The sequence below is a fragment of the Pseudonaja textilis genome, chromosome 5 (genome assembly GCF_049901715.1).
Source record: "Pseudonaja textilis isolate UNSWEBS1 chromosome 5, rPseTex1.2, whole genome shotgun sequence".
NCBI classification, from domain to species: domain Eukaryota; kingdom Metazoa; phylum Chordata; class Lepidosauria; order Squamata; family Elapidae; genus Pseudonaja; species Pseudonaja textilis.
Genome location: NC_141994.1, coordinates 57,201,748 through 57,273,836, shown reverse-complemented (window position 1 = coordinate 57,273,836; position 72,089 = coordinate 57,201,748). Strand labels below are relative to the sequence as shown.

The 72,089-nt window shown below is 38.3% G+C and overlaps 1 long non-coding RNA gene across 1 annotated transcript; it reads left to right on the top strand.

Annotated features, from left to right (window-relative positions):
* Positions 1-24,197: 24,197 nt before the first annotated feature.
* Positions 24,198-60,200, top strand: LOC148125664 (uncharacterized). The gene is made up of 3 exons (XR_015744012.1): positions 24,198-24,354; positions 25,156-25,340; positions 60,059-60,200. It is a non-coding gene; the product is annotated as an uncharacterized LOC148125664 (long non-coding RNA).
* The last annotated feature ends 11,889 nt before the right edge of the window (positions 60,201-72,089 follow it).

The following is a 72,089-nucleotide window of genomic DNA, read 5'->3' as shown; positions in this document are numbered from 1 at the left end:
ACAGTGGCTAGAATTGTATTTGCTAAAAATGGGAAAAATGAGAAAATACCAATGCAGGAAGAAGTTATTAAGAAAATAATGGAATATGCTGAAATGAGTAAATTGACATTTGAAATTAGAGAACAAGAAGAGAAACAATATTACAAGATATGGGATTTATTTTATCAATGGTTAGATAAAAAATATGGAAATGAAATTTAGATATTTTTATAATATAAGGATAATAGAATTATAGAGAATACAACATAATGATGAATTATTATTGGATGGATTTATGATGAGGTAAGGAATGTTATAATATAAATTAATCTAAAATGTTGAATATCTTGCATAAAATGATGGAATAATAGTTACAGTCAAATAAATGACCATATATACATATATAGAGAGAGGAGGCAGCGTAGTTCTAGATTTTCTAGGTCTAGAGTTTCATGTCTGGTGACATAAGGTATTCTGCAATGAGTAGAGGAGTGGAGAACTCTTCTTGTGAAATATTTCTGGACTTTTTCAATTGTGTTAATATCAGATACATGATATGGGTTCCAGACTGATGAGCTGTATTCAAGTATAGGTCTAGCAAATGTTTTGTATGCTCTAGTTAGTAGTGTGATATTACCAGAGAAGAAGGTATTTTATTTTCCCAAGGCATCCCAAAAATAAACAGTCCTTGATCAATTCTCAAACTCTCATGCTAATGTTCCCACATTATCATTTCTGTTTGATGATAACGTTCCGTATCTATTTTCTCATTCTCATTTCCAAAACCTGATACCTTTTATAATCCTTTTCTTTTGCTTTGAAATGCCTATGTACAGAAATGTTTTGGATTCTTCTATTTTGTTTCCATGGCTTTAAAAAAAAAAGAATCTACTTTTTTGTTGAGCTACACTCAATTTCTACCTCCTAGAGGAGATGTGAACTTTGGGGATGACTCTGCATGAATATGGGCCATTGCCAATGTCAATGCCAGAGTGAGCACAGGGGCACCCCTATAGAGCCAAATATCACATGAAACAGGTTTAGCATCCAAATAATGTGAATTATGTAATTTTATCATTTGTCTGATAATGCCATAATGCACAAGAATTCATTGTAACTTGTACCACATGTCGATAATGTGTATGGCAATAACGAAAAAAAAAATATTACCAACCCTGATTAATTGTTTGGGTGTGAGAGGTGAATTGTTGGCAGTTTTTCCAAGTTTTGTTCAACCTCTTTTGGTCCTTTCCCCTCAGTTTTCATGTCTTTCCAGTCTCAAAATGTCAGGAAACTTTCTACCTTTTAAAAGCAAGAATGACAGTATATGTGCTACCAAATGGAATAAAAATAGAGAACTCGGATGACTTGAGAGTCTTAATCCATAGTGTCTCACTTCTGCTGTCAGGCTTACAAAACTAGAAACTTTGTTTATTATATATTTTATTCCTTCTTCATTACTTTACAAATAACTCTTCTTCTTCTTCTTCTTCTTCCTAGTATTCCCGCAGGTTCAGGGTCTGCTTTACAGATAATTGAATGCCACTTTGCATGGTCAGCTGCATCTCCAGGGTGCAAGCCTGCAGCTTGCATATCTTTGTTTTGGATGCCTGTGAGGTCGCCAGCCATTGACTTCTAGTTGGTAGGCAGTCTTGGCCATGGTGGAAGGTGCTGCTCTCTGGACATGTCAATACTAGAAGAGTCGGCCTTCTCTCATCTTCTCTATAATTGCTGCCACACCAATACTTTATAAGTAACTGAAGGTGGTAAATGTATCCAACATACCTTCCTTCTCCTATTTTCCCCACAGCAATCACCCTGTGGGATGGCAAAGACTTTCCCAATGTCACCCAACTGACTTTCATGCTTATGGCAGACTAGAACTCAGAATTTCCTGATTTGTAACCTGGTGACTTAACTACTATGCTGAATAGGCTATCTAATATATTTAATATAACTCTAATATATCACTAAATTCGGGTCTCTGTAGAAGAGGAATGCACAATAGAACTCGGTAAAAAATTTAAGGCATGCTTTATAAAGCATTGAGCAAAGCACATTTTTGGAGCAAAGTGCTGAAACATGTGAATAACATCAAGTCCATGGCACAAAATCACTCTTTGCAGAATACCATGGCCTGATCTAAAGATCTAATAGCAATAGCACTTAGGCTTATATATTGCTTCACAGTGCTTTTACAGCCCTCTCTAAGCAGTTTAGAGAGTCAGCCTATTGCCTCCAACAATCTGGTCCTCATTTTACCCACCTCAGAAGGATGGAACATTGAGTCAACCTTGAGCCTGGTGGGATTTGATTTGCCAAATTGCAGTTAGCTGGCAGTCAGCAGAAGTAGCCTGCAGTATTCTAACCACTGTGCCACCACAGCTCTTTGCACAAGTTTCATCAGTCTGATGGCCAACCTGTGTCATGCAGAGCTCACTGAAGCTGCTGTATGACTGTGGACTAAGGACTCCACTTTCTAGAGGAGTGAAATAAAGCCCTAAGCCTATGCAAAGCAATCATGGAATTATGAGGCTGATTGAAACTATTTCTGCAGAGTGTGCTCCATTTTTATTTCACGAGACTCATTATTTATTAGATTTAATTAAGGAAAAACCTTCAGCAACAGTATTCCTTTTTACCATTCCTTTGTTCACACCATCATATTGTTTGCAACGGCAATATGCTCTTTGTTTGGGCTAGGCATGCTTTAAAAATAATTTTGAAGCACTACTTGAATTCTCATGAGAGTTCAGTGAATCTTTGGTACTCATTAAAGCTTTTTTCTTTTTATAAAAAATCAACCTTCTGCAAATTCTGATAGGAGTAGAGTCAACTCTTTAAAATTAATTGAGGACCATCTGGAGAAGGTGCTTATTCTTGTATTGTTATTCTTGTTGAATTGTGAATGTATCTCTATTTATATTCTTGTCTTCCTTTTGTATGATTGCTGCACAGCTTTTATGAGCTGCTCAGAATTGTTTGCTGGAGTGGCATAAAACTTTAATGTAATAACTCTTAAAAGTTTTGATTTTTTAGATTCTTAAATCTTTTGAAGGGATAAATATTGACACCCCAGAGCCATTTTATGAATGGAGACCATTACATCTGCATTGACTTAGATTTATTAAAACTGCACAAGGGGCTGGGGGCAGATCACAAGGTTCTACCCACTTGAGGAAGATACAAAACCATCTTTATATAGTCGTGCAATAAATGTTGACTAGTAAAGACATCACATTCAATCAACTTATTTGGATGACATTCTTCTTACAGTAGGAATGAGTTTGTTAGTATAGAAGAATTCAGCATGAGTCAGCTTTTGTGGTAACCTGTTTTCTTTTTCCCACCCAAGAATACACATTCTGATTTGTGACATCAACGAAGAAGCATTTTGGAATATAAGCTTATTTGATTTGTTTTATATATTATCTTTTTATATTCAGGAGTCTGATTTACTCCTTCAGCCATCCCAAACTGTAAAATTTGAGTAGAGAAGTGAATAGAGAAGTGCTTGTATTTGTATTCCTGAAAAATCCAAAGCACTTCTTCCAAAAAAAAAAAAAGTTTGATGCATGCATAATCATGTTACTTATATTAAACCCCCTTCTACGTGGCTTAGGTTTCTCAAAATATAGGACAGCAAAGACAAAGCATAGGATTATAGCATGAGAGCAAAAGATCCATGGGAATCCCTATTTAATTTAATTCTCCTGGGTCAGAATAATTCTATGCTGGAGTATTAGGAAACTTGCTGATAGATTGTCCAAATCTTTATGCATTTCACTGCAAAATTCTGGAGAATGGGCAAAGTGCCAGAGGTCTGAAGGAGAGGATATGTTGTCACTATTTTTGAAGTAGGATGCCAGTCTGTCTGACCTAATCATGTAATGACTGATCTGTAAACATCTTGAAAACAATGCAGCAATTCATAGAAAGCTGGGTGGATTTTTTTACCCAATTAATGCTTTCTTGGTTTCTGATCAGGCAACTTCCTTGACTGGTTATATAAATGCTGTAGATATATTATATTTTGATTTCAACAAAGCATTTGGTAAAATGTGGGTATTTTGCTTTAAGATGAATTCAGATGTACTGGAGAAAATACAGATAAGGGCAAGAAGAATGACGAAGAGAGGAGAAACTAACCGTTAGAAGAAATATTGAATGTTTATCTTTGAGAAGAGAAATCTCAAGGGAAAATACAATTGGCCTTCCCAAATATCTGAAAGAATAGAACATCAAAGGATGGCTTCTCTTTCATTCCAAAGTGCAGGACACAGATTAATAGCTTTAATTTAAAGAAAATAGCTTCTGATTTAATACTAGGAAGAAGTTCCCAAGACTAAGAACAGTTAGCCATAGCCAATTATCCAGAGAGGCAAAAGACTCCCCTACACTGGCTGTGATAAAATAGACATTGGTCAATTTTAATTTTAATTTCTGCACTGGGCAAGGAAGTTGGGCTTAATGGTCTAAATGGCCCTTTCAATTCAGTAATTCTCAATGCTGCTACAACTTTAATATGCTACATGTATTAGATTAAGCTTCAGTTTGGAGTTGGGAGTTAGGTTTCTGCTGACTAATGTTCCATGAAGCCCAGTGCTTTAAATGAGAGCAACTTAGCACAACAGACCTGGGGAAAAAAATATATTTGTCTGCAGAATGTATCAATTCCTCTAATACTTCTCAAAACGGCATCTTGGAGTAGCATTCTGAACTTTGACCTGGATGAATTCACGGTTCTCCTAACACATCTGACTGCAACCCCCACTGCATTTTCTAATAATAATAAACAATAACAACCTCATTTTTATCCGAACAGGTTTAACACCAAGGAGTCATAAACAGTAGCTGCTTTGTTTTCAGTACTCATAATCACTCACAGCAAACCTATCCTTCACTATATCTTCTTTATAGACAAAATGAAAGTTGGCTGAGTGATTTTGAGCCAGGCAGATCTCTCAGTCTAACCTACTTTACAGGATTGTTGTTGTTATGAAGATAATATGAGAAGGAATGTTTCCTGCCTTGAGTTATTTAAAAGTAATTAAGGAGGGATTTAAAAAAATAACTTTTTAAAAAGGCATTGCCCACTCAAGAGGAATGGCAAGATATGCAGAATTTCAAAACTACTAGGAGGAAATTAAAAGATAAGAGAGAAAAATCCCCGAGCAGTCCAAGGAGGAGCAAACATGTGTATTGTTTGGCTGGTAATTGAAAGTGGAGTGGAAAATTCTGAACTATGACATAGCTATTCGGCTTGAACTTTGAGTTGAAAGCTCAAATTGCATCTTTTTTTAAAAAAAAATCACAGGCAGTAACTTTGAATCTTCACTTTATAATAACATATTGGAGCTACAGTTCCTTCTTCCTCCTCCGTCGCTGTCTCTGTTGCTTCTGCTGTTTCTACTTCTAATATAGCAGGCTACATTTATGAAGGTGTAACGGAGGGGTGTATTAAGTTACATTGAACATGCCTTTCAAGTACTTGAAGATTTCCTTGAGGTAATTGAAGCATTAGTAAATTAATTTGTTTTCCAAGAGAGTTCAGAGGAAGAAAGAATAGGTAAGTTTGTTGAGGCTAGGAGCAAGTAAGCCCGTATTTACCTCGAAGCCAGTCAGACGAAAAATCAATGGCCGTTTATCCTCATAAATAGTAACATGAAATATTTCGACAGTGTATGATGAGAATATTTCGGTATCTTTCATCAAATTTTCTCCCTTCGTCGCCAAGCCGCCAAGTATGGGAAGAGTGGAGCTGTCCAGAGTGCTGAAACCTAACTGTGAGCAAGATCGCTAGGTTGAAGGGGCGGGATGAGGGTTAGTTTTTTTCCCCCCAGGATCTGCTCTGATACCTTCCCTATAGGACAGAATCTTCATGTCGATAATTCCCCTAACTAAGTAATACGCTCATGTTTCTGCACTCTCATTAATCTACTCAGTAAATCCAGCACTTAAATGGTTGCTTTCCCTCTTTTTTATTCTTTTGAACTATAACTACCAGGGGAAAGTACTACATCAGAAGCCTGCAAATATCCGTCGTGAATGTATTTCTTGGCAACCCACGCATTTTTCTATTCTTCCAGTTTTGTGTACATCCACTGCGGATTCTGGCGAGGTCACCGCCTCTTAGGAGACCTTTCATCCCGCCTTCCAGTAAATCAATGAGCAATTTCTGTTTAACCAAGGGGACTGATATCGCTCAGCCTCGGGGTATCTATATATACTCTCCAGTTACTGGCAGAAGGGTCTCGGGGTCAGTCTCCGCGGATGCAACTCGTTCATTTAAGCTCCCGCGGTGCTCTTGTCGTGAAATATCTCTCGCACCTAGAGGCAGCCGGCTGAAATCTTTTAGGTAGCACAAAGGCGCAGTTCGGCCTTGTAGCTACGGAGGGCAACTTTACTCTTGACTTCATCCTATTTCTCCCACTTTGTCTCTACGGCGCCCTTCGCTATACATAGTGAACACATGCAGCCTCGTTAATAACGGATCCAAATCGAATCTGGGTTGAGGAGAATCTGTCGCTGAGCAAGCCTGTGCCGGGGGCGCGCGCGCGCGCGCCCTGTGCGAGGAAGATAAACAAGGTTTATTCAAGTTCTGTTCTTAAAAGGCAGCGGTTGTGAGATTAGAGCTGGGAAAGAAACCCAGCCCTCCGCAGGCTTCTTCGGAAATAAGTTCCACGTTAACCGTGGATATTATTACTCCTGAGTAAGTGTGCGCAGGGTAAGAATTCAGTGATAATAAAACTGCCCTCTCGCCGAATGCAGTTTACTGGACACCGGAGAAAGAACGAGAGAAGAAAACAAAATTATCTCCGGATTCATTCCGAAGGTTGAAATTGGGGTCTAGATCCAAAGCTAAGTGTTTGGCAGTTGGTTGATTGATTGGTCGGTTGGTTTGGGTCTGTTTGTAAAACGCTTTCCAAATAAAAGCCAGAATTGCCCCCTCCCCTTTCTTCCACCTTCCCCCCACCCCATCTCTTCAGTGTCCCCGCACTTGGCGTTCTCCTCCTCCTTTTGAACTGCCTTGTCGCGTCAATTTCACCCCAAAAGTCCGACTGGGATTATTCCTAATAGGCTGGGCTAGGGGAGACGGGGTCTCGGGAGCAGCGGCTAGCAAAGTGGGGGTGGAGAGCGAGAGCGTTAGGCTTTGCACAGGGAGTGATTCGGGGACTAACGCTTTAGGATAGCCTCCGCCAGCCCGCTTTTGGCGGGGGCAGGGGTTGTTCGGAGATCTCCACTGAACAAAGACGTGGGCTGAGAGTGGGGGTGATTCTTCATCGCCGATTGCTGTCCTTTAGTGACAATTTAAAGCCCCTCCTCAGCGATTCACTTCTGAGTCTGCCTCGATTGCCTCTTCTGGACGCAGCGAGCTAATTCTACGCCGTTCTCCTTTTAAGGTAGGGAATCTGAGACTGGCGTTTTAACTCGGGTTGAACTGTTGCTTTTCAATAAACCTCTCTCTCTCTCTCTGTCTCTCTCTTGTCTCTCCTATCTGTGTTGGGCCGTTCACACAAGCGTTCATACCCTGAACTTTGCTCCACGTTTTGCAGCTTCCGTTCTGGCCAGCCTTCAACCACCCTTAAAGTCCGTTATAGGATCTTTGAACCTGTAGGTTCTCCTTCTCATCAGATGGTGCTTCCTGCTCAAGCAGTAGATAAGAGTTTCCAAATCCAGGGTCAGAACAGGACAGAGGACAGAAATGACCTCTGCAGGGACTGAGAGGAATTTAGGATTTAGAGTAAAATGCTGGAGTGAGGAGATTTTGTTGCTCCGTCAAGCATATACTCTGAAACAAAGTCTTCCCATTCTCAGTGACATTTCATCTCAGGTCCCTGTGCATGAAATTTGCCTTTTTACTTAATAGTGAAGCAAAATGCAAGAACCAAATTATTATTATTCACTTATATGGCTTTTTTTTTTTTACAAACTTTGAAGTCAGTTCTGGATTATGGACAGGAAAGCCTAAGACTGGCACTAAGGGCAGGTAAGGAATGCTAGCAAGGGTTTGACTAGATGACCTACAAGGCCCCTTCCAACTCTGTTAATCTGTTTAAAGAATAGAAACAAGAAGGACTTGGATGTTAAGTGCAGCCAACAAGTAAAAGCCAACAGTGAAAGTTGTCTTGTGTCCTCGATGTCCTCGATGTAAGACATCTGATCTCTGGGAACAAGAACCATCAACTAGGAAATTTAAGGTGTTATTTTCGGAATAGATTCTCCCACTTAATTTTTTCCCTTCCCTCCTCACTCCCTGTAAGTTCATCAAAGTTTGATGCAGAGCTTGAGAGAACTTGTTTGGGAAGGTCAGATGGAGCATCACTTGAGGGAAGAGAAATGGAAGCTGTCATTCCACAGTTAAACTCCCTAAAGAAACTCTACTAAATCTCTCTCTGTGCATGTCTCTCTCTCTCCCCAAAGGAACCAGGCTTTTGTTCTGGTTAAGTAGCCTTAATAGTTGTTTTGAGCTATTACAATCAAGAGCTCTTGACATTCAGATGACGGGATGGTTTTCAAAAGTTTTGCAGAAATTCAAATGCCCTCGCAGTGATTTTCTGAACTCTGAAGATCTTAGTTGCCTCATGTTTTGTGAATATTTTGATTTTATAGCAGACCCCAGGTATATACATCTCATTACTTCACTTATCCCTCTCACCTATATTTGTAGTTATAAATTTCTACAATCTCAGGTCACAGAGACATAGATCTGTGCCACTTCTAAGGCTGGAAGAAAGTCAGCAAGCACTACTCATTCCTAATGAGTATTTCTCACAAGTGATGAGTGCAGTGTTTCCCCAAAGCTGCAATTCTTGGCACATTTAAGAGTAGATGAAGCTGCCTGGTCTGCCAATCCCAGTCTTGTTTAATTGCACTGTCTCTGGAAGATGTAGAGTGCAAGCTTCCCATATTCACTACCTTTACAGAGGAGCCAAGCTTCATGGCTATGTATGGCTTCTTTTTAATTAAGACAGAATCTCATTAAACAGAGCTGGACTTGCAAAATAAAGGATTGGGAAGTGGGGGAGAGTCTACGAAAGATATACCAAATTTCAGCAAGATTAAAGACATTGTTTGTTCCCCTTCTTCTCCTTGGAACTAGGGTTCCTAGTATAAGGGAACTCAGAAATTCTGCCTATATCAAACTACTCGTCTAACAAACAGCCGTTCCAGCTCAGTGGCAGATGGAAAGAAATCCATCCAGTGAGTCAGGGATGGCTTGTTTGGGATCTTTTGGAAAGATATCTGGGGAGAGATTGGTTGGATTTTCCATGGATTGCTTAATAAATAAACAAATTTGGCTATGTTTGCAGAATCACTAAGCCATTAAACATTGTTTATGGAGCATAAAAACAATGCTCAGAACAAACGGCATGAAGTAATATATGTGCCCTTTGATATAAACATTGGCTAAAGTACTCTGGGCTCTCCAGGACCTTGGGCAAAAGTATTATTTTGTTTCTGAAAATAATAAATGCAGTCATTGGAGGTGGAAAGCATAGGCGTTACAAATGAGCTATATAATCCCACCAAGGACAGCTCAGCAACTTACTTTTCTTACCTCATTCCAATTCCCAGCCAATCCCTGGAAAAAGACTTTCTGAATACCTCCTACAGGGATGATTCACTATGGGGTGGCTGCTTTTAATAGTGTCCCTGTGGCAAGTTGCAATGCATGTTTTCATCTGCCTCTTTTCCTCTCCCCCTCTGATCTGCTCCCCCTCGCCATCAAAATGCTACGGAAAGTTGAAAAAGGTTCCTCTTCACCCTGAAATATTTCTGCTAATAGTACAATTCATCTAGTTACACTTTGGGAGGGATTTTCATTTGGGATTTATTCATTGTTTTTGAATACCTGCTTGTCACAACAAAAACTCCTGCAAACTGCTGAACTGTTGTTTGCTTAGAATATTGAGGCATCGTACTTCCGCTTTGAAGGGCTTTGGCGACAGACAGAAATCCACGATCGTGCGCAGTTTCTGTCTGGGCTCACCACTGGAGCACCCCGAGCCGGCTGGTTTCGGGGCTAAGCCACCCCATAGAGGTAGTGAAGAGGGGGGAGACTGCCAGCAGGGTCAAGGAGAGCCGCATCTCTCCTCCTCAGCTGGCCATTACTCCCTTTCCTGAAGGCGGTTGCAGCGGTGGTCAGAAATGGCCACCACAAAGAAGAACTCAACCAGAAAAGAATGTGCAGGAGGAAAATAAGAAGTAAAAGTTTTGGCTGACCGTGTTAAATTGTAAAAGCAACAACCAAGGTACCCCGGAATTTAAACTTACAAAAAATAACATTGCTCCCAAAGAAGAGTCAGAAGCAGTGAAGGAAAGTGAAAAGGGAAATGTTTGGCTTTTTTTTTCTCTTCTCTCTCCTTCCCTATACTGACAACTAAGAGTCTTAAATAAGAAATCAGAAATTTTTTGACATCAATAGGCAATTAAGCAGAAAATAAAACAAAATGTCAAAGGGATAATAAAGATTTCTGGACATTAAAAACTTTCTTTTTCATAAGCAGGAAGGAGAGAAAAAGAATAAGGGCAGGATCTGGAAGAGGGAGGAGACTGCCTGGAATTAAAAAGAATCTAAAGTAAAACTTCAACAAGACTTCTAAAAGATACTTTTTAACTGAAACTTTGCAACTAAATAGTAACCCCAGGAAGAGAAAGTGAAAAAAAGAGCAAAAAAGAAACAGCTTGCATGTATTTGGATTATTTGGTGATCTTTGGATTTTTGGTTATTATATTTGAATGACTAAAATCAATTGGGTGGTTGTTTAAAAATTTATACAATGGTACCACTTCTGGATGAATTGAAAATGGAACTTAAAAAGTACAAAGAAGATGCACAAGAAGGGCAGGGTTCTTTTGGCTTCATCTTTCAATTCTTAGAAATGGAGATTTGGAACTATGAGAAACAACAAGAAATGACTGCAAAACAAGAAGACTGGGACAAAGAAGAAGCCATCTTTAATGAACAAGTAATTCTATGTGGAGAAGAAAAAGGAAAGGGGGGAAAGATAATTTGAAAAATAAATATAATACTGGAAAGCAACAGAAAAGGGGAATACAGAAGAGGGAAATAAAGGTAGAGAGACAAAGGGGTAAAAAGGGGAAAGAGAAGAAGAGAGGGAAGAAGGAAAGGAAAAGAAGTTACAAAGGTCCAGAGCAAGATATAAAGAAACAGGACCTATTTAGAGATAATGGGTGAAAATCTAACTGAAAAAGGGATTCTGTAAAGGTACATAAGATTGTATTGTTATATTTTTAATAGAAATAACTTTAGAAAATTGGAAACAACATATGATTAGAATGAGGAATAAAATAGTGTAATAGTGAAATATTTGTGAATAAAATAAATGACAAAATTGAATTAGGAAGGAATGGGAACATTTTAATTAGTTAATGTTTTATAAAATATAAGTGAAGAGGGGGGATTAACTATGGACAGCTTATAATTGTTCCCATAGAAGTATGATATTTAATTGAAAGGTAATGTTAAAGATGTTAAGACTTTAATGAATATTAATATTAATGATAGAATTGAATTGGAATGGAATGTTGTTTTAATTATATACATTTATAATTTTTTTCTTTTTTTAAGAATACAGTGTGTATTTTAAGAATGTACCAAACAGAATCCGAATGGAAGTTATGTATTATATTGAATGTTACAACTTTAGGGAAAAGATATAAAGGTGTCATACTCCAATCGGCAACTACAGGAGAAATTTTGTTTAATGAGAAAAGATAATAGATAATTGAAACAGGACAGACAAAAAATATAAATACAACAATTTGAATTGAGATGAGATAATTAAAATAAAATTGAGAAAATTAAAAGAGGGGAGAAGCTATGTAGAAAATCTAAAATAGTAATAAGATATGGAATAGAATATAAAAATGAGCATGAACCTGAATTTGTGTTTGTACGAAGAAATGTAACCCGGGATTATGCTGCTTTCAAAAAAGATGTTTTATTTGTATTTTTTTTCTCTTTGTGAAAACTCAAATAAAATTTACAAAAAAAAAAAAAGAATACTGAGGCATTGTTTGTCAAGCTTGGTGGTTGACTTGAATGAAATTGCACACAAAAGAATCCCCAGTCAAAGGAAGAGTCTGTTAAATTCAATTTAACTGTGATATGGATGAGCCATCAGATGCTTTGAATGGTGCCTTTTGGGCTGGGCAAGGAATTTTCAAACATTTCTGTGACCGAGGTTGCTACAGTCAAAGACATTTCCATAAAAGAGTAGATACGCAGAGACACTGCAGAAACTACCCTCGCTTGGAGTTTTTCAGACATTTCCTCAAATGATCCAGTCACACTATAAAAAAGATGTTGAGACTCTAGGAAAAAGTGTAGAGAAGAGCAACCAGGATAATTAGGGGACTGGAGGCTAAAACATACAATGAACAGTTGCAGGAACTGGGCTTGGCTAGTCTAGTGAAGAGAAGGACCAGGGGAGACATGATAGCGGTCTTCCAATATTTGAGGGGCTGCCACAGAGAAGAAGGGGTCAAGCTATTTCCCAAGACACCTGAAGGCCAGACAAGGAATAATGGATGGAAACTGAACAAGGAGAGATTTAACCTGGAAGTAAGGAGAAATTTTCTGGCAGTGAGAACAATCAACCAATGGAACAGAAGCTGCCTTCGGAAGTTGTGGGAACTTCTTCACTTGAGATTTTCAAGAAGAGATTGGACTGCTATTTGTCAGAAATGGTGTAGGGTCTCCCGCTTGGGCATGGGGTTGGACTAGGTGACCTACAACAGGGGTGTCAAACTCACATCATCACAGCTGTGTCACTTTCTTCTCCTTTGATAAACTGGGTGTGGGCATGGCCAGGCATGACACATCCGGCCTTTGACAGTCCTGACCTACAAGGTCCCTTCTGACTCTGTTAATTCGTTAAATCTGATGCTTATACAAGCATTTTCATTTCCTGCATCTGAGATTCCAGTGATAAGCTTCAGGGCTAGGAGTTTGCTTTCATTCTGCATACAGCTTCAGAGTTAGATGGAACAACATCCATAAGCCGCACCTGTGGGCCTTACATCATTCTGAAGATCAAACTCCCATTGGCACCACACCATCTTTCCCTTTGAGAATGCAGTGTTTTGGTTTGCTTTTTATATATCATAACAAACTGCCCATGCTTGAGCTAATATATCTGTAGAATGAGCAGCTTCCCCTTCCAACCAACCCTTATTCATCTTAGCTTTCCATTATCCGAACCATTTGGATATTCCCTGAAGCCCGGCGATGAATGGTGCTGTGCTGTTATACCAATGATGATAACAACGGCCCCCAAAAGGCTTGGATAATAATTATCTTCTCCATGAATTAATGTTACCTATGAGTTGATCCTCCTGATATTTTACAGTGCTGATCCTTTACTTGCTCAGCTTCTCAGCAGCTTCTTTAAAAGGCTGCTTTTAAAAATTGTTTCCTTTAAACCAGGGTGTGAAGTTTAGTACCCATCAAGCCTCAAATAAAGTATTGGATTATTGTAACTTTTCACCACCATCATTACCTAACAAGTTGCCCTTATTTACCTTGGTATACTGTAGTACAGGGGTTGGCAACCTTAAACACTCAAAGAGCCACAAAGGTGTTAACTAGAAGTCCTTTGTTCAATTCTGGAGCCAACCAGACTCTATTGTGGTTCCCCCACCATAGAGCACAGCGTCCTTTTTCCTCAACCTGTCCTAACCAAAAGCTCTATCAATTGTGGAGCCGATTGGCAATAGGAAGCCCCAGCAGAAGGGTGAAACAGCCGCATGCAGCTCCAGAGCTGCAGGTTGCCAACCCCTGCTGTAGTAGATGAAAAATTCTCTGCAAAATTCCTTCTTTTCTTAATAAATGGCTTAAGATGCTGCAAAGCATGGAATACTTTTGACATTAAAAACAACACCACCTTGGGTATAATAATATAGAGCAAACGAAATGTTTGTAAAATCCCTGCTCAATATCTGGGATCAACAAAAAAGTTTAGCTTAATTAACAAGGGATGGTTACCCATTGTTAATTAAAACCAAAGTCTGGATCAAACTTATGCGTTTAGTAGGGCTTTGATTTCCTGAAAATAACTGGTCTTGGCATATGGTTGAGCATTATCTAAGCTAAACACTGTTAAATAAGTTCTTATTATAGGCACAGAGCAGCAGGGCCCTTAAAAAGCTGGTAATGTCTAACCCAGGTGGGTTAGATATAGGAAGAATATATATGTAGTTAGCAGATTTGTACTCCCACTCATACTCCAAGGATCGAAATACGGCATCTGCAAAAGCTTAGCTCTTTTTGTAGTTAATAAAACTTGACAAATGAGTGGAGATCTATTAGCAACTTGTTCAGGCCAGTCTTTGAGATTTACAGATTCTTGTGGAGTTGGTGCTGAATTTTAGAATAACCAGACCCAGGTTATGCATCATCAATGATTAGAAGGATTTTTCTATACAACTCTTCAGGACCCTCAAAACGATGCTATAGAGCAGTGCACACCAGAACAACTAGACACAAGGACAGATTTTTTTCTGAACACCATCACTCTGCTAAACAAATAATTCACTCAACACCGGTCAAACTATTTACTAAGTCTGCATTGCTATTACTATTACTATTAATCCTCCCATCCTTCCTTTTACCCACCTCCTCCCAGTTATGACTGTATGACTGTAACCTTGTTGCTTGTATCCTAACAATTTTTATTGACTGTTTCCTATTATGATTTTATTGCTTATTTTACCTTATGACTATTATTAAGTATTGTACCTTATGATTCTTGACTCTTGATGAATGTATCTTTTCTTTTATGTATATCGAGAGCATTTGCACCAAGACTAATTCCTTGTGTGTCCAATCACACTTGGCCAATAAAGAATTCTATTCTATTCTAAAAATAAAAAAAAGGATAGTTCTAGACAATTATCCATTGTGATTTCCAACATATTTGGGGAGAGGGCACAGCTAGGAAAGACAAACTCCCTATCTTTTATTCTGATATCTCAAGGGGTTGCCACAAAGAAGAGGGAGTCAAGCTATTCTCCAAACCACCTGAGAGTATGATGAGAAGCAATGGATGGAAAGTAATCAAGGAGAGAAGCAACCTAGAACTAAGGAGAAATTTTCTGACAGAACAATTAATCAGTGGAAATTTCCTGACAGAACAATTAATCAGTGGAACAACTGGCCTCCAGAAGTTGTGGATGTTCCAACACTGGAAGTTTTTAAGAAGAGATTGGACAACCATTTGTCTGAAATGTTATAGTGTTTCCTGCCTAAGCAGGGGGTTGGACTAGAAGTCCTCAAGGTCTTCCTATTCTATTCTGCTCTGCTCTGCTCTGCTCTATTCTGCTCTGCTCTGCACTGCTCTATTCTTCTTTTTACATTTAGGTACCCTAACAGATTTCATAGCAAAGTAACATACTGCCAGTCTCCTGTAAGTGCAGCAAATGCTGGACACACAATAGATCCAATACTTCATCTTCCATATTACAGAGTTCTTACTTCTAAATAGTTTCAAATTTGTCTCTACGGTAAGTAACCGCCAGAGCAGAAATACTTAGAAGGGAAAACTGTTCTTAGTACCTGGCAAAAATGTATGACAATGGGAAGACTACTTGCTCCAAATACAACTAGTGTTGTTCAGCTTGTTCCAAAACATCATGAAAAGGGTTGTGCAACATCAAAACAAAAATATCCTCTACTAGATTTCAATCTAGTTCATTGTGCAGGGATGTATCTTGTTGCACAGAAAGGTTTCAGTTCACAGAGATCACTCTGTGACCTCTCTTAAGATCTCTCTTAAGATCCAGTAGAAACAGAAGCACTTGCTTCTAGAAAAAATATACACATGTTTCTAAGACATACATTGCTTGCTTCGATCTAGTACCTTTCATTTCTGGATGAAGGGATTCTAATGTCTAAATATCCCAGCCAGCATGAAATGGTGGAATGCAGGCTACAAAAAATAGTCCTGTAATGCTGATGCAGTCCTCTGAAGATTTACTAAGCAGAAAATCCCATTTAATGTTGTGGATTTTAGGAATGCTCAGAACTATAGCCTTCAAATGCCATCGGACTCCTTGTTGTCTTCCCTGCTCCCAGCTTTGTACAGGTAGTCCTCAACTTATGACCACAATCGAGCCCAAAATTTATGTTGCTTTTGTTATGTTGACATTTGTTAAGGGAGTTTTGGCCTGTTTTATGACCTTTCCTGCCACAGTTATTAAGTGGATCACTGTCATTGTTAAGTTAATCGGGCTTCCCCATTGATTCTGCTAGTTACAAAAGGCGACTACATGATCCCAGGACACTGCAACCATCATAAGTGTGAGTCAGTTGCTAAGCATCTGAATTTTGATCACATGACCACAGGGATGCTGCAATGGTCATAAGTGTGAAAAACGGTCATGTCACTTTTTTCAGTGCCTTTGGAACTTCGAATGATCACTAAATGTACTGTTATAAGACGAGGACTACCTGTATATTAAAGAAAAAGTGGTGCACAACCACCTGTGCCTCAAGGAAAGAGGCAGAAAGGCTCAGTGGTGAAGAACAGGCCTCTTCACCTGCCTTGTAGTCAAAAACTCTTGATTTGTGCATGCAATTCCTGAGGGCTAATTGATGCTAGAGGAATCAAGGTGTGTAATCAAATATTCACAGTGCTTCCTAAGACAATGGATTGTGTCAATGGTTTTTCCACCATGACATCGTGTCAAACAAATTGTGTTTCACAAGAGGCTAGGACAGGGGTGTCAAATTCAATTTCACTGAGGTCCGCATCAAGGTTGTGTTTGACCTCAGGGTGTGTGTGTGTGTGTGTGTGTGTGTGGAGTGGGCATGGCCAGGGTGGGCGTGGCCAGCTTGACGTCACTTGTCTCGGGGGCACCTGTGGTGACCAAGTGCTAAGGCAGGACTTCCCGAGACCATCCCTCCCTCTCCTTCCTATAATCTCCCTCTTTCCTTCCTTCCTTCCTTCCTTCCTTCCTTCCTTCCTTCCTTCCTTCCTTCCTTCCTTCCTTCCTTCCTTCCTCCCTCCCTCCCTCCCTCCCTCCCTTCCTTCCTTCCTCCCTTCCTTCCTTCTCCCTTCCTTCTCCTTTTTTCTTCCTTCCCCTCTTTCCTTATTTTTCCTTCCTTGCTCTCTTCCCATCTTTCCTTCTTTTTCTTTCCTCTTTCCCTTTTTTTCCTTTCCTGTCCCTTCTTGCATACTCAAATACAAAAGGGAGACATTCCTCCTTGTTTTGTTTTTAGTTTGTTTTGCTAGCCCTCTGTCAGCAAAAATGGAGCGTGGGGGGGGGGGGCATGTCCCTCCCGAGCTCCGTTTTCACTGGCAACAGGGTTGCAAGAGGCCTTTGTGACTGAAAACAGAGCCCAGGAGGCTGGCAGGAGCCCTTCCCAAGCTCCATTTTCACTGTCAGAGCAGTGTGGGCTGGGCCTTTGCAGTTTCCATGGCAGCCTCATGGGTCAGATCTAAGCACCTCGCAGACCAAATCTGGCCCGCAGGGCTTGGGTTTGGACTAGGGCTAGAGGCTGGGGCAGTGGGTTGATTGAAACAGGTAAATTCAAAGTATCTTTGTCTACTCCAGGGATCTCCAAGCTTGGCAATTTTGAGACTTGTGGACTTCAACTCCCAGAATTCCCCAGCCAGCCATGAAGGGCACATGCATGGCTGGCTGGGGAATTCTGGAAGTTGAAGTCCACAAGTTTCAAAATTGCCAAGCTTGAACACCTTTAGTCTGCTCCCATTCACAGAGCCCATGGGGGAACAGTAGCAGTCACTGTTTTCAAAAATCCACTTGGAAACGAAGAAAGACACACGATCTTTTCTTTTCTTTTAGCTGCATCACTGGCAAAATTAAACCCAGAATCCTGCTTGCTGGCATCTGGGGAACCCCTCTGAAGTGCATTTCTATTTCCCACTCTGGCTGGGCTCATAATTTGCAGAAAGCCAGAATGTGATTTGTTTGGTTTGTGTTTGTGCAAATCCAGCCCATGATGATTTATCCAATAAACTTTAGTTAACTAAATCAAACAGCTTAGCATATTGTGCACAATGCACAAATCCACCCACCATCTGCTGAGGCAAAATCTGTTTCCTTCTTTTCACAGATCAGAACATTTAAAAAAAAAGGATTTCTCCTATGTCTGGTTGGTGCAGGGCAGTTCCCTGCAGAGCATCCAACAATCACCTTACCAGTACAAGTGTTGTTTTAAGACCTGGATCAGATAATAGCCATAATGTGGTTTAATAGCTTTTGTTTAAGACTCTGTTTCAACTCAATCATTAGGTTTTGTCTACCAAAACATTTGCCTTAACATGGTGGACATCCGCATTTGGCTATGATTTATCTGACCATCCATGGCTAAATGAATCATACTGTGTTTGAATCAAATTATATTTAGGACATTATAAAACAGGAAAAGCAATGGCCAAGCTATTGCTACCCCCATTAGCAAAAGCAAAACCAAACCAAAATTATTCTTTAGAAAATTCAGAGGAAAACAAAACTCTAAGCTATTCCCATTGTATTTAGGTATTATTAAATTTGGCTTCAGATATCTCAAGGTAGAGTGCATATCATTCTGTCCTCCCTTCTCCACACTCCACAACCAGTGGTGGGATTCAAAAAAAAATTACTACCAGTTCTATGGGCATGGTTTGGTGGGTATGGCTTGGCTTGGTGGGCATAGCTTAGTGGGCGTGGCAGGGGAAGGTTACTGCAAAATCTCCATTCCCTCCCCACCCCACTAACCTGCTTTTCAGCTCCATTCTCCTGTGCAGGGCAACAAAAGAAAACCCAGCCAATCAGCTGGGACTTGGGAGGCAGAGAATAGACAGGGGTGGGGCAAGTCAGAGGTTGTATTTGCTGGTTCTCCGAACTACTCACAATTTCTGCTACCAGTTCTCCAGAACTGGCCAGAACTTTCTGAATACTACCTCTGTCCACAACCCTTGTAAGAACATCTGGATTGAGAAGTGTGACTTATCTAATGTCCCTATTGGGTCTCCATGGCAGATGTAGACTGTAACACCACCCACTGGCCTAATCCAACACCATAACTATCATATGCGCCCCTTAGATCTGTTTCATGCCTTCTGCAATTTCAGGTGCCTAGATAAAGATTGCTCCTCAGCCTTAAAGCTAAGTTAGGTCCATTATATTTTAAAAGTTCATCTCTGAAGTCATAGCCCCAAACTGTGATCACTGCTTTTCCTAACAAGCTGCATGGAATTTGCATTGAGAATGGGAGACCATATTTGTTCCACCTTCCTAGAGACAAAGGGCTTTTTTGAAGGCAGCACCCTAAGGCAGAGGTGTTAAACTCCTGTTATCATGGCAGTATCATGTGATGTATCCAGACTTTTTTCCCCTTCGTTAAACTGGGCGGGGGCAGGGGCGGAGCCAGCATGTGACACATCCAGCCTATGGGCTGCGAATTTGACACCCCTGCCCTAAGACATGTTAAATTGCTCTTTTCATGGGTATGTTCCTGAGCACTAAAGAAGTTCTGTATCGCAATGATGCCATCTTGAGTTGGTCTCTGACACTAATTTCTCTACGTTCGCTGTAATCCTGCAATGATGCTAGACTAGCAACTAGGAATTATTGCTCTAGGTCAGTGTTTCTCAGTTTTGGCTGCTTTAAGATGTGTGGCGTTCAGCTCCCAGAATTCCTCAGCTGGCTAGCTGGGAAATTTTGAAACTTGAAGGCCATATATCTGAAAACTGCCAAGGTTGAGAAATTGTCAAGGTTGAGAAACATTGCTCTAGATAAATCTCTACAAGCATTTTTAAATTTGGGTTTTTTTTTTCTTTCTCAAAATGGGCCACCTTATTGATCGGGATACCTTAGGCCAGCTTAGGCCAGACTCACATTGTCACAGAGGTGTCACGTGACATAGAGGAACTCCCCCCCTTTGCTAAACAGGGTGGGTGGGTAGGGCCAGCGTGTGACATATCTGGCTCGCTGGCCACGAGTTTGACACCCCTGCCTTAGGCAATTGGGGTAGCCTATATAGTCAGGCTACCCCAGGAGTCTTCAAACTTGACAGCTTTAAGACTTGTGGACTTCAACTCCCAGAATCCCTCCTCCAGTCATGTTAGCTCAGGAATTCTGGGAGTTGAAGTTCACAAGTCTTAAATTTGCCAAGTGTGAAGAGCCTTGGGTTACTCTATTGCCATCCCTTGTTTTTAGTCCTTTGTTTGTTGTTGATACGTGCATTTTATTTTGCACGTATTGTAATTTTATTTAAAATTATTTCTGGTTGCCTGGTTAGCAGAGGGTAGGATTCATAAATATACTTACTAAAGAATGTTTAAAAATCTATTTAAAGCTGGAGAAACTCATGGCTAGAATTCTGGAAAATTATTTCATTAAGTGCAGAATAGGTTTGGGCAGTTCAGCTTTGAAAAATTGGCTTTTCAGGGTCATTCTTCCTTTGTTTGTTATTCCTGGCTGGTTTGTTGGTTTTACTAGAAGCTACCTGAAATCTGTGAAAATGCACATTTATGCACAGAACTGAAAAATGCTGATTCCCAAGAAAGTGTTTTTAATTGAACTCTAGGGCTCTTTGATTCCCAAAAGATGTATTGGAGCAAGCAAGAACATGGATACAACATCTGTCTATAACTTTTTAAAGCATCTGCATCTTTTTCTGCGGCCCCATAGGTTCCTTTTGCACATATAGTAATCCCAGGAAAAGATGTGAAATATTCAGAAATAGGTGCCATGTTTGCTTGTTTGCATTCCAAAATCTGAAACATTGCACATCTTTATTTCTTATCACAAAGTTGTTTTGGTCTTCATAGCATAATTCATTATTTTAATCATAATGGTAAATACTGGTTGCTTTTCTGTTTGTCCTTGGGCAATCTCTGATTCTCCAGAAATGGTTGCACCAAGAATGCTGGGATATCAGCCATACCTTGGAGGACTTTCAGGAGCCATATATATGCTGCAGAGTGTAAACAGTACCATGCCAAGAATCTCAGTGGTCCATGCCATAATGTGATTTTTCGATTTGAACTGCGTTGTAGTATATTATAGTAGTATTGTAGAAGTATACAACTACATTGTAGTAGTATAATTAAAAGAAAACATGATTTACTATGGTGTGATTATAGCTGTATAACAAAGTAAATGAATCATCATTTACTTAATTAACTGATTTCTTCTAGTTCACAAAATATTCTTATGCATGTCAGATAAAGAGTTAGCAGTTACATTTATACAACATTCTCAGCTTGGTTAGTTCAGTTAACTTCTGAACATCAGAAATTAGTTAATTTATTAATCAAGTAAAACATAAAGATGCCATTGGATCATAAACCAACCCATACTAACTGAATTTGCCAAACAGTTTGAGTCACCTCAACTGTCATGAAACACCTATCCATTATGTTCCTTCAAAGATATCAGATGAGTGTTGATGTAGTCTTGTCCATTTGAAACTTGATTGTGCAAAATGGATTTTTTTTCTTAATAAGTACATGAATATAAGCCATCCTCTACTCTGTTTGGTCAGGAGTTGGACTAGATGACCTACAAGGTGCCTTCCAACTCTGTTAATCTTTAATCTCTAAAATATGGATAGGACTGTGAGTTGGGCTTTCCCTCCTTCTTTGAGACGTTTTAAACTCAGATAAGTTTATTTTAAGGCTTTTACTGCAGTTTTCATGTGTCTGTCTCTGCAAAATAGTAGGAAATGGTGTTGTTAATTTTCAGCAATTAAGCACTGCTAAGCTAAGTTTTTCAAAAGAAAAACTTTCAACAATGTTAACTCCATAAATAAATTTTTGGAAACTAGTTGTATTTCAAACATACCATTTAAAAAAAAAACTATCCACAAATGGTTTATGTTTATATATCTAGCTCATGCTCTGATGAAGCACTAACACATTCCCTCAAGTCAAGTAATGCTCCTTTCCTTGTAATGACTATTAATTAAAAAGGAATGGTTTACACCCAAGGAGAATGAATTCACCAGAATGGATCTCCTTGCTCCCGTCTGTTTGTCAGGATGCCAAAGCTACGTGAATAGTTCAGTATAATAAATTCTTTGAAATAAAACAAAACCCTTGGCAATGGACTGGAGTGGGGGATAGCATTTGGCTTGCTATGGCTAAAAGAGTCAACTATTTGTTCATGCAGCTTTGCTAGATCAGATTGAATCAGATCAGATCATCTTAGTTCTCAATCCATGTCAAAGGTGGACAACATGCCAACATCTTGGCAAGTTCTCAAAGCTGAAGTAGAAGATGAGATCTTTCACTATCAGGTTGGAAGGGCATCCCATAACAAAATGGCCTTCAAGTTTTCATTTCTCTACAATTACTGAGAGTGAATGAACTCTCTTCCTTTTTGCATTTGGTCATCTGAGTCAAATATTCCAGCAGACAAATCACTCTTCATTTAGACTTTTATTGCCTTTTCACCTGGAAAAGGGAAGGGGGTTTTCACAGAAGCTCAGAGCGAAATCACTTTAGAAAGTAATCATGTTTTTCCTAACTTGAAAATGGGTCAAGATGTCCCAAATTGTTTACTGGTGAAAAATAGTCGGTGGTCATTGAGAAAGGGTTTATGGAAAAGGAAGGAAGGAAACCTGGATAGCATTATATTCACTACATTCACTTTATAGGTGATGGGCAATTAGTAGAATGATTTGGTAGTGTGCTATTTGAATCCAGCCATTATTGATTGTAAGTCACCTAGTGTCTCCAGGCAAGATGGGCAGCATTTAAGTTGAATAAATAATAAATCAATAAATCATGGATTATAAACTTATACTAATGATGCAGTATACGATATGAAATTGGCTAATTGTGGTTTATTCACATTTTTTTTTCAATTGTGCCCAATTTTTGGAAACTGCCTAGACAATTAAATTTTTCTAATTTGCCACTGTCTCTTTTCTAGGCTTAGAGAAAGTCATCCAGCCAGGATCATCCAACTGTTTTTGTGCCTAAAGTGGAACTAGAACTTATGGTCTCTTGGTTTCTAATCTAATGCCTTAACCACTACCCGACACTGCCTTCATGGATACAGCCACAGATCTATTCACAGATACATTGTTAGATAAAGAAGGTCTTTGCATCCTGTTTAATGCCATCAGAGACATCTGAAAATTTTCAACCAGTTTTAGGCAACTTTTGTTTAGACCTTAAGAGAGATGCAGTTCATTATTAATTATTAATTTTTAAGTGTGTTTCATAAAACCAAAATGGAGTCTAAATGCAAAGCTGCTCTGAAATAAGATGCAACAGTCAGTACTTCAGGTCTTCACTATGGAATTTTCCTGTGTTGGGTATCAGTTGTACGCGAGACACAGAATCAGAATTGTAGAGTTGGAAGCCATTAGAAGGAACTTCTCATCCAATCCTCTGCAGTTAAACAGATTAAACATGCAATTAAACATGCATGTTTAGCCTTTTCTAAAAAAAAAAAAAAAACTGGAGAGACAGAGAGCCCACAACTATCTGAGGTAGACTATATAGATCATACCATCCCAATTATTTTCCTGCAGTTTAAATGATCTCTTGTTAGTTGCTTGGGGTCTAGTTACCTGTGTGGTTTCTGGTCCTGTTTAGATATCCAGATGGAATCTTTGGGGCATTGAAGACTCCACTCCTTAGACAATATCTGCACTCAGAAGTCTTCTGTTATTTACAGTGTTTGTTGGATCCGAATGATAGCTCTGTTGGGAGACATTGACAAAGCTGGTTGTAATTATTGGCAATGGAGTGTTTTGCAATGTGTGTGTGTGTGTGTTTTATTTTTTTAAATGAGAGTTCTGAAAATTGTGCACTACAGCCCTTTTGCTCCTTTAATTCCACACGGAATATAACTTCCTGGGGATTGTCATCCAGCAATATAAATGGCACAGCCAGACTTGCAGGTGGCGTTTTGTTTCCAAAAGTAAATTCTGCCCACATTGCATTCAAGTGGTCCCAGGTCGATGGGTCCAGCATTGCAGTCCTGCCTGTTTTGCCTCTCTCTCTCTTTCCCCGCACCCAAAAAACAACAACAACCCTGGGATTTGCGGCTCTTAGAGAGCATCTTTTTTCTTTTAATGGGGATGGCTTCCAATCAGCAGCTCCGGACATTGCCATTGGAGCAGAAGCGGCTAATCCAGTCCGAGGGAAAGAAAATGGCAAAGCTCGCCCGCGCTCCCCTGTGCGCCTTCTCCACCCCTTTTCTGCAAGCCCCTGCAAACGCCGCGGCGGGCGCGCGGGGGAAACGGTGGCGGAGCAGAGCCAGCCAGTAGAGTTGCCGCCGCCGCTGCCGCCGCCGCCACGCTGCCCTGCAAATCAAACTCCCATGCAAAGAAGGAGATCCTTTCGACCCACTCACCTCCTGGGCGCTCGTTCTCCCACGAAGGTGGTTGGAAACGTGGCTTCTTTTGGTGGGGAACTTTGGTTGGAAGGGCGCGCAGGGTTTATTTCACTCTTGGTTCAAAGATGCTTATTGCTACCCGAGATGCCTCTTGATGTTTCGGCTGGTTTGCTTGGATGTTCTAATCTAAGCCTTTCCTGACCAGATCTGTTTGGAATGGGGAGGTTGGGCTCTTCTGGCTCTTAATTCGGAGCAAGAACGGTACGGAAGGGGGGAAAATGCCAGTCTGTGCGCGCGAGCGAGACAGACAGAGAGGGAGAGAGAGAGAGAAATGCCAGGGGAGAAAAGCAAGGGCACCAGGGTCTTCTTGGCCCCGGGTTTTGTCCCGGGTTTAGGTGCCTTTTAAGCTAACCAATCGGTCGGGCTCTGTCCGCGGGCGAGGCGAGGCGAGGCGAAAGGCTTCGAAGCGAATCGGCGAGGATGCCTCCAGTTCCGCGGGCGAAACGGGTTCTTGCTTAAGGCTCCAGCGAGAGGATTAATCCCGGGTAAAACAGGGATGCAAATTTCCTAGAAAGGTGTGTTGGTTGGTGAGGATTGGGGTTTTGTTTTTGTTTTATTTTTTTTCTCCTCCCTTTTTCCTCTTCTACTCAAGGGAATCAGGCTGAGCATCAGGTTTTAGCGAGGGATAAATTTCTTCAAAAATTTACTCTTACATTTACTCTGAGTCAAGGCACCCAAGGTAGTAGCTTGGGGTTTTCTCTTCCCATCTTCATCGTGAACTAATGTGCCTTTTTTATCCCATTTCTCCTTCCTTTTCTTCCCCCTCCCTCCTCTTCTTTTGGAAAGATATGGAAGACCAAGATACGGAGCTTACAGCTGGATTCTGACCCCTGGGCAGTTTGCTTTCCTTACTCGACAGTCTTGGTTTCCAAGTCTTCTGGACCCACAGTTTGCCAAATAAATAAATAAATAAATCAGAAAAAAGTGTGCAGGAGGAAAGGAAAATGAAACTTTTGGGAACAAGATTACAGGTAGGAAATTCTTCTTGTTCTTGATTCTCTCTTTGCCATAATCTGGTAGTTACATTTCATTGGATGGTTGGAGAGTTTTGTAAAGGTTTTTTGGGGGGGTGGGGAGGAGAGAAAGTGCCTTTCTGTTTTCAAATTCATGAGGACCAGAAGGTTGACTTTGCATATATCTCCTGTTTCAATTATAGGACTGAAACGGGAACATGATGTGAAAAACCTGTGGGTCTCCCTACTCCCTTTTTCCTGGCAGTTTTGAGACTTCTTGAAATTACCCTTAATGAAAAATAGGCTGGGAGAAAGAGGGTTCTTGCAGCAGTTTAAAAACTTAAAGATTTATTGTAGCATGTACTTTGTGCATGAGAGTTCACTTTGTCAGAATTAAAACAACAACAACGAAGACAGTACTCATTAAAAAAGAACAGATGACGCACACATCCAAGGAAGGAGGAATAGAAAGATTAGAGGGCCTAAAATGGTATTGTAGGAAAGGTTGGAGCACAAATTGCCAGAAGAGTACAAAACTCAATCCTGATGATATGAAATACACATACTAACAATAATAGTATCTAAACCCCATATACATATGCTTGGAGATAAGTGCATTTGAGTGAGATTTGCTTTCAAACAGATCCAGTTTAGGACTGCAATTTTAAAAGAACTTCATTTTGACCACAAGGTGAAGAATTTGGTCTTCTTCTGGATAGTACAATATAGTAGGAAGGACAAGCATTTAGTTCTAAAATTCCTATAGTCAAATCACCAGTTATAACATGCAAGATTTGTAAGATTCACAAAAAACAGCAGAAAGAAGATTCCTTCTTTCCTGAAAAATTATCTCCAGGTAAAGGACTCTTTGACGGATATCACATCCTTATAGAAACTTAGAATGAAGGATTTAGAAGTAAACTTGGAGATCATTTAGGTGCCAATGCAGGAATCCACATCTCAAACAGGTTGTGATCTAGCTTTTATTTAAACAGAAATTGTTGGTAATCCTAACCTCTGCATGATGACACTTCTTATACTAGAAGGTAAATATCATATGTCCTCCTCATTTTTTTCAGAATAAATATTCCCAATATCTCCATTTGTCCCCCATGTTTGATTCTAGACCCTTTTCTTATCTTGGCTGGTCTTCTCTTGAGAAGATTGATGTGTTCCAGTTTTCAGTGTCCTTCCTAAAATGCCATGTCCAGAACTGGACACAGTATTCTAGATGTGGTCTGATAAACAAGAATCCAGAACTGGACACAGTATTCTAGTCTGATAAACAAGAATCCAGAACTGGATGCAGTATTCTAGATGGGGTGCTGATAAACAAGAGTCAAGAACTGGATGCAATATTCTAGATGTGATCTGATAAACAAGAATCCAGAACTAGGTGCAATATTCTAGATGTGTTCTGACAAATAAGAATGGAGAAGAATGGTGACTGCAACCTTGTGCTCTCTGGATTCATCAGCTCTGGATGATGGAATTTGTAGGACATCTGATGGGGCACATTCTGAAATAATTTTGGAAGTTCATATATTCACACTGGGTAAGCAGAATCTAATGTAACATTGAGGGTGTACACTTATACACATTTTTTAAAAAATAAAATAAATTGACAGCCATGTTTTCTAAATGATAGGGTTACTTTATTTATGTTGTCCTTCTCATTTTATAGCCTTTCTGTTTACAATAACTTTAAAAAAATATTCCCTGTTGAATTTCCCTATGAAGAAAACATCAAACTGGAGGATTAAAAAAAAAAGCAGCAGTGGAGATAAAGAGAAGATAACTTGTTCAAAAAGAGAAGGAACCCAACAATGTGTGATTGCAAAGGGCAGCGAGATCTAGGCTGCTACATAAATGATCTTGTTCCTGCATGTATTACTTAGTGATGAGTATGGTTGGTGGATCATGGAAATGGAGCTCATTGTGATGTCCAGCACTTGCACACACTTAAATCTTAAGTGTGCCATCAGTACACATGGGTTGCATTTTAATTCCTATCAATCCATGTAGGAATGTTGTAACATGTAATAATTAATTGTTGGTATCCAACTAGATTTGGGGAGAAAGTAACAGGTGGTGCCATCCCACATTTCTTACCTTAAAAGTATAAAATTAGTAAAGGAACAAAGGGATCTTCATAGTAGGTTGAGAAAGTTATTGAATTGCATCTGTTAACTGGTTGCAAAAAAGCAGCAGGAGCAAAGGAAATTGCAATTTAGAAATGGAAAATATAGTTGATACTTAATTGTAGTAGTAAATTACTCTTGAGCTGGGCTTAATTTTGGTGAGGGCATGATCCAGATTGTTTTCTTGCTACAATATAGGACTGGTTTACTCTTCCTTTCATCCAGGATGTTCTTTCCAACTTTCTAGCTTAGCTGAGAATTCTTGTGGACTTCCATACAAGTACAAAACAGATTGTTATTGCAGTTGTCTTCCTTCCTTCCTTCCTTCCTTCCTTCCTTCCTTCCTTCCTTCCTTCCTTCCTTCCTTCCTTCCTTCCTTCCTTCCTTCCTTCCCTTTCTTGATGAATCATTCTCATCTAAGAACATGACTGAGATTTTTAAGTCCTATGAATTCAGGAATGTGTTATTCTTCTTCCTTGACCTCACTATCCTAATTTCATTCCCCCTGAAGTTTTTAGTACTGGTTGTTTACATAGAAATTGTACACCAAAGATTCCTCAATGAAAACTATAGGAAGCAAAGAGTGTGGGTTATCTTCAGTTGTGAATTATTTACAAACTTCCCAGTAGCTACTTCAGAACAAAGGTGCCAATGATTATGATCCGCAGTCTTTCAGTCAGTGAAGAAGAGTCATTTTAGGACATATCATTGAATGCATAGCAGGAGAAAAGAGGGGTAGGATTAAGCAGCTCATTAGTCCAATACAACATGTTCCAAATTTCACTTGGTTTAACTTCAGATTTCACTCAGATGATAAGGAAACTATATATATATATTTCTGAATTATTGCAGTATTGGATGCTAAGTTATTTGTTATGCTGGATAGCCAGATAAATTTTCCCTTTTCTTTATTTAAAAGAAGGAATTAAGAGAAACTTTTGACCCCAGGGTATAATTTGATTCTTCCACATATATAACATTGAGATTATTTAAAGATAACTGATAAAAACCTCAATTTCCAATGTTGTCTCTTTTAACAGATCATGGCGAAGTAGGGCTACTTTTGATGAAAATAGTTTTTGTCCTTTTTACCATTATCTTAAGGGAGATTTGGGAAAAGTTAAAACTACTTCAATTGAGAATTTAAAACTAGTGCACTGTTTAGCAGCAAATTGGTCCAGCAAGTCTGCATAGCAATAGAATGGAGAGAAAAAAAACTGGAAGGTGAGCTTGTGTCTTGCTTTCAACAGTTAAGAGAGTGTGCAATCACTATATGTGCATGTGAGAGAAGGAGAGGCAGAGACAGTGAAAGACTATATCATCAAGCTGCACAACTGATCTGTCCTTTGTAGCAGACAGATTGGAATGAAGAGTCACACAAAATGAAAAGGTCACACAAAATATTCCAGCATTTATCTGATGATAATAATAGAGATGGGACAGAGGCCAAGCTGTGCTTTCCATGCAGTTCAAGGTTCGAGTCCTAGCATCTAAAGGGTTCGAGTCCTAGCATCTAATGAGGATCAAGGGCTCTGGCAAAGGCTTCCAGCAGAAGATATACAAGTTGCTGCTAGATAGCTGATGAACTTAACTAAACTGAAGAATAATTTGATCTGGTTAAAAAAAAATCTCTGACACAATTAACAGATTAATAAAGGAGAGCTTGTCACCTTCTGCATTTAGATTCCTCAGACAATCTTATGCAGATCAAACGGTAGGTAATAGTGAAAGGCACCGACATTTGTGGCCAAATGTTTCCTCACAACTTGGACTGTGGTTCCTTATCTGTTCTTTCGTATTTGGTTTTTAGCCCTCATATTTGTTATTTATTCTGTTGTGTCGGGAAAGATCCTGTTCAGCTAAAAAGCCTTTGCAGACTTCATGGAATGGAAAATCTGAGACAAATGAACTGAGTGGGTGCAATCCAGCTTGATGTCCTCCCTTCTCCTCACTACAGCTTATGGAAGATTCTTGAAGGGTTCCCAAGGTAGTTCTCAACTTCTATGGCTGCTGTTGATGTTCTTCTGCTCTCACCATTCTTTTAAGTAGCTCTACAAAATTCTCTACTCTCCTGCCCCAAACAATTGTCAACATTTCATGTCCCAGGACATTTCTGTCAGAAAAAAATATTGTATCCCACTTCAAATCTGTAAAGACAAAACCAACCAACCAATCAGCAGCAACAGCAGTGGCAACAACAATAACAAAAACATTTAGTTTATTTTTGTGGTGGCTTTGGGGGGGAAGCATCTTGTTCCAAATGCCAAAGGATCCCTCTGTTCTCTGTGTTGGAGGAAGGAGTGGCTGATTCCTTAAATAATAATAGTAATAAGAAAGAAAACACTTCAACTTAGCAAGCCAGTTTTATTTATCCATTGTTCATCATCAGGAAGGCTGATTCCCATTAAGATGCTTCTAGGATTTTGGTGGGGGTTACCTTCAAATTAAATACTGCTTGGAACTCCCACACATTTTCTTTGCGTAATGGGGTATGAGCTTGCAGTAAATCAGAGATGCACTCATTTGGAGCCTAATTAATCAGCATCCCACTATAGTGAAACAATGTTTCTTGGAAGCTACCATGCTGAAGAAAGTGAGTTCTCAAGACTTCGTAGGTGAAGAAAGTTGGTTTACATTCCCTCTCATATCTTCCAAGCTTCATCTGCTGTATTTTGCTTGTTTCTTCTCTGCTTGTTTTCCTTTGTTTTCTAAAACTTGCCCCATCTTAAGATAATAATCTGTGCATAATAATGTTTTTTTTTCATTGGGAAGGCTTCAAACTGCCCCCAATATTGTTCCTGCAAGTGCTGGAAAGTTGGTATGATAGGAAGCAGATATAAATGAGTATATTGGCTAGATTTTGCATCCATAAACTACTGCATGTTCATAAGCTTTCTAAGTGAGTATGCAAACAGCTGTGCAAATTATTACAAAGAATAAGTCCCCTTTTAGAAAAGCAAGGGATTTGCTCATGACTTTATAGAAATTTGAAAAAAAAAATCATGGATCCGTCTTCTTGATAAGCAAAAATGAAGAATATCTCCAAATTAATTTAACTCCAGGACGATCTGAGAATGTTCTCAGATTAATCTCCAATCCTAGAATTTCTTATTGGTGTCCGTTCCAAATATTAACCAGGTCTGGTTAGCTTTTTCAAGACAAGCCAAGGTCATTGCATAACCAGTTTAGATGCAGAATATGAAAAATGTAGAAATGAGACAGCATTCATGAAAATAATTTACTAATTCTAGCAAGTAGAAAATACTAATTCAGTGTACAACAAATCATTCCCCAGTATGGAAGTCTGCAGACATAATGAATGATGTATCTATAATTTTGAGTCAGCAAAAGTCATCATGATCGTAATTTCAAGAAGTGCAATCCAAGATATACCAGGTTGGTTCTATAGTCAAATAATGGCCAATAACTCTGTAAGCCTTTTTTCCCTTTTCAACTATCTTTAAGAAAATCTCAACAAATATGTCTTGCTGTTAGAGGAGTTCAGCAAGTAGCATCTGCAGAAAACGTTGCATAGCTCTACATACTACAACAGTTCTGTTACATAAGATTCCAGACAGCCACTCAAGTTACCCCCAGTCTTCCAGTTTTCTGTGTTTTTCCTCTCCCAATTCCATATCTGCTGTTGCATGTTGAGATAGGAATGATTTGCCGATGAAGTTTCCTTATCCTTATTTTTCATAAGAATGTTTCTGCAAATCTCAGGAATGCTAAACATGCTCCTTATTGTTTCTTGGTGTTCCACTGGTACATTCAGTGCTGTACTGCTGATATAGAGGCATTTGCTTAATGTTAAAGAAAGCAATAGAGGAACTCAGATACTTATTTGTTCAGCTATTAATCTATGTGTCTCATAGTCTTTGTCACCATATATCTCAACCTAACCTTCCATCGTGGTTGCCACAGCTTCTGCTCTTTCTGATGTCTTGCTTTAGCTGTAGCTCCTCAGTTACACTGACACCTCTGTTCAGTCCTGAACCTTGACTTTTTGCACTCCTAATTCTTCATCCAAGTCGAAGCTACAATTTGTAAAAGTCCTAAGAAGCTGATTCTAGGACACTCGGCAGGAACATTTTGAATTTAAATGCTCATTTTTTTTTTTGCAAAACTATTAAGCCATTCTTAATAGAAAATTACCAAAGGTGTAACTTACTGTGAATGTACATCCAAGTTATTAAAGTGTGCTACATAATTAGTTCCGGGTTTGGGGAGATTCTTGGACAAGATGGTCTCCAGCTAACCTCATTCCATCCTTGCTGCATTCACCCATTTGCTTTGCTTTTCCTTCTGGGACCAGAATGTACTATAACTTGGATAAGATAATTGAAAGAGCAGAAACAATAAGGGGAAGGAGCAACAGAAACCATATTTCCAAAGTAGGGCAGTGGGTTTTTCACAAGAGCAGACATTTAATGATGCCAACTCCTACTTGTATATTTTAGAACTGGGATGGGCAACCTATGGCCCCTATATTGATGATTGTTGTCATAATTTTAAAAATTGATGGCGGCGGGATAGTCAAGCTGGGTTGTCTCTCTCAGTGTGAAAGCAGTGTAGCAGCACTCTGGTTTCTCTTCAGATCATAGAAATATTTTACCTTTCCAGTTCCTGGTATTTTGATGCAAGTCCTTTTTCTAGGTTCCATGGGATGTAAACCTGTGCAAAAGGGTTAGAATTGGTGGCATGTTAGTCTCAAGTTGGTTTTGTCATTCTGACAAAACAGCAAGGTACTGCAGAACCTGCCAATCCATTTTTCAGCAAGAAACTTTCTAAAGTTTCAGTGCAAACCTTAAAGTAGACATAACACAGTGGAAGATGATGATGATGATGATGATGATGATGATGATAATAATAATAATAATAATAATAATAATAATAATAATAATAATAATAATAATAATAATAAAAATACCAGATGCCTACAAAAAAAGGTTTACCCATATTTGTATTTACCTTTCCTTTTCAGTCAAAAAATAAGCCCCTAGTCATTAAAAGTGTGTCCCTCGATTCAAAAAGAACATTTTCCCATCTATTGCCTGCAAAGCCGTCAGTTTGTGTTTAGTTCTTCTATGGATGCTGCTCCTTGCTCAAGAGAGCCAGAAGAAAACATTTGGGGTTTTATCAGCATTTGACTCCATTCTGCACCATGTGTGTCTTAGTGAAAATTGCTTGGCTTCCTCTTTGTTTTTTCCCATCAGCAGGTGGGGAAAAAAGTCTCTTGGGATGACGCAGGATTGTGGCTGGGCTTTCCAGCTGCTGCTGATGTATTTGCAGTTGCTTTAGAACTAGCTGGCTTTTTTTGCTTCTAGGGCTGTTTATGTATTTTAAATATTTTAATGCTGTCTGCTGCTCCAAGTGCCATTTGGCAGAGAAGACAGATTATAAATATCCGAAATAAATTAGTGTCTAGAGTGCAATAGCTAAAAATGTGACTTGTGGCCTGATCCAGGAAATCTTTAATTCAAACTATAGCATATTCATAAACTCGGTCGTTAGAACTCTTAGTTTTAGTTCTTTTTCTCCTTTTTTTATGTTGGGAATCTTGACTTTCTATACAAAAGTACTGGGTAGCTTACTGAGATGAGATTTTGAATGTTTGTTTATGATAAATAAACCTAAATTGTCCCAGTCCTAGAGAAGGATCAGATACAGATTAACACAGAGTTGGAAGGTAACTTGTAGGTCATCTAGTCCAACCACCCATCCAAGCAGACCCTATACCAAGTTGAATCTCTCCTTGTTCAGTTTCCATCCAAAATGACAATTTGGCAACAACTCTGCATCTTTGAAAGCCATAGCAAGACTTTGGATGTCACTAATGGTCTTGGGAATTTTGACTGTGCGTCTGATACATAAACTCAAAAAATCATCTGTCTGTCTGTCTTTCTCTATTATCTCTATGTATTTATATGTGTATAGAGAAATAAGCATATATAGAAATAAACACACATACTGCTCATTTGTGTGTATTTAAAAAAATTAATCAGTGAGTCCTATGTATTATAAACCAGTGGTTAATTTAACCAATGCTTACGTGTAAATAAGAAATAATTATAAAACAAGAATTGTTTTAGAATTATTTAGACTACATGCATGTGTGACACAGATTTCAATTTAGGAAGGAAGATTTGTGCATGAAAACAAGAAAAGAGATTGCTTCCTGTAAGATGTTGCTTGCCATAAATAAGATTTAGAAGTGCTCTGTTTAAAAAAAAAATGTAAAAATATATGCTGCCTGATTTATGAAGACCATATTTTATTTTATTTTAAAAACCTGATTGACTTAATCATTTTGTGCAGCTGGCTTAATCTACAATATAGGGCAAAATAAGGCTATGCTATCTCTGATTTTAAAATATAAAGCTGTAAACCTGTATAGGCTTTACTTGGGAATAAGTTCCACAATAATCATTTGGACCTGTCAAAAGTTGACATCATATGATTGTAGCGATAAGCACATTTGTATTCAAGAAAATTCAACTGAGTTAAGTAATTGTTCTTGGCATAGGGGATGAAGTATGTTTCTTTCCATTTTTTAGTTTTCCAAAGATGATTCATTTCATTTCATTACTTTGTGAGAGCTTCTGCACCTGAGACAAATTCCTTGTGTGTTCAATCACACTTGACCAATTAAAAATTCTATTCTATTCTATTCTATTCTATTCTATTCTATTCTATTCTATTCTATTCTATTCTATTCCTTACTTTCTTCTAGGAAATCTGAATAATATTCCTAATTTCTGTACATATTTCTTTAGTCCAATCTTTTTAAATTTGAGAAGTGCGTTGATGTGTTTTGGGAACAAAAGGTTAACAAATAGGATTGCATTTCCTCTAATGGAGAAAGGCAGGAATGGAGGCAGAACTGGGAAAAATCAATTCTACCAGCCCTTGATATATTTGATTTGTATATTTGATTGATTCGTGGCCATATCTTGTCTTCCAGATTTAATTCCCAATGCATCAGAATAGGGAAGTTAAGCATGATGTTATAGAAACCTGTTGAAATTTGTCAATCAGATACAATGATTAAGATAAGATTTTTTTGGTCATTTTTTTTTACTATAATGAGCACTAAACTATGAACATTAAAAATGAACTTCTGTTACCTGCTCTCAATAGAAAGTATACATCTACCCATATACATACACAACAGACACAAATACACCTGCTGTATATATATATATATACATATTTATCTACCTACCTACCTATATACACGTGTGTCTATGTGTGTGTTTGTGTGTGTGTGTGTGTGTGTGTGTATCCATATGTATATGTAGTGTATGTATATGTGTATGGTACACAAGATTTAGTGCTTTTAATGACTTATACTATCTCTAAATCGTTTATCTTTATGCATAAAATACCTATCCCCTCTTAGTAAAATGTGTACAGGTAATCCTCAACCCCTTGTTCAAGGACTGTTCAAAGTTACCATGGTGCTGAAAAAGGAGATTTATGACTGGTCTTCAAAGTTGCAGCATCTCTGCAGTCAGATGGTTGTGATTCAGGTACTTGGCAATCCATGCACTTTTATGAAGATCACATTGTCCCGTGGTCTTGTGATCACCCTTTGTGAGCGTCCCAGCCAGTTTATGACAAGTGAAGTCAATGAAGAAGCCGGTAGGAAGTCACAAACATTGGGTTTACTGGCCATGAGTGATTTGATTAACAAGTGCAGCCAGAATTGAAATCATAAGGCAGTAGGGTCCTGTCACACTTCACGTAACCACTGCTGCTTAGTGAAGGAGTTGCTGATCCCATTTGTGGATATAAGGGCTACTTGCATGGAACAGATAATTTAGCTGATCCTTCAGGGATGTTCCAATACCCATAAATAAATATTATATAACATTGCCTCTACCCACCACATCCCACTGGGATAATTTTTCCATGCTGCCTAATAGAAACCATTCACAGTCGGAGGTCTTTTGAAGTGTTTGAAATAGGCTCATCTAGCCCAGTGGTGGGATTCAATTTGTTTTACTACCAGTTTGTGGGTGTGGCTTGGAGGACATGGCTTGGTGGGTTTGGCAGGGGAAGGTTACTGCAAAATCCCATTCCCTCTCCATCCCACTAACCTGCCTTCCAGCTTTATTCTCCTGTGCAGGGCAACAAAAGAAGACCCAGCCAATCAGCTGGGACTTGGGAAGCAGAGAATAGATGGGGGCGGGGCCAGTCAGAGATGGTTTTTGCCAGTTCTCCAAACTACTCAAAGTTTCTACTATCGGTTCTCCAGAACTGGTCAGAACCTGCTGAATACCACCTCTGATCTAGTCCCATATCAGTTCGTCAATCTACACCAGAATGTGGTTTTACAGCTAATTCTTGATTCCTTATGCTTCTTTTGAGTGTGTGCATTGGTTTGTGAGGACCTGAGACCTTTTGAATAGCAATAGCAATAGCATTTAGACTTATTTGCCGCTTTGCAGTGCTTTACAGCCCTCTCTAAGAGATTTACAGAGTCAGCCTATTTCCCTCAACAATCTTGGTCCTCATTTTACCCACTTTGGAAGGATGGAAGGCTGAGTCAACCTTGAACCTGGTGAGATTTGATATGTCAAATTACAGGCAGCCAGCTCTCAGCAGAAGTAGCCTGCAGTACTCTAACCACTGTGCCACCATGAAACTGAAGAAAATATAGAAACTCATTCCAATATATCTCCCTAGTTACTAACATCGGGGAGCATTTGTTTGAGAATCAATTATAGATAAGATGCAGCTTTTTCTTCTCATCCATGCCATTTCTTACTACCCACATCCACTCCACTTAGAACACAAAGAAACTGTATCTACCCAGACCGCAATAATAGATTTATAGCAGTGTTTTTTCATATTTTTGGAGGAATTCTGAAGGTTGAACTCCACACTTCTTAAAGTTGCCAAGTATGAAAAACAGTGGTTTATATGATGCACTTGAAACCATAATATAATTTGTTTAGCTCTGACTTGAGTTTATATGTAAACCTGACCTAGTCATATAAACCAAAATTCCTGGCATAAGAGATGGGACACAAGCTTACCAAGCCTTAATCTATGAATCCACTCAGTAGGTTTTTAGGTTTTGTTAACTGAATTTCTTTTTTAGAATGAATATCATTCCCTTTAATTTTTGCTTTGAAAAATGCTAACTTACTGAATGTGAAATATAAATCCCTTTTTTCATTATTTGTGGATGGCTTACCTATCATTTTGAGAAGGTGCATTTACTTCCATTTATTTATCTATATAGCCTTTGTTGAAAATACTTTTAAAGCAGAGGAGAGAGCAGGAATAGTGGTGAACTCTTCTAGGTCAGGGGTGTCAAATTCACGGTGTCACAATATCACCATGTGATGTATCACAATTTTTTCACCCTTCGCTAAAATGGGAGTGGGCGTGGCCAGTGAGTGACACATCCAGCCCGCGGGCTACAAGTTTGACACCCCTGTCATGCATGATTTGGGCTATGCCTCCTGTTTCGGGGATTGTACAATAAAAACATCTCCAAGAAATGCAACTGTTCTGCAAATAAAGAGGCCAGCTAGAAATAATCTTGCTGGACCAGATCTAGATTCAACTAGCCAGCATTCCCTTTAACATGGTGATCCACCCAAATGCATCTAGATAACCTATAAATCCACAGTTGACTCAACTTTCTGGAGTCAACTGCATTCACACATTTTGCACTGAAAATATCATGTTTCTATTAACTAAGTTTGTTTTATTGTGGTTTTGAGGCAAGGACATATTTCAAAGTATAATATAAATGAACTTAATAAAACTATAATATAGTTAAAGGCTGAAATTATGTAAAATAGTTGATGTATCTCATTTTAATAAATCAATGTAAAAATTTAATTTGGAATTCCCCCAGCAACCTTAGCTGCAACAAAGAGAGGTTTTGCATTCTTCTGCCCTATGTGTGAAGGCGCAGGAAACATGAAAGTTCCCTTCCCATTCCCTGTCTTCTCTCCCCAGTCATCCATCCATCCATCTATCTCTCTATCTATCTATCTATCTATCTGTCTGTCTGTCTGTCTGTCTGTCTGTCTGTCTGTCTATCTATCTATCTATCTATCTATCTATCTATACACACACAGAGAGAGGGGGGAGGGGGGGAGGGAGGGAGGGAGGGAGAGAGAGACCATATACTACAGGACTTGATTCTGGTTGAGATATATCTTGGTAATTATTTGAAGCAGATATGTGATTGCAAGTTTGATTAGTAAAGAATGACACATTTCCTATAAAACAGAATAGGACAATTTTGCTGGTTGGGGGCTAAGTTGAACTTTTTTAAAACGATCAAATGTCTCATGTAAGGAGATGTGATGGGAATCTTTTATTTATTTGAGGGGGATATATTTTTAAAATCCTATTAAGCCTGTTCTGCTACAGTTATGCATTTTACGCTTCCAGATAGACCAAGCCTTGTTGCTGATTTTAAGCAGTAAAGGTAGGAGATGTTCTGGAGATCTAAAAAGGAATTTTGGGTGTTCATGAAACCCAGGACCATAAATAGCCTACTCTTGCAGTAACCACATGCCTTGTCAGTGTTGTCCCAATATACTTTTGGCTATAACTCAGAAGCAAAGCTCAGACAATTGTGCATTCAAGGAAATAGCGAGAGCAACAAGAGATGGCAGGAGACTGTATGGAATGCTTATGAGCACACACTGGGCTTTACAGTATAATAGATGAAAAACATCAGAGATCAACATAGATTCACAGGTTAACATGGACTCACAGGCTATGTGAATGAAGACAGAAGATTCTAGATTGATGATGGTGTAAATCCTCCTCCTCCTCCTCTAATTTTGTGAACTGTATTATTTTTACATAAAATATAGTGCACATATCCAGTAAGACTGATAGCAACAACATTTAAAGCTTCTTTCCTTATAACATCTAACTATAATTAATCATTCTTACATGACTGTTCCTTTTCAGTATATTTGATCAACAAGTTTCCTCCCAAATTTGTCTCTTATACCACCAAATGAAGGTCCTTTTATGCTGGTGAATTAATCACAAACATTGCTATGTCACTCAGACCACCAGCGTATCTTAATTATCATTGATACTGTGACCTATATATGCAATATTCTACCTTTTTCTCAGTGTGTGCTGTTGCCATAGAAATCTGTTATGGGAAATGTGGAACACTGGGTCTTTAACGCATTGCTAAGCCTCTGCCCCCTACATCCATGCCTTCTATAAATATTTTCTTTTGGTAAGAGAATAAAAATAAAGAAGGACTTGAAGCATTGTTTTAATAGAGGTAAGTTGAGATGTTCCCAGAAGAGTTTTTTTTTTTAAGTGTCTATTTTTCCTTTATTTTTTTTAAACTTTTTGCCTCTACCTTGAAACAAAAGACCACTTTCCAATGTCTTTTCGAACCACTTTCTGAAATCTGAATGTAGAATGCAACAGGACTACTAATGTGGTTGTGTCTACAATGGTAGTACAAATGAAACAAAATATAAATACTTCACAAAAAAGAAGCTATTTTATGCTGTTGCTCAATACTAAGAAATTAATAATTTTATTTATAAATATAATGAAATGTCCCACCCCTTTTTCATGGGAATATCTAGAATGGAGATTATCAAGAGGCTACTTCTGCCCAACTTTAATTCTTGTGAAAGTCCATGTTTATGTGTTCTATGAGTTTGCTTTTCTCAGAATTTTTTTTTCCTCCTTGCTAAATGACAGTAGAAAAATGTGACTGTTTAAATTGAGATGGCTGCTATTTGGTGTTTTTGCTCAAAAGGCCAATTACCAAATTTACCACATGGTTAATATTTTTGGAAGAGGGGTACAGTCATCTTGGGTGGGGACACGAATGAAGGACTCATTTGGACTTTGAATTAGGTGTCACAAGTCACAGTCTGGAGAAGTGAGAAGTAGATGAAAAATCAGATTTGCTTGACATGACTTAAATACAGTTTCTTCGTGTTTTTTTTTTATCTTAATACAATCCAAATTACAATTTAGTAGTCACTGTTAGAGAGTCCTAGGGAGGTTAGATTTTAGGGTTTTGTTTCCAAGGTCTTATCACTCTGAATTTTCAAGTTGTGCCCACCAGTTGTAGTGAGTACATATGTATGTTTACTAAGCTCAGCCGATAATTTTTTTCATGAAGAAAAAAAAAATGAAACTTTTGACTTTGGTTTTGTTGATTAGAAAGATTTGGTTTTATAGGAATGGCTAGTTATATATTAATGTGTAAAAGCAAAAAGTTGAGGTTGGAGTGTGTTTATCTTGTACTGTGCTAAGAAGAGCTGGAAGTCAATGCCCCCTTTCTTTCTTTTTTTCTCTTTCTCCTTGTATCTCACACCCCATTTTCCCTGTTCCCTTTCCTCCCCTTAATTTCCCATTTTTTTCTTCTCTTCTTTGTATTTTATATAATAAAATAAAAGCTTAATAAAGATTAATTTCAAAAAACATTCAGTCGGTGATGATCCAAAGTTTAACAGGAGTTGAACCAGGCAAAATGAAAGAAAAGAGAGAGAGAGAGGGAGAGAGGGAGGGAGAGGGAGAGGGAGAGGGAGAGGGAGAGGAAGATACAAGGAATTAGGCTTGAAAAGGGACAAGGCAGAGGAAAATCCTAAATAAAGAGGGGAATTCTTATTCAGAATAGATATTCTGATTTCATGGAGTGGATCAGGCAAATGCGATTGTTGAACAAGAAAAGATCCCTACAGTATAAAGAACAGTGATGAAAACAATGAGGAGGCAGAAGAAAAGACCTTATTAAGGATTGAAAAATGATATGATAAATAGGAGACTCTTGATCTAGCAGTGAGACATGACTCAAGAATGTATGCACAGCCACCTTCTCCGTCATGCTTACCCCATTGGGATGGATTATAAATTCCACAAGGCTTGTCTTGCTTGACCAGTGATCAGGAATTCTGGAAGAACACTATATTAGGGAAGAGAAAAATATGTGTTCAAATGAAAAATTCTATATGCGCTAGAACAAATTGATTGTGAAAGTTGTGTAAATATTTTTCTCAATTATTTTTTGATCATATTGGTAAAATATAAGTGCAACCAGACTTTTTGATTGTTCTATTGCCAGGTAGAGGTTCAAAGAATTTAACACTGCCATTTCATGGAAAATGTGTGGAAAACATTCAAAGCTGGCTGACTAGTTGACTTACCTTTGGAGTCTTTAATTGCAACAGCCGGTATTTTACTTGCTATCTTGTACTGATGCTCTCAAGTGTCTGACACTTGTTAGACTCCATGCAGACATTACAAAACTTTGGCACACCTCTTGCAAATCTTTTAGCTGTCACCACCAACTGATTCCCATCTTTTAAGAGCAGGAAGAATGAACTAAAGGGAATGCATTAAATGTCACTTTATTACCGTCGTCTTTGGAATGCTTTGCAACTATTCTTGTACACAATAGGTTCTGAAAAATGACTAAGCAGACTTTATGTTTTGGTTTTCAAATATAAAAATAAGAACAACATGTGGGATTGATCCATAGCTGTTGGAAGTCTGAAGCATCTCTCCGAAATGCACAAATAAGTTTCAAGATCTGTCTTGCATTTTTAACAATCAGATGTATTCAGACTTTGCAAAATGAGCTCTCACTCATCTCAATGCATCACAATGTTCATCACCCAATAATACTTTTATCCCTTTTCTTTACTTTGCAAGCATATAATTATAAATGTAGAAACCAAGGCATTACTTAAAATGTCATAAAGAATGGATTTGCATCAGTGTGATGTACTGAAGACGAACACACTTCCAAGTATTAGACACGCTAGCTTGCGATGCGCAGAACGAAAATCTAATTTATCTGGGTAGTGCACCAGATTGAGAACACCATGCAGAGGACAGAGTCTTTTAAGGCAAAAGACAAAATTTGGATACGTTCTCCTGTCCATGAAGCAGAAGTACATCCTATTTGTTTGCTGTTGATGATTTTGGCTAGATCATAACTGAGAAGAATGTGCTTGTTCTTCCTGAGAACATTCCCATTTAATAAAAGAAGAGACCCTCTGGACAAGATACACAGTTATTACTGTATATGAAAATGACTGATAATTGAGGCAATACTGGAGGCTGTATATTTCCATTATGACTACCAGTCACTGATAGCTTTAGGTCAATTAATTTTCTGCTCTTTTCTTTGGAATGCGATGAGAACTGGACCAAGGCCTAGCAATTGCCTTGAAAAAGGCATTGCTGAATTGCTGAAACAGAAAGGGGCATTACTGTCTTATAAACTGTTGTGCCATTACTGTTTGACCATGAATACAAGTCTAAGGACCTTAATACTGAAGAGCCTCAAGTTTTTCTTTACATGATCCTCTGTTGTGTTTTTTCTCCTAAGCTCTTCTCTGCATGCTGAGTGGCTAAAACATCTTCCATTCATGAAAAGAGGCATTGGGCCTAACCCTAACCCACATATGAAAATATAGTTAGAAAAATATTCAACTGTGCAGAAATGGATTGGCTAACATTAAAGATAAAGGATAAAGAAGATACAGAATACTTTTCAACATGGGATTTATTTTACCAATAGTTAGATAATAGAGAAAAAATTAGAAGTTGGAAGAATACTACTATGTAGAAGTAAATATTATTATTACTATTATTATGTATAAGTAAATTGATCCAGAAAATACACTGTTTACTAAGCACTTATGTATGTTAAAATGTGTGTGTATGTGTGTGTGTGTGAGTGTGCACCAGGTTTAAGCAGAAAGAGACACATATGCAGAAATGGGAGTGGGAAGAATTTGGAAAAGAGGCTGAAGTACTCCAAAATATGAGGCAGAAAAGCAGAAGGTATCTCAGTCTTGACAGGTTCATTGCTTATAAGTCATTCTCATATCTCTTGTAATGTGGACTCATCTCTGGCACATTTCTTGTTTGTTCCTTTATCTTGAGGGTTAGTGGAATGTGAAATCTCAAAAAAATCATAGAGGCAAACCATTTTAGAAAATTATAAATATATTATAAAATTATAACAGCAGTATCAAGAGGTGGTACTGGGATGACATTATTAGCTAACATGGTCTCAATTTACACATTTCCATATAATTCCTAAGAGGTAAGATTGTTAATAATATTTCCAATCACCATAAAATTCTGAACTATGAAGGCAACTGATTGTCTTTGATTGTCCAGGAAGATCTTTTCATCTACAGTATGAATTATGAATTTGATTTTTTCACGGATCATCTAGTTTTTGGTTGGGCTCATTAAATCGTTGTTTATTCTAACTATGGTTTGTTAAATAAGCTACCATGTCAACATTTAAACTCATGATATTCAGACTATAATGGCTGGATTCACATATCTAAACCCACACCCAGACCAGACATACGTTATAGCTTACCATGATGTCTGAATCCAGTCATTTTATGGAAAAACAATTACAGTATAGTTTGTGCTAGATCATTTTTATTGTTTTATCACCTGAGAGGGCTCCACTTTTTGCCTCATTCAGAATGGGCCTAAGGCTCATGTTAGCTGAGACTGGGTTCCATAACATTTAGAAAAGCAAATATGTCAAAAGACTTCATAAAATATTTAAACAAGCACATAAGGCAAAAATTATTGCAGTGCTCTAGTAGAGCAATAACTTCATTTTACTGATAATGTCCTGGGTATCTTTCGGATATTTCAAATAATAACCCGAGACCATTCCAAAATTTTAAGTCTTACCTGCCTTGTTAGTAGGAAGTATGGATGAGCATGCTCTGGTTTGTGGCTTATTATTTACCTGTAAAGGTATGAGAGTAAGAAGTGGTATTTAGCAGGTTCGGACCAGTTCTGAAGAACCGGTAGTGGAAATTTTGAGTAGTTCAGAGAACTGGCAAATACCACCTCTGACTGGCCCCCCACCTCTATTCTCTGCCTCCTGAATCCCAGCTGATCAGCTGGGTCTTCTTTTGTTGCCCTGCACAGGAGAATGGAGTTGGAAAGCAGGTTAGTGGGGTGGGGAGGGAATGGGATTTTGCAGTAACCTTCCCCCAGGAGTGGGGATGGAATGGAGGTTTTCAGTGTCCTTCCCCTGCCACACCCACCAAGCCATGCCCACAGAAACGGTAGTAATTTTTTTTGAATCTCACCACTGATGAGAGTCCAATTTCTTAAAATTCAGAGCTACAGTGATATGTATGGAAGAGCTTCCGTTGCACACGTCCCAAAGCTGTACGTGATGCTTTTCAATGTCATTTCAAGTTGAATTAAGAATTCTCTTGGAGAATGGATTGCATCTGTAGCAAGGTATATGGTATCAGTTTGAAAAGCTCCTTAAGAGGCCATAAATTTGACCAAGAGCTGTCAAGGAAACAGGATAACAAAACACAAATACCTCCTAGGATATCTTGAGGATTTTTTTAAAAAAAGAGTTAAGAGTCAGTCTTTCTTCCAATTTCAAACCACAGACGATTATTTTTTAGGAACAGGTCTATTTGTGATCTCGACATGCCTGCTTCAAGGCGGAGGCCAATTTAACTGTTTATCATAATAATGAATATAATATAATGAGACTATTATAATATAATATCCAATATAATGAGATATTATAATTGTTAAGCTATGGTTTCAAGCAAATTGAACAAGTGATGCTGGTGTTTCACAACAACACTGTGTCATAAAGTACTTTGATTATTTTTGATTATTTTAGAAGTTTGGAAGCTTTTGCAACATCTGTAAAAATTTCTGTTTATCCAGAATTAGTTCTCTTTTCACAGTTTTGCACTTCCCTCGTTGAAAAGCTTTTGCTTTTCTTCTGTGACAATATAATAGGATTTTTCCCTCTTTGTTGCTTTTATGTCCTTCAATGATGATATTTCATTTTTACCTTTCTAAATTGCATGTGGTTCTATTGGACTAATGTGCCTGTTGGGATATGGGCAGGAGTTGGGCTATTTAAACAAACAAACAAACAAACAAACAAACAAACAGCTAGCTAGCTAGCTTCTGGATATTTTACTCATCAATTCTCATAGTTCAAAATTTTATCCATAATAGTTGGGTAGAGAAATTTCAGGTGCTGCTATGTTATGAGTCAACCCAGTGGTGGGATTCTAATAATTTAACAACCAGTTCTATGTCCTAATGATTTCTTCCAACAACCAGTTCACCAAATTGCTCAGAAAGTTAACAATCAGTTCTCCCGAACTGGTGCGAAATGGTTGAATCCCACCACTGAGTCAACCTAAATGGATTTCTAGGTGAGATTTTAAATCAATAGCTTTCCTATAAGATTCTCTTACAGCAATAATTTTCCCTATATTTATTTCTATTAATATCTATTGCTTTTAGATATTATGGTTCAAATATCATAAACACCCAATTTGAAACTTATGTTCCCATTTTGAAATTTGTCTAGTCTGCACCTGACTTTCCACTGATATAAACAGATCCAGAACGTATACAGATTTTGAATAATACGATTGTCTCTTTCCTTTTCAAAAACAAAACAATAATCAGTTGCTGAATGCAATTTAATTATATCATATTTCACGGGTTGGATATTGAGACTGAAACAATGCATCTGGGCATGTCACTTTCCCGTTTACACAGAGATTTACCAACATGTCTGTTTCATCCAGTTTGATTGGAGCAATGATGGGAAAGGAATATAACATTTCTACCAGTCCTAGTGCAATTTTGAATATTTTTCTCATCTGCATAAGTAGTTAATCTTGTTTTGAATCATGCTAATTTCTTAGTTTAACATAATCTCTCTAACATTAAGTTCAACAGGCTAATTATATGCCATAAAAAGAAAAGAACATCCATTTATAATTATTGAGGTATATTCTTCAGTTTAGCAAATGCTGGTGGTTTAGGATCGGTCCAAAGAGTTTCAAAATATGTATGTAACTCCAAGCAAACCTGGGATTTTTTTGGAAGCGGGAGCAAGCTGAATATTGTGATACTGAATAATTCTATTTTTTTCCAACTCTTTTGATAGTTCTATGCTTGTAGCTCCTAGTGCTCCAATAATTACGTGCAAAACTTTCATTAGATTATTTGATAATTTCAATTATGTTCTAATATTTCACAGTCCCCTCCAATTTCCTTTGAGTTACATGGCTATTATTTGCCATTCCCACATCCGTAAGTAAAACTTGCTTTTCTTCAAGCACTATCATGTCCAGTATGTTGTGTTCTACAAGTTCAGCAACTTTTTTATATTATCATTCAGAAGCACCATTTTCAATATTATGCTTGTAACCAACATTTGCTCGTTAAATTCACAACTTTACATGAATTCCACTGTACTGTTTTTGAGACACTACCATGAGTTGACTCATCCTGGCAATTTTGTTACAGCTGTTTATTAAGTAATCAACAATGTCATATTTTTTTACATATTCTACATTTGTTGTTGCTTCCAGTCCCCCCCTGCCCCCTTATTTTTCACTTTTGTGGCCTTTGTTGCTAGTGCTTGTTTTTACGCTGAAGATTTTGTGCTGTTTTCTTCTTGATGGATCAAATTTGAAGCTCAACTTTCCTTCAGATTCTTTCAGATATTTATCTTTCCAGATTTTTTTTTCATGGTTATTCCCGTAGAATTTCATATGGCATCTTTGGTTCTGTCACATTCAAAATGTTTTCCTTGCAGACATTTATTAGCATTTTTGCTTTACCTGCTTTTATATAACCATTTAAGCCTCTAATTTCATCCTCCTGTATTTTTCACTTGCAATGAAATTTGACTAGCCAATTCTCCTTAGAAAATGTAACCGATCAATGTGACTTTTGATGTAATTTCCACTTTGGCATTTGATTTTTATTTTGGCTGTTTGCCTTCAATTTATAATACATTTTAATTGTTCCTACTTTTGGAAGATCATATGTGAACCTATTAGTGTTTTTGATTGTTATGTCATAATTGATTGGACAACCACATTTTCATTATGCAAAGTTTTATACTTTTTGAGTAGATTTCAAGGAGGCAATGTTTATCTTACAATTTATTTCATGCATTCTTTTACATTTCGCTCAATATTTGACAACCATAGTTCTGCTTTATTATTTTAAGCTCACTGTTCAACATAAAGATTGGTTGCATTCCATTGTATGTTTCTGTTAACGTGTTGTTCTATTGCTTTTGTAGGTCATTTTCTTTGTTGGTTTCAAATCTTTGTTTTCAGGATTTCCACGTTCCATTTTTTAAAAAGCACTGTTTCTGACTATGAAGTATCTCTGATCCATATGTTACTGTTCATCGATATTTGATATCAGAGCTGTTGTTTTTTGAATTTCATATATTCATTTCAGTCAATGGATTTTGGTCACAATAACAACTACTGTAAAGGCTATCAGGCCTGGGAGATGTGCAATACCATCAGTATAAACTTAATTTCCCTGAAAACAATTTAAGTTAATGACGTCCAATGGTGAAGTGTTCTTTTCTTTCTTCCTCCTTCAACTTTCTTTTGTCCTTCCTCATACCTTCCTCCTTCCTCTTTCAACAAACACATAGGTTACTCCAGGCAGCTTACAATATTTAAAAAATTTAATAATCCACCATATAATAAAACAGTTAAAAACCCTATCCCACCACCTCATACGTGCCTGAGCTTTAAGAAGAACATTGACTTAGTGTTCCTTCTTTGAATTATGGAGAGTTTTACCTGTGTCATTTCCCTCTTTTGCTTATCTCAATAGTTGGTCTGTATGAAATGAGTTCACTTCACCTCAGTACAAGATTTCAAACTGTGGAGGGGATGCTTCCTGTCTTGATGAAGTGCCTTGCTCCAAGGAGGTGGCATACTCCACTGTACTTCTTTGATTGGTAATATGTAGCCATGGTGAAGTTGCCTAGATTAGACATTTCATTTTGTGAAGGAGGCTTCTGCCCACATTTGTTGGCCATAACGAAGGGTTGTGCTAGCTCTTCTCCACTGATTAAAAGCAGGGCAGCAAGATGCATCTCAGAGCAGTTTCAAAGATCCTGCCTGCTCTTGAAGGGATTTGTACAATTCTACTAAATCAAGCGTTTTCTTTTCATGCTAAGATAGTCTGCAATAGTTTTCATCACCAATTTTTGCATATCCCTTCCCCTATTCTAACCCAAGATTAAAGGTAGGACAAAATATGGTGTCTGAGGAAAAACAAAAATAGTTGATTGTTTGCTTAACAAATTTTTGACTTATATTCTCTATATGTCTGGCCATTTAAGATTTTTTTATCATAAATTATATATATATGTTATATATATATATGTTATATATATGTTATAAATTATATATATATGTATGTATGTATGTATGTATGTACAATAAATAGAATAGAACAGAACAGACTAGAATAACAGAGTTGGAAGGGATCTTGGAGGTCTTCTAGTCCAACCCCCTGCTTAGGCAGGAAACCCTATACCATTTCAGACAAATGGTTGTCCAATCTCTTCTTAAAACTTCCAGTGTTGGAGCATTCACAACTTCTGGATGCAAGTTGTTCCACTGGTTAATTGTTCTAACTGTCAGGAAATTTTTTCTTACTTCTAGGTTGCTTTTCTCCTTGATTATTTTCCATTCATTGCTTCTTGTCCTGCTCTCAGGTGCTTTGGGGAATAGCTTGACTCCCTTCGTCCTTGTGGCAACCCCTGAGATATCGAAACACTGCTATCATGTCACTCCTAGTCCTTCTTTTCATCAAACTAGACATACCCAATTCCAGCAAATGTTCTTTAAATGTTTTAGCCTCCAATCCCCTAATCATCTTTGTTCCTCTTCTCTATACCCTTTCTAGAAATAGTGACCCTACCAGGCATGACACAGACCAGAGAAGGATGGCTTTTAAGGTCCTCCCACTGAGTTCTTCTTTGGTGCTGTAAACTTTTTCTTAACTTCTCTTACATGAGCATTTTTTTTTAAAAAAAAAGATGAAGTGCTTAATTCCTTCCCACCATTGTTTATCCACAGGCTGCTTGCCATACAATTAAATAAGGTTCCCAGCTTGCCCAAAACCAGTTGGGAATTTGGAGAAAAAAAGAAGAAACCCGTTTGATTACTTCTTGCAATGTTGCCTGGCTATTTCAGCCTTTGATAGTATTGTGTTTTGTTTCTTTTTGTTTTTCTCCCTATTAAAAATCTCTCCTTTTTTTGGTGAAGGTACTTTGGCTATTCTGGAGTAAATTTTTTGTCAGTGGTACTTGTCCATAGTGCTTCTGATACCCATAAGGGTATTAAAGATGAGAAATGTTATTTTTCAGCAACAGTACCAATGCTTTGCTATTAATGTTGCAAATGGTGGATTCTTAATGTTGCAAATGGCACCACCTGTGTACCAAGCATTAATCTTTTCTGAATCTTGTAATGAAAGTTACATACACAAAAATATTAAAAAAATAGGAGCTTACATTACATTTTATTGCATTATATAAGGGGATTTGCATCATAAAACCCTGCAAGCAGGATAAAATAAAATCACATGTTGAGAATCAAAGCAGAGAAATGCTACTGTAAATAAAATTTATTTCAGTTAACTTTCGCCCGTTGCTCATCTCCCTGCTCTGATCCTTTAATGTGTGATTTTTTTTAATGTGGGCTTTTGTAAGAGCAACAGCAATGGCACTTAAATTTATCCCTAGTATTTTGAAGGACTTTCTGAGCAGTTTACAAAAATCAGCATATTTTCCCCAACAATCTGGGTTCTTGGAAGGATGTAAGGCTGAGTCAACCTTGAGCCCATTAAGATCAAACTCTTGGCTATGGACAGAGTTAGCTTGCACTACTGCATTTTACTTACTGTGCCACTAGAGTAATACTGTAGAATTCATCCTTATAAGGGAAGGGAAGTAAGGGAAGTTGATTTTTACTCTTGGTGACCTGATGTCCATGGTCATCTAGTTTTCTTGACAATAATAAAACAGTAGTTTGTCATTGATAAGATGATTTTGCTGAATTTTAACTTATAGTTCTGAAGGGTTCTGATCTAACTGGATCCAAATGGTCTTAATTTTTGACGTCAGTTAAGATTAGCTCAGTGTTGCCACCATATACGTCAACAGTCAACTAAATTAGGAAAACATGACCTGGACGACATTGTACATTTTGTAACATTAAGCATTTTTTTTTAATATTAGAATTTTTTTAAAAAAATTAAATATTATTTTTTAAAAAAAATGCTTTACTGGAATACCAGCCAATTAAAGTGGAAAATGAACCAAGACAGGATTTTTAGTAATTTACCTGTTTCTTTTCCACTGCCACATTTTGTTCAAGGTCTCAACAGGGGAGCCATAATGGTGACTATTCCAGCCTCTTTCCTGTACATGATCCCTAGGGATCTCTGTAACCAACACCACACCAGAGACAACACAGATTTCCTATCAGTCTCTACCACTTCATTTCTAAATTCCTTCCAAATTCTTGGCTATTCTAACTAGTGCTTGTGACAAGCCTGCTTATTTGGTTTCTCTGATTTCTTTCTATCAGCTTTTCCTTGACACCTCAGTAGCTATCAGTAAGTGTATTTTTAAAAGAAGGGGGAAGGATACAAATGTCCCCGTCACGGCCTCTGCTCGAGGTAATAATGCAAATAATCTCTTGTTCATTGTTGCAATTTCTTAATCATCTTTCTGGTGTTAGCAGCCCTGGAAGTTCTAAGGTCATTAGAAGACTGTGGGAAATGGGGCGTTTTGTTGTGTCTCAAGAGCCTAACAAAAAACTAAGTGAAATATAACCTCTGAGGACTAGCTCCCATGATACCACTGCCTCAAGTGGGGCCTATTGGCATCAAAGCAAGTAGATGTTTCTGCATTTCAGCTAAAGAGAAACAGAGTGATATTTTTAAAAAATAAACAATAGTTTATCTAAATGGGAAAAATAGTCGTTGATGGAAATGAGAACTATGGAGGGTAAATTGCAACATCAGTTAGAGGCAGGGACACACACACACACACACACACACACACACATATGTGTGTGTGTGTGTATGTATTTGTATATGTGTGTGTGTGTGTATTTGTATATATGTGTGTGTGCGTGTGTGTGTGTGTGTACATATGTGTGTACACATATGTGTGTGTGTGTGTATGTATTTGTATATATGTGTGTGTGTGTATGTATTTGTATATATGTGTGTGTGCGTGTGTGTGTATGTATTTGTATATATGTGTGTGTGCGTGTGTGTGTGTGTGTGTGTGTGTGTGTTTTCTGAGGTTCTCGCGAGTATTTGTATGTGGATCTTTGATTGTTCGGGTTTTCTCCCACGTAAGATTTGAAGTACTTCAAATCTTACACGGGAGAAAAACCGAACAACCAAAGATAGATAGATAGATAGATAGATAGATAGATACATACATACATACATACATACATATATACATACATACATACATATACATATACATACATATACATACATGCATACACACAGACACACACAAACACAGAAGGAACATTGAAGGTCTTCTAGTCCTTCTCAGGCAGGAAACCTTGTACTATTTCAGACAAATGACTGTCCAATCTCTTCTTAAAAACTTCCAAGGTTGAAGCATCTACAACTTCTGGAAGCAAGTCGTTCCACTGATTAATTGTTCTATCAGAAAATTTCTCCTTAGTTCTAGCCTGGTTCTCTCCTTGATTAATTTCCATCCATTGCTTCTTGTTCTGTCTTCAGATGCTTTGGAAAATAGGTTGACACCCTCTTCTTTGTGGAAAACCCCTTAGATATTGGAACACTGCTACAATGTCACCCCTTAGTCCTCTTTCTCATTAAACTAGACAATTCCAGAAACTGTTCTTTATATGTTTTAGCCTCCAGATGTTACACATAACATCTAGTCTGAAGCCACTTTAAATGGAAGCCCATAGAGAATCTGCTCAATATGGCTATGTAGAGAAAAAGTGCTACAGAGGGCTGATAGAAGTTTGCAGGATACTTGTGGAATCTTTTTTTTAAAAAACGGTTACTGTTCTCCTTTCTGTTTTAGAAAGTCACTAATTTAGCTTTCAACCAAATGAAGGAGTTGTGCGTCTATGTGTATTTCTACTTCTGCTATGTTGCAATTCCCTGGCTTTGTCCCAGAGGCCTCTTTTGTTACCCGGACATTCACTTTTATGGCTCTAATGATGCATTCAGTGCAGGCGAAAGCTGTCAGAGTGACATTAAAAGGGAGGCCTCTGTCAATCTGTGTGCTAAATTTAACCTGACACTGTCAGCTGAGGGTTGGAATTTGAGCCTTAGTGACAAGAAAATAAACCGGAGTCCTCACTTGTGATCATTCTTCCTAGCTACACAAACACTTGTAAGTCATTGTTTCTTCTCCTCCCATGGGATTGGTTGAAGGGGAGGAGGAAGTATAGAGAGGTAACACCAGCAATTATAACCTTCTCCTTTAATGCTTTTACACATTATTAAGGTGGGTTAATAATGATCATAATCATCACCAGACATTTTGCAAAAGGAAGCTTCACTTGGAACAGCTTGCATCCTATAACAATAAATTTAATATTAAACCAGAACATCCTTGGGTCCTTGGGAAAGATTCTGTAGGTCAGGGGTGTCAAACTTACATCGTCTGGGTGGCATCACGTGACATATCATGACTTTCCCCCTCCCTTCACTAAACTGGGCATGGGCGTGGCCAGCACATGATGCATCCAGCCCACGGGCCGCAAGTTTGACAGCCCTGCTGTAGGTGGACAAAAATGCCAAATCCAGTCTAAACATCTGGTTGATTGTGTAACCAACCATAGTAAATCAGCAAGATATATAAAGGCATTCTGTTCAGGTCTTATTGCAATGAATATTTGCTGTTTTTCAAGTAATTTGCCTAGTTTATCTATTAGGAATAGACTTAGAAGACCTTTAAAAAAAAATATTTTTTGACATGAACAAAGAAATTCCTTCAGGAAGGATGCCCATAATTTTATCTCTTTCATTACCTCAAGGGTATCAACAGGCAACCAAATGTAGGTTTGAAACAATCCCTAGAAAATAGATCAGGGCTTGATTTAATATCTTTGGCAAGCATGAATTATGTTAAGGTCACACATGCAATTAACCAATTCTTGCATCCATTTTTTATTTTGTGTATGTATGCTTGTGTGTAAGCACACTGCTAGTTTTGATAAAAGTGGATGGTTATGAACCTTTGTGGCTATGCTGCTAAGACTAATTAAAACTGCAATTTTATTCTTTAAATTCTCCTTTAAATAAAATAACACTTCAGGCGCCCTCCTATTCTAATTTTGTGGAATGCATTTGTGTGTGTGTGTGTGTGTGTGTGTGTGTATGTTTTCGTAGATTTTCATGGGTACAGGTATGTAGGGGTGTGTGTGTGTGTGTGTATGTTTTTGTAGATTTTCACGGGTACAGGTATGTAGGTCTTGGCGTGTTTGGGTCTTTTCCTGTGTAAGATTGCGAGTATCTTGGCAACATTTCGATGAGGTCCCACTCACTATCTTCAGGCTGGTGCTTTCGGCTTCATGTTTGTGCGAGCAAAGCGTTGACAGCACAGGGGGCTGATAGACACACAGCCAATACCTCAGCCACACATGTTCTTATGAAAAAGCCAGCCAATCTGCAAACATCAACTCCATCAACCAATCAAGAAATGACAACACAGCCAACCTCCCCACCAGTATATATAGGGAGACGGCATCTCCGATCACGCTTTGCTCACACAAGCAGGAAGCCGAAAGCACAAGCCTGAAGATGGTGAGTGGGACCTCATCGAAACGTTGCCAAGATGATCACAACCTTACATGGGAAAAGACCCGAACACGCCAAGACCTGCATACCTGTACCCGTGAAAATCTACGAAAACAAATATATACATATACATATACACATACGTACGTACGTACGTACATACATACATACATACATACATACATATCTGTTTTATAGTTCGTAGGGCAGAAAGGCAGAGAAGGAATTTAAAAATCTTTTTCCTCCTATCCCCATGGAGAATTGCTTTGCTCTTGTCAAAATTCACAGGATCTCAGTGAAATGGAAACTTGGAAGAGAATGTTTTGGCATATTATTTCCAGTCCTTTGGACTTCCCTCTGGGTCTTTACCTTGTCAAAAGACTAGTCTGCAGCTTCAGAGCCTTTGCAGAAATGTAAGAATATAAACTCCAGCAAGGACATTTGAAAGAGTATAACCAATCCCTTTTGCAGAATGTCAAATCTATTACAAAAGAATTCAGAAAGCATCCGTACAGAAAATCAAACTATTGGTCTCCTTAGCTCAGTAAGTACCATCAGTTATTTTTTTTATTAGCGGTGGCTTTCCAGAGTTTCGGAAAATATTTTTTTAAAAAATCCTAACCTTGCCTAGAAATACTGGGAACTAAATCTGGAACCTTTCCCTTTAAGCATGTGCTCTACACCTGAACTAGGTATAAGAGAGTTACAGCTACTTGTTGCTGTGCCAAAATCTCTAAATAAGCAAACAGATTTAATAAATAAATAATCTCCAGTGCTAGAAAAATTCTAGTTGGTCTAAAATCTCTGAGAACTTTCCAAGTGGCCAATCTGATTACCTGAACTTGTAGTCCAATGGATATTCTGGACATTGGACACTTCTATTGAAATGTATACTGCCAAGTTTCTAAGCGAGGAGCAAAGCTGTGAAATTCATCCATAATTGAGGAGAGTTTCAAAAGTTGTGTCTTGGAGTTTAAACTTCCAAATTCACCCAGCCTTGTTTCCATGATTAATGCACTAAGATACTGATGCGACACCCATTCCTCACTCCAAATTCTCCATGTAGATACTCAGACGCTGTTACAAGTTTATGTTCCTTTGGTTCATTGCTGTATTTTTCTGCTTGATATTATCAAGAATTACACTGAACATGCAAAAATCCTCCACCAACATTGGTATGATACCACCCAACATCATTTTTAGGAGTACTTGCTTGTATACTTGTGTGCATCATACAACCCCATGAAAAGAGATATTTTCTTCAGCTTATTTTTGATTATTTTCCTCAAAAATTGGATGGAAATTATTTAAAAGTCTCAAAATGTCAGGGGACAAGATAAGTTAAATTGGCATCTTTTCCTATATATGGCAATAGTACTTAGACTTATAGACAGCTTCATAGTGCTTTACAGCCCTCTCTAAGTGGTTTACGGAGTCAGCATGTTGCCCCCAAACAATCTGAATCCTCATTTTACCAACTTTGGATGGATGGAAAGCTGACTCAACCTTGAACCTGTCAGGATCGAACTCTTGGCAGTGAACAGTGAGTTAACCTGCAATACTGCCATTACAGCTCTTGCGTGTGGGAGACACTAAGTATCTCTTTATTTTATTTCTTGTATATTCAAGTGAATTGGAGATGGATGAGTTAGAACAGGGGCCCCCAAACTTGGCTTGTTTAAGATTTGTGGACTTCAACTCCCAGAATTCTCCAGCCAGCATGTACTACTTTTATTTAAAGTATTTTTTTTTAATATTGCCTTTCTGATAATAATCAAAATGGTATACAGGAATTCAAATACATTAGAGCAACATTTCCACAACAAAAAATTTAAAACAATAATACTCATTAAAGTAGCATTTAAAAACCACTAAAAGGTATTTTAAAACCGCATTTTAACATTCTAATTAAAAATAATCTAAATTGAAAGTAGACTGTTTCTTAAAGTAGAACAGTTGGGGACTAATCACAGTTCCCAAAGGAAAGTGCTTTACTGTTTGGCAGCCACACAAAGGAAGTAGCTTTCTCAGGTGTCCTGCAAATGGTCCGTCATCCTATGTGTGGTGTCTTCAAAAGGTTTTGTCTCTAATCTTAATTATCAGGTAGCTGTATTGAGACTATGATCTCTGACAAAGCCAGATTCCAGATAATTTGAATCTTCCTCCATAGTTGAATTGGCTCCAAATAAAAATTAGCAACCAGTACAAATAATACAATAAGTGTTGGTTAGCAACCCTATTTATCTTGTTTTATTTATTTATTTCATCAATGCCTACAGCAAAATATATTTTAATTTTGCACCAATTGAAGCTTCTAATTCTTACATCTAGGTGTCATTTAGACAAGATGGTTGAGATATTAGATAAACTTAAGAAATGCCTTAAATGACATTCAACTGTGCAAGAATACTTTTTCTGACAGCTACATCTGAAATTCTGGGGCAGTGTGGGAAGAATGGTTCCGACAATGCAATCATGAGACTTGAGTGAGGTTTCTGCCTATCTGTAAAATTCCTGTCTGGATTAATTGTAAACTCAATTGCTCTTATCCCATCCATCTTTTAACCCAAGGCACCATTCATGGGTAATTCATTGATATATTGTGAAATTTTACCTTTATTTTAATGTTTTCACTTTTAATATTTCCATGTGCTAGTGCTACTTCTTGAAGTGTTCTGACCTAGGCTTCACAAAAATCATGAAACAGACTCCTTGTCCTGACAAAACCCCTTTTTATTAGGTTAATGTGAATTCCCATCATTCACATCCAGCAAAGTCCCAGCAAACAGTCTTTCAAGGGTGAATTACAACCACAGACCTTATCAGGCTTGGAGAGTTGCCAGGCCGGTTGCTTCCAAGTGCAACACTGTACAAGAAAATACTTGGCAAGGAATCTCTGAGAGTCATGAACAAATCTTCACAAACCCACTCCCCTTTCCTCCTCTTTATTCCCTATGGGAGGGGCCATTCAGGGGTGGGATCTGACTGGTGTAACTACTGGTTCGGTGATTTTACATTGTATATGCGCATGTATCTTCCAATTTACTTTCCTCTATTATCCAGTTATCTTGTTGGAGAGCTACTGTTCAATGCAGTTAGAGGACCAAAATAAAAAACGTTGGTTTAGTATAGTCAACTGAATAATTTTCGTTCCCGGTGCATTGGTGGGCTGCTGGATGGTCAGCGAAATTCGGGTGAACCCCTTGCTGTGATCTCTGGCTGGGCTCATCTACCTGCCCTTGTGCTATCTTTCCCTAAATAACTAACTTTTCCCATGCCCAGGCTGCCCAGGTGAGTTCCGCGCCACCCTGCTGTACTCACCTCTGTCCTGGTACCACATACAACTGTTGAAAGTTCTAATCCAAATACTGATAATTGTTGAACCATTTTCTAATCAAAGAGGTAAAATCTATGGCCACCACTAATGCCTCATATGTCTGCTTCGCTTTCAGTTGCTTTAAATAGAAGATAGTCCAGGATTACAAATATTCTACTAGGACCAATGAAATATCCTATTAGTAAACCTTTATCGAATTTTACACTTCAGTGAAGTCTTTTACAGCTCAGTGCTAAAAATTCTGTGTAGAATTCTAGTAGAATAGAAACATCCTGTACTTTTTAGAAATAACATGCTGGGCAGAGAGCTAGTTAGGGTTTTTTTTTTTTTTTTTTTGTTAAATCAAGCAGCTAAAATATTGAGAATTAGAAAAGGATGTTCAAACCGAGTAATTTATTATCTGAAATGTCTGTCTATGCATTCCCATCCTTGTGCATTTATATTTGTCTTGGACAAATTACTGATCTCAACAGTGAAAAATGACTTAATTTTTCAGACCTTTCTGAGAGGAATGGATTATATACTTATAGATATGCTACTTTTGTGACTGGCAAAGGTTAACTATTTACCTTCAGGGAAAGGAGGAAAATAAGAATCGGCAAATGGTTCGTGAACATCTTTGGCTTGATTCATACATATTATCTATGTATTTATTTATAATATTTATATGCCACACACTCCTGTCAAAGCCAATTAAGATGAACTAGGATGAATATTCAATTGTGCTGAAAATTTGGCTTTTGGCACTGAACCATGGTGGTGCAGTACCTAGAATGCAGTATTACAGGCTAATTCTACCAACTGCCAGGAGTTCGATTCTGACCGGCTAAAGGTTGACTCAACTTTTCAGCCTTCCAAAGTCAGTAAAATGAGGACCCAAATTGTTGAGAGACATATGCTGACTCTGTAAACTGCTTAGAGAGGGCAGGAAAGCACTATGAAGTAGTATATAAGTCTAAGTGCTATTGCTATTTTCTAGTATAAATTTTACTTCTCCAAATTTCAGCCATTTTACTAAGGTTATCCTGTTAAGGAAACAGACTGGATGTTCTCCAAACTTTCCTCATTGACTAGTATAAACCTTAATTATTTTCTTAATTGCCTTTTAAAAAAATATCCTTTCTTCTTTCACTTTTAAGAAGAGAGAAAGGGTTATGCTGACAGAGTGCTTTCTTCCACTCAAACAAATTCAGTATAGAAATATTTTTGGGTGGTGTGAGGGGGGACTCAAAGACCCATTGAGGTTCAGCCAGTACTAGATCCTGAACTGAGTTTACCTTTTAACTGTTGCCAATCTTCTTGGCAGAAAATGTTAACACAAAAATCTTCAGGGCCAGATTAATTACATCTAGGTTACTGAAGCTGGCCAAACAACGACTTTGAGGACTGCTGAAATGCCAGACCATTAATGGAAAGCAAATCTTTTCCTTATGTTGAGAAATAAAAAGGCGAATCCAGAGAAAAATCTACCAGTCTAACACCGATGCCTGAGAAAGTTCTAGAGAAGAACATAAAGAGATTGATCTTTAAACTCCTTAAAACAATGTAATATAGCCAGTGGTTAAGGTATTAGGCCAGAAACTGAGAGACCATGAGAACTAGTCCCACCTGGGAAGAAACATGAGCTTGGACAGGTCACTTTTCTTTTGGTCCTAGGAAAAAGGCAATGCCAAATCACTTCTGGGGAAAAAAAAACTTGCCAAGAAAACCACAGGGACTTCTCCAAGCAGCCTCTTAGAATCAGACATGATTGAACAGAAGGAAAAAGACATCACAAATGGAGATTAACTTTATCTCATGTTCTGACTAGCCAGCCTTTTTAGTGGATGTGGCGATTAGAATTGAATAGAATAGAAATAAGAGAGTTGGAAGGACCTTGGGGGTCTTCTAGTCCAACCCTCTGCCTAGGCAGGAAACCCTACACCACTTCAGACAAATGGCTATCCAATCTCTTCTTAAAAACTTCCAGTGTTGGAGAATCTACAACTTTTGGAGGCAAGTATTTTCACTGAATAATTGTTCTAACCGTCAGGAAATTTCTCCTGAGTTCTAGGTTGCTTCTCTCCTTGATTAGTTTCCACCCATTGCTTCTTATCCTGTCCTCAGATGTTTTGGAGAATAGCTTGACTCCCTCTTTTTTATGGCAGTTCCTGAGATATTGGAACACTGCTATCATGTCTCCTCTAGTCCTTCTTTTCATTAGACTAGACATACCCAATTCCAGCAAATGTTCTTTAAATGTTTTAGCCTCCAATCCCCTAATCATCTTTGTTGCTTTCCCTAATCAACTTTGTTGTTGCTGGTAGTTTGATTTTAGAAAAGTATTTTACAAAGAATTCCATGATATTTTTGGTAAGTAAGCCATGTAAGAATTGACTGGAGAATCTAGCAATTAAGCAAATGCCTAGCTGACTTGATTCCTCATCAGATTAAAGGGAGGTGTTTAACAATTAATTAAATGTATACGCCACCTATCTCACCAATAATGTGCTTCTAGTATTGACTGGGTATCACTGATATTGGACCTGGACTTTCTGCTCCAACATTTTCATTAATGACTTGGATAAACAGATAAAGATGTTAAAGTTGAAACATTGTGCATTCAAAATGCCACCTTCCAAATTTGAAATGGATTGTTCTGATTTTGATTGAAGTGTTTTGCGCTTGAACTCCTGGGGGTCATAGTGAGCAGGGGTATTAGGCAAAGTGGGGGAGGGGGAAACCCCAGGATTTTCTAAATGATAAATTTCTGATTTGGAGAAGGATTGTTTTTGCCCCCCAAATATGTTAATTCTATTTTAGAGCTTTTACAATCCATTACTCCATCAAAATAGCAAGGAACTGTATCTCCCTGTGGTCAGAGATAGTTCTGGAGAAGGGAGTTAAGAAAAAGGAGTTTAAGCACCATAAAGTTGACCTGGAATTGAGCTTTGTTGTAGGAACTGAAAAAGACAGTCAGGAGTTGTGGTATGAAGGCCAGTGATCTAGAAAGCTGATTGGGATTATTCCCCTTCCCTCAACCTATAGATTCAGAGGCTATTTGTTTTACAGACATCTTAGTTGGTGTCTCAACTAATAAAGGTAAATATTTCCTTGTCAGTTATGTCTGACTCTAGGGCTCAGGGCTCATCTCTGTTTCTCAGCCATGGGAGCTCGCATTTTCTGAAAACAATTTCGGTGGTCATGTGGCCAGCATAACTATATATCAAAGGTTCACGGAATACTGTTACCTTCCCACCAAAGTGGTACCTATTAATCTATTTGCATTTGCATGCATTCAAACTGCAGGAGCTGGGGCAAGTAACAGGAGGAGGTCACCTTGTTATGCAGCACTTGGGTTTCAAACCCTGGCTATCGTCTTTCAAACTGCTGAGACATTTCACCCCATCACAACCAATACAAACATTTAAAAAGTGCAAAATCCAATATCCCCATCTATCTTCAGTCAACCTCCTATTGAATACAATTATTGCACAGAGACTGCATGCTTTTTATTGGGCCAGTGGATTGAGCAAGAATCTCCATTTCTTCAAAGAATTGTTGCAGCTTCTCGAACACATACATACACATACAGTTATGTGTTTTCTGTGCTACAGATGAATGCTTCAGGAGAACTGATGGTGCCACGATGCAGAAGAGATGTGTGGCCTTCATTCCTCAAGTCCGTTTAGAAAGATGCCAGTGTTTGTATCTGTAGAAGAGGAGAAGATCACTGAATCCAACTCTCCAAAGGCAAGTGAGATGAGATGAATAAAGATCAAATGCAATCCTGATTTCCTGAATTATTGCTGCTTTTCTTTGGTCATTAGGTCATGCTACTGTAGCTTTAATGGTGGGTTCACAGTGAACACATAGGAGATCCCAGGTGTCTTTCTTCTTCTGGCTTTGAAGAACCACCTTATCCCAGGAGAGATACTGTTTTCTTTCTTTGTGTCATATTATTTCTTAGAGCCCAAGAAAAAAGGGAAAGGTTGGATGAGAAGGGCTTGGTTTTGAAGATGAAGAATAAATAAAAGGAACAGCTACAACAAAGATGGAAATAACTTATTTTGATAGCCTTTCTTTTTCTTTCCATAGGCTGCCCTTTTAGTTGTTTGGGATTTGTTTGCTGAAAAACAAGAGTTTCTGTGCTATTAAAAGAATACCCCCTCTGCACTGCAGCATTATTGCTGTTGTTTGATCATGGAATGCTGAGCAAACTTACTGCGCAGAGCACATGGACTTGCCTTCAGGAGAAACTCTCCTCTTTAATTTAATTCTTTGCTCCTGCACACACAGACACAATGTGCCAGAAGCTTGCCTGTGTTCAGACAGGATTTGAAGTGCCAAGGCAAAGCTGTGGCAGACAGTGATAAACAAGTCAAGTTCTTTTGTTGGTCCAGTTTGATGGTCTGTCTGATTTAGAAAGCTTGCATTATCACACAAGCCAATGTTCTTGGTCTGTCTTCTGCCTTGTTGCCTTTCATCGGCCATAACTCATGGACGGTGCATTATAGAAACCTGCAAGTTACTCACATGTAATCAAGGTCTTTTTAAGAGCTAGGAGCAGAAAGTTGATTTCAATGTCAATCTAACCTCCCCTCCTCCCCCTTCATTTTTTTTTCCATTTTATGGCAGAAAAAGAGCCTGGGAATTATATTTTAATTTGATGATTTTATTGACTTGAAAAAGTCATTCATCTGGGCATTTCAAAAATGGATCCAATTTTGGATGCCCTTCCACCATCCATGTTAGGAGCCTCTGGCAATTTCCTCTTCTTAAAAACACGGCTGGGTGTAGGTGCAAAAAATAATGTTAGGTTCTTTGGAGAGGTAATTATTGTGAGGAATTTATTTTTAATGTGGCTTTCCAATCTCTGACAGCTCCATATGTTTGTTTCACCATGGTAAAAATTAATGATGCCTGCTTTGTTTCTAAAAGTCCTTTTTTACTTCAGTGTCTCTGCCATGCATACTGTATTTATTTTTCAGTTCTTAAGGTGCCTAATTCAAAATGGTGAAACAACACAAATGGGTTATTTCGTATTCTTTCTCATCAGTAGTCCAATGATCCTCTGGAATATCAGATTAGGCTCCATTGTATTGTAATGTGCACAGAAATACAGGTGCCTGAAAAGTTTGAGAGCTGTACATTTTGTCTGTTTTACAATCCCTACTGTTTTAATGGCCATCCATCCAGTATAAAGAGACAAGGCAGAAAGAAATCAAAGTCAGAGAGGTATTTTTTTTTAAAAAAAAAAGATGATTAAAGTTCCCACATCCTAACCTTGCTGCCACCAGTTAGTGATTAACAACATGTGTGACTTAAAATGCAGTCCCCCCCCTTTCTGAAGTGTCATAAAACAATGGCAGCATAACCCAAGGCCTGTCTCAAATTGTGTCAGATCCAAGTCACTGCCAGATGGTATTCTCCTGATCTATGCTTGTGGCATTTGTTATTGTCAGAAAAAATATCCTTCTGGGTTCAGTTCCAAGCGGGGAAAAAGACATTGGAAGCCTGGAGGCTGTTTGGAAAGATGGTTTAATGGTGGACAGGATTACATGGCTTGAAGCTCCAAAGCAAAAAGGACAATCACATGCTTCAAGATGTTGGGTAAAGGAAAAGAAGGGGCAAGATGCTGAGAGACCCTTAGCTATATACCAGTGGTGGCTAAACTTTTTTGACTCCCATGCCGATAATTGCACACACGTGCTCGGGGGTGGGATTCTACCAGTTCGCACCTATTTGCTAGAACTGGTTGTTAACATTCTAAGCAGTTCGGAGAACTGGTTGTTAGAAGAAATTACTGGCCTAATCTTGTAAGGAAGGCAGGAAGGAAACATTCTGGTGCTGCTTGCAGAAACTGCCTCTCCGTTAACCCTTATTACATTCTTGGCAGGACTAGACTTCCTGTCTCAGGAACTTCTCTGGAGGTTTTTTTCCCTCCTTCACTGGTACTTTGCTTGTGTGGAGTGACCATTCAAAGTTACAATGGTACCGAAAAAAGTGACTTATGACCATTTTTCACACTTATGATTGTTGCAGCATTCCCACAGTCATGAGAGGCCAGGCGAGGAGATGCGTGCCACATTGTGAGGGATATTGAGTTGGCCATGCCCAGCCAGTCACATGATCACCAAGCCACGGCCACAGAACCAGTTGTTAAAAATTTGAATCCCACCCCTGCGTGTGCTCGTGTGCCAGCACCCAGAAGGCAGTGCGTACTGCCCCCCCATACCCCCTGTGCATGTGCGCACAACCCCCCTCCTGCTCTGCGTGTCTGCGCATGCATGTACGATTCCCCCTCATGCGCTGCACATTTGCGCATGCATGCACGATTCCCCCCATTTAAAATCTTTGCAGTGTCTCCTCTCAGTCACATGTTTGCAATTGCTGTCAGTTATCACACATCCCATTTTTCTCCTTCCCTTTACAAGAGATCCTTTCCTAAGCTTTTCTCCCCCCACCCCAGCACTTTTCCCTAAACAGTGCTAATCCAAACTCAACTCTGTGACCATAATTCCTCCACTACAACTCTTTGCTGGTTCCTGCTGCTACCGGACACTTACAAGACCTTAATCAGTTTCATATTAAAGGCTTTAGTATTCTTCCTAAGTAGCTGGAAGCCATGGATCAGCTAGGAAAACTGCTGGTCCTAGCACATCCTTTTGTTGTGTATTCCTCATTGTATTCTTGTTTAGTCTCTTGTAATCCCTTCCTCTTCAATGAAGGTAAATACAAACATGAATCCCTTGTTGGTAATTATCCCACCAGTACATTCCCAAGAGTGGGGTGGTAGGGAAAAAGCACTATAAGATTTGCTCTTATATGTGGCTTCCTCATGAATCAGTATTGGAAATCTTCCCCACTATTTGGACTCATCCCCTGTGGCCATTAGCGGCTGTGTCCTTCTGATGCTGTAAAGGAGGGATGTCAAACTCCAGTTGCAGTTGTTAAATGAGGACTACTTGCAGTGCACCCATGAACAACTGTAATGTTATGGAAAAGTTTAGTGATGTCCAGGCAGGATTCTGCTGGGTGAAAATGTAAGTAGGGAGATGGTTTCAATCACCTTGCCAGTTTTATTTACATCTACTGGGTTGTCAACTTAATCATCATTTGACCTTCCTCTAGCCTTTTTTGAAGGATCTCAGAAATCAGAAGGTACTGATATTCTTGTACTCTAAAAAAGAAGGAAAGCAAAGGAAAAAGAGGGGGTATTTAAAAGGTTGACACTGCAAAAACTCTTCTGTGCTGTGGAAAATATTGGAGTCAAAGCATCTCTTAAGCAATTAGTAAAGGATATTGAATTGTTTTCTGAAATCACTACTTTTTTTTTAGTCTATCCTACAGCTTTAGTAGCGAATGTATTATCCAGTTCAGCACAGAAGTGGCTTCTCACAGCCAGTTTATTAAACTATTATTCATAGCTTGGAGCTTTATTCTTTGTTCAGTGCTTACCTTGCTTTTCTAGCAAACAGATCATGATTTTGGGGGGGATTGTGAGACTTGCATATATGAATAAATATGTAAAATTCAAAAATGTTCTTTCCCTTTCCCCCTGACGTACTCATTTTGATACAGGAGGACAATAGAAAAAAAATAAAAAATATATATCCAGTATCACATTGCAAATTGGCGGGTTAGCTTCGGATTATGAATTTATCGGTACATCTTGGCTTCATCACAGAGTAGGACCAAGCATCTGGGGGTTTCTTCACATGTCAGGTGTAAGAAATGCATACAGCTTTAGTTCAAATTCAATTCTTTTTGATGAAAGAAATTACAAGAAGAATGAGATAGTTTAAAAACTGGGACTCTTGAGTCTTAGCTGCTTGGAAAAACATTCTCTTGCAATGCATTGCTAGCTTCCTGGGCTTCAATACTTCAATATTATTGAATCACAACTAACTTTACAAGAACATTTCTCAGGACCTGCAATTTATCTATTGCTTGTACAGTTGTCCCATATTAGTGGATAAAGACTGGCTCTTTTTCTCAGTGGGTTCAGGAGATGGTCCGTCATTTTCTTTATGATCTGAACATCTAAAGACAGCAGCTGAATATCTGTATTTGTTGTTGTTGTTAGTTGCGAAGTCATGTCCGACCCATCGCAACCCCATGGATAAGTTCCTCCAGGCCGTCCTGTCATTTACCATCTTCTGGAGTCCATTTATGCTCACACCGACTGCTTCAGTGACTCCATCCAGCCACCTCATTCTCTGTCGTTCCATTCTTCTATTGCCCTCAATCTTTCCAAGCATTGTGCTCTTCTCCAGTGAGTCCTTCCTCCTCATTAGGTAGCCAAAGTATTTGAGTTTCATCTTTAGGATCTGGCCTTCTAAAGAGCAGTCAGGGTTGATCTTCTCTAGGACTGACTGGTTTGATTGCCTTGCAGTCCAAGAGACTCACAGAGGTCTTCTCCAGCACCATAGTTCAAAGGCCTCAATTCTTTGGCACTCAGCCTTTCTTAGGGTACAACTTTCACAGCCATACATTGCAACTGGGAAAACCATAGCCTTGACTATATGCACTTTTGTTGGCAGGGTGATGTCTCTGCCCTTTTAGTATGCTATCCAGATTTGCCATAGCTTTCCTTCTCAGGAGCAAGCGTCTTTTAATTTCTTGGCTGCAGTCCCAATCTGCAGTGATCTTGGAGCCCAGGAAAATAAAATCCATCACTACCTCCATTTCTTCCCCATCTATTTTCAAGGAATTGAGAGGGCTGGATACCATGATCTTACTTTTCTTAATGTTGAGTTTCAAGCCAACTTTTGTACTCTCTTTCTTCACCCTCATCAAGAGGCTCTTCAGTTCCTCTTTACTTTCTGCCATTAGAGTGGTATCATCTGCATATCTAAGGTTGTTGATATTTCTCCCAGCAATCTTAATTGCAACTTTTGATTCATCTAGCCCTGCCTTTCTCATGATGTGCTCTGCATCTAAGTTAAATAGGAAGGGCAACAGTATACAGCCTTGCCAGACTCATTTTTCAATTTTGAACCAATCAGTGGTTCTGTGTCCAATTCTCACTGTTGCTTCTTGACCCGCATATATGTTTCTCAAGAGAGAAATAAGATGGTCTGGTACTCCCATCTCTTTAAGAACTTGCCAAAATTTGTTGTGATCCACATAATCAAAGGCTTTTGCATAATCAATGAAGCAGAAGTAGATGCTTTTTTGGAACTCCCTAGCTTTCTCCATGATCTAGTATATGTTGGCAATTTGATCTCTAGTTCCTCTGCCTCTTCAAAATCCTGCCTGTCATAATATCTTTTTTTTTTTAATGTTTTGAAGGTGCTACATAATACTTTTAGTAGAATAAAATAGATGTTGTTTTGCTGGAGCAAAATAAGTCATGGTGATGGCTTTTCCTGACCACATTTCAATTGTTTAAAAAATCCCAGCACATACTGCTTTGTCTGTGATGGCCCAGGTGTTTGGAACAAAAAGTAAGATAAAATTGATTTGCTTTCCTCTATATCTACCTTTATAGAATTAACATCTAATTAACTTGGACATTTCTGGGGTCTTCGTTTCCCAGGTTGATGTTTTCAATTGCTGGGATGTTTCTCCAAAGCAGAACAAAACAGAATTTCAACCATAGACCAAATTGTTTCAATACCCTTACAGAATTATTTTAGGGTAGTTAAAAGAACACCTCCTAACTAAGTATTTGGGTTGGCCCAAAGTATATTTTAGCAGTTTAGGTCACTGATATATTCAGGAAAGAAACTAAAATAAGTTCGGGGAAATTATTATCAAAAAGTGTTGAATTTGCCATGGAACAGTGTCTCATTGAAGTGAGGTCAGCTCCATCTCTTTTGATATTCTGCAAGTCCTTTAAGATCTGGCGATGTCATCAGGTTTGGGGGTCTCAGAGGATCGGTGAGATCTTGAGATGACTTCTTGCTAGCCTAATCTCTTGTGCGGCTTATGCTTTTTAAACATGCTAATAATGACTGCGGTTGTTGTTGTTCTGACATTTTTATATCTTTCTTGTATGCTATCCAGAGTGACTTCTTGTGAAATGGGTGGCCATATGAGTTTGATAAATAATACCTGGTCCTTATCATTTATTTATGTTTCTTCCTTCCATCCTGTTTTAATTGGATCACTTTTTTTGGGGGGGGGGTTCCTTGTAAGTAAATAAGAGGATATCAGCTTGGATGATGATATTTCTGAGAATATTGGTGAATTCTGAGGGTGTAGATATATCTGAGTCACAAGCAGTCATTTGCCATTAAAAACAAAAGAAAGCAGTTTTTGGTAATGGGAATAATTTACGTGAGGGCTTTGCATGATTATTTCCTAATGGGAACTAGATTGCTGCTTTCCCTTTGTTGGGAAATAGGATTGTGTTTTGTTTTTTAAGAGAATCATGTCAGAATAATGTTGTTGTGGATATTGATATTGCCCCATCTGAAGCATTAGTTTCGCTGGCTTATTGTTGTGAAGGGCCATTTTTATATAAGCACACATGAATCTTATAAGCACAATGTGATCTGAAGCACTTCTGAGTGGTTTATTGGTATTTGAAAAAAATGTAGAATTGAGGAGCAAAATGGAAGGAGCTTTGGAGATTATCCAGTCACTATCTAAATATGCTCCAGTGAATAGCACAATCCACCATTAGTGTTTCTGCCTTTTACTTTACTACTTCACCAGAGAAAAATCTGCCTGTCCTCTGTGGTAAAGGCTGTCTATCAGAATGGACATGAGAGAGCCCTTTGTGGAATGCTTGAAGGTAAAATTAATTATTGAATAATTATTGAATGTGTAATAATTCACCTGTGGAACTCACTATTAAAAGATGCAGTGATGGTCATTAACTCTGGGGTTTTAAAAGGGATTCAGAAAACCAATGGTAGGGATTTTGACTTCAATTATAAGTTGCAGGTGAAACATCCTAATTACGGGATGAGCAAAAAGTCATGGAATGGAGGGGAAAATCTCTTCCTAATTTACACAGGCATGCATACTTGTATACTGAATGTATAACACAACTAGAAAATAAGATGAAGTACAACCAAAAACATAACAGTGGTAATAAAATCTGGGAGGGAAAAAAGAATAATGAATAATGAGTGACATTTGTAGAAATTAAAATTATATCCATCCAATTTTAATATAGAACTAGCTCAATCCTTTTAACATATTATTAAATCTAGCACGGTGAAGCCATCTAGAGCTCAATTTTCTCAGTTTTAGCGTAATGTATTATTTCAACTCAATGATCTAATTACTAAAAACTTGATTGGACATTTCCCATGACCTGAGATTTCACAAAATGATACAGGTCGTTCTCGACCTAAAGCAGTTCATTTAGTGATCAGGCAAAGTTATAACAGCACTGAAAAAAATATTTATAACCATTTTCCACACTTACGATCATTTCGGCATCCCCATGATCACATGGTCAAAATTCAAATGTTTGGCAACTGATTCATATTCATGATGGTTCCAATGTCCTGGGAACATGTGATCAATTTTTGCAACCTTCTTGTAAACAAAGTCAGTGGGGAAGCCAGATTCACTTAACCACTGTGTTACTCACTTAACAACTACAGTGATTCACTTAACAATGTACCATCTCTACTTTAATTGAGACTGTCCACCATACTGTTGGACATTGTCTTTCTTGTGGCCAGAAAGGTCATAAAATTCACTTAACAAATGTTTCACTTAGCAACAGAAATTTTGGGCTCAGTTGTGGTTTTAAGTGGAAGACTACTTATATACCTTCATTATAAGAGTTAGAAACGCACATATACTATAGGGCAGGGGTGTCAAACTCACGGCCTGCAGGATGGATGCGTCACGTGCTGGCCCCGCCCAGTTTAGCAAAGGGGGAAAAAAATCATGATATGTCACGTGACAAAGCCATGATGATGCGAGTTTGACATCCCTGCTACAGACTGATGCCATACACTAAATACATAAATAACCATAGACTGAAAATGGGGGTTCTAAAAACAACTGTATATTAAGATCAATGTGCTTGTATTTACTTTTTCTGTGCCTGAAAAGAATTCCATCTGTTTCTTGTTTTCTCTCTCATCTTCCCCCCGAAAATGTGTAGACCCCTGCACGCACACTCGTAACTGCTTAGTAAATTGTGATTTATCTTTCATTGTTGTCCTTGCAATGTGATTGAATCAGAGCTCAATTCCTCCTCCTTCCTCTCTAAAATATACAAATAATTTGAGAAGCTCAACATGGGCATGTTGGGGGAGATCTACTCAGATTGGAAGCAGAAGAAAAATGGGAGATCTGAAGAATGATCTCAGCTTCATTAAAAAGTCTGCTGAAACAGGTTATTGCCTGTCACACACACTTTTTATTTTTCAGAGTGATGGCTAGCAGAGGTTTTGAGCTCAGAATAAAAGCAATTTTTTTCTTCTTTCCTGCCTAACCCACACTTTATTTATACCTTTCATTAAGAAACAAAACAAAAGTTGCTCAGGATTTGATAGATTACACTTTTTTTTTCTGCTGAAGGGGTTATTCCACTTCTCAAAGTCTTGCTTGTATACAAACAACAAGAGTTTTCTAGGTGCAGGTTAAGCCAGTGGTGGGATTCAATAATTTTTACTACCAGTTCTGTGGGCATGGCTTGGTGTGCATGGTGTGGCTTGGTGGGATTGGCAGGGGAAGAATACTATAAAATCCCCATTTCCACCCCACTCCAGGGGAAGGATACTACAAAATCCCATTCCCTCCCCACCCCACTAACCTGCTTTCCAGATCCATTCTCCTGTGCAGGGCAACAAAAGAAGATTCAGCTGATCAGCTGGGACTTGGGAGGCAGAGAATAGATGAGGGGCAGGGCCAGTCAGATGTGTTATTTGCTGATTCTCCGAACTACTCAAAATTTCCACTACCAGTTCTTCAGAACTGGTCAGAACCTGTGGAATATCACCTCTGGGTTAAGCACTGATTGTCTCTTAACATCCTCTCCTTCAATCTGGAATTCCATACTCAGAGATAATGTTCCTGGCACCATATTGCAAGCCAGTTTGGCATGTGGTTGAAAAGAAATCGACAGAAGCTGAAGCAAAAATGAATGAGGTCACCAATTTCAGCCGTCCCATTTTTCTAATATTCCCTTTTCTCACTCTTCTCGCTCTTTCTCTCAATCTTTTTTTTTCTAAGTGCTCGGGGCAGGTATCTCTTGAAGGAGTTTTCTTAAAGGAAGCATCTTAGATTCAATGTCAATTCTGAGTTTATCTAGGCCTGAAAATTATCTCCATTGCTCTCTGCAAGTTTGGTTAATGGGGGGAAAAACTGAAAGCAGAACTACTTAGATAATAATCGAATAACCTATCTAGGTGGCTAATGGAGGGCAACAGACTGCATATGCAAACTGTGTAGTTACAGTGAGATCATTTTAGCTATCTCCATAGCAATAATTTCTAAATGCTTATATGCATATAAAACTTGCACTGTCTCTTGGTCTCAGCTTAGTAGTGTCTTTTGTTTTTGGCCACTTTGTAATGACTGACCTGTAACTATTATTATAAAGAAAATTCCATTTCAAATTGCACGGGCAACTATGCTGTTGGCTTAAATACTCTAGGTTTTGTTCTGAACGACACTTTTTTATATTCCTCTGAATACCCTAAGGGTTAGCTTCTCCCTACGAGACCCTGTCTTGAAACTAGCTCAGGCAATAGGAACAGAAGTCATAAATGTTTTCTGACCCCTGATGCTTTTGCACTGATAATACAGTGTGTGACTCAGACATAGAAAATTCATCTTCGTTTCTTTAGCTTTCTTTGGCTATAATAGTTCATACATATAAATAAAAAGTATATTATTAATTGATTGAAAATACTTAAGCATTCCTTTGCCCAAGGAACTGAGAAGAGCTAGACCATTTTTTTTAAATAGCTGAGGTCTCATGATGGTTAGGTGTTAACTAGCCATGTGAATTGTACCCTATAAGAGAAACAATGAAAAGTTATTTTTTTTTACTTTTGGTTCCTGTATATTAGCTGTTAATAAAGATTTTCCAGCCATAAGTTTCAAGTCCTTTGACCTGCTGTCTTTTAGTCTTTATTACAGTTGGATTCCTATGTCCTTTTCTCGCACCATAGGTTTTTCCCATGCACATGGCGCATGCATGTGTCATTGATTATGTGCAGGGGTGTGATTCAACCAGTGTAACAATTGGTTCGGTGAGTGCGCGATTCGTGTGCCAAATGCAAACTCGTGCGCCAAACACGTGTTCTGCACACGTGCTCCTCATTCAAAAAAGCCCTAATACTTACCTGCAGCCCTTGGGAAGAAAACAGCTGATACGCGGCAAACCGCTCTGCCAAGTGAATCAGCTGTGCTCTAAAACCAGGAAATAAAGCACAAGGAAAGAGCAGGGGCAGGCGGGCAGGTCCACATGCGAACCCGTTCAAAGCCAGCTGATCAGTGGAACAAGGGGTTCTCCTGAACCGGTCCAAACCGGGAGAATCCCACCGCTGATTATGTGCCATCCAGCTGTTTTTAACACTTAATGACTACATAAATAGGTTTTCTCCATGGTGATGGTTTTCTCCTTAATCTGCTGCCTTCCAATGATGTCTCCATCACCACTGTAACTGAGTCCATCCATCTTGCTGCTGGTTGTCCTCTTCTTCTCTTTCATGTTGCATGCATCATGCCCACATTTAAAATCATATAAATATTTTAAAATTACAAAAAAAAAATAAATATGGAAGGAGCAACCTGGAATTAGACAGGATAGAGCTTAACATGGGAATTATTACTCTGAACCCTTCTTAAGACATCTGAGATATACCACATAAACATACAGAGAGATTCTCATATAGCACTATTTACCATTCTTAAGACACCTGGTATATACATACAATATAAACGTACAGAGAGATTCTCACATAGCACTAAGTAATTTTGTTTGTTTCTTCTCTCTTTATCCAAAAAATCCATCTATGATGACATTTTCATTTATCAAAACAAACAGCCTTTCTATACTGTTGATTTTCTTCAGGTTGCAAACCTAGAAACATTACCATTTCTTTTTCAATCTGTTTTCCTGGCCTTTTGCTATCTTCCCAGAAGACACCTAATTCATTTATAACAGGATGGGTTTCTGTGTATTTTGTCTCTGGAAAAGATCCTCCAGTTTCAATATCAGGTGAGACAGAACTGGGAGAATTCAACATTAACAAGGTTTATCAAGTGAACAAAACAGGTTCTGTATTTGTATTTCCCATCTCTAGACTCTAAAATTCAATCCCAATGATAGCCATTATAAAAGAAGGTAGATGTAAGCATTCTAAAAGAAGGTAGATGTAAGCAGAGGCTGATCTAACATTGTGTAAATTGATTTTGTTCATGTGTTCTCTTCCACTTTGCCAAATTTCCTCATTTTTAATAATAGCTAATATAGTGAAAAGATGAGAAGGAATAAAATTGCAATAAGCAAATACACGTCCTAGTATGTCCATTAAGAATCAGGCATAACACATTATATGCTAGCAACTGAAAGAAATCAGATGACAGTTTAAGCTTAGCCAGGCCAGGCCAATAGAAAGGGAAAGCATCAATTCCTCCTCCTTTTTTAAAATTCTGTTGAAGATGAATGAAATCACTAATAAAGGAGATTGTTTGGGAGCAAAAGAAACCAACTAG